We start from the raw sequence: 72,089 nt of genomic DNA, 5'->3' as shown, positions 1-72,089 counted from the left end.
GTATCAAGGAAATGTTCTATCCTCTCATCCTACAACCTTTGACAGCGCCAAGGAGTTGGCCCACAGGTTGATCGATCATGAAGCTCCTCCCACTCCAGCAACAACAACTACAACTGCCATTGTACCACCTAAATCATACGACAACAAGAGGAAACGTGGGGATCGGAAGAAGGACAAAAGAACTCAACCTTCTTCCAAAAACCAGCAGATCGTGGTTGTCCATGCTGCCACCACTCCTGCCACTCCTGCACCGGTGAAAGCCTATCTTTGGAACCTGCCCAAGTGTCCCAAGTTCCCCTTCCATCATAACGACCCCTGCCGTGAATTGCAATGCACCAGCTGCATCCGGAAGGGCCATACTGTTCAACTTTGCAGAGCCCCACCCAAACCTATCTCACAAGTCCCTAGTTCAGGAGTGACCCAGACCTGTAATGGTTGCGGTGAAGCTGGCCATTTCAAGAAGAATTGCGCGAAGGCTAGGAATGCGGGAGGAACCGGAAGACTACTCGCTATTGGCCACAATGAAGCAGTACCAGACCCCACAGTAGTCACGGGTACGTTCTTCTTAACAACTATTATGCTTGTGTCTTATTCGATAGTGGTGCAGAAAGAAGCTTCATAAACCAAAACTTTAAACACTTACTTAATCAATCTCCGCAACCACTAAAAGAAACATTCGTCGTAGAAATGGCTAAAGACTGAAAGATCTAACGAAATTTACATAGGTTGTACCCTCACATTAGACGATCATTCATTCCCAAAAATATCTCATACCGGTCTCGATCAAGAGTTTCGGTGTCCTTGTTGGCATGGATTGGTTGAGTAATCATCGCGCTGATATTCTATGTTTCGACAAAGCCATCCGCCTAAATCCACCGAATCGCGAAACTCTATTAATCTACGGAGACAAAACCGGTATGAGTGTTCATATCATCTCAAGTATTCAAGCCCAGAGGTACTTGCGCAAGGAATATCGCGCCTTTCTTGCACACGTCGTCAACACAAGCCAGAAAGTGAAAGATCCAAAAGACATCCCTGTTGTATGCGATTTCCCTGACGTGTTTCCGGAAGACCTTCCAGGTTTACCTCCCAAACATCAAGTTGAGTTCAGAATCGACCTAGTCCCAGGAGCTACCATCGTAGCTAAGTCGCCCTATCGTTTAGCGCCTGCCGAGATGCAAGAACTATTTGGTCAACTTAACGAGCTACTCAGCAAGGGCTTTATAAGACCAAGCTTCTCACCCTGGGGAGCTCCGGTCTTGTTCGTGAAGAAGAAAGATGCATCGTTCCATATGTGCATCGATTATAGGGAACTCAACAAACTCACGGTCAAAAACCGCTACCCTCTTCCTCGTATAGACGACCTATTTGACAAACTACAAGGGGCGAGTTACTTCTCCAAGATTGATCTTAGGTCCGGGTATCACCAGTTACGAGTCCTTGAGGAGGATGTTCCGAAGACAGCCTGTCGAACCCGTTACGAGCACTACGAGTTCATAGTGATGCCCTTCGGACTGACTAACGCACCTGCAGTGTTGATGGATTTGATGAATAGGGTGTGTCGTCCATACTTAGACCAGTTCGTCATCGTCTTTATTGATGATATACTCGTCTACTCTCGGAGTGAGGAAGAGCATAGAAATCATCAATGATGAGTCTTGGAAACCCTGCGATCGGAGAAGTTATATGCAAAGTTCTCTAAGTGCGAATTTTGGTTCACCAGAAGAAGTTTGGACCTCATGACCATACTCACCGAGTCCAAGAACAAACTCATGGAGTCCAAGGCCATCTTCAACCTACTCGTCGAGTTGTTCTTCCAACTCGTCGAGTTCCAGTCCATCTTCAAGCAACTCGTCGAGTACACCTTTGTGACTCGCCGAGTGCCTCTAGATCTTAACCCATGCAGAAGCTTTCCAGGCCATGCAGATGATCCAAAACATAGATCTACCCTTATACAACCCATCCATCACGTAAAGTGGCAAACTTTACGTGAATCCAAAGAGATCTAGGCATTTTACACTCTAGGGCTAGGGTTTGGGACAAGATAGCTTCACCAATCACTCAATAAAAGGGACTTTAATGCACTCTAGACCTTCTCCATTCCAGATCTGAGGTAGTAACCTCATATCTAACCTTTAAACTCTAAATACCACAAGCAAAACTTCCCACACATCCCAAAAATGATGAATCTAGATGGATAGCAGCCCACAAAACGAGATAATGCCTTAAAAGGGAGCCCTAACAGCAAGGAAATCTGAATCTAAGCAAAGCCCTTTGCTCCAAGCCTAATAACTCTCCAAGATCTTCCTCCAAATCACTTCTCCAACGCTCAAAAGCACTCAAATCCTTCACAATCACGCTTCTAGGGTTTTCTGGACTTCAAGGGAAGGTAAGGAGGCTGGGGAGAGGGTATAATGTCCTTTATATAGGACTCATTCCCCGAAGTTAGGGTTTTCTTCACACAACACCTACTCGCCGAGTCCAGCTTTGGACTCGCCGAGTTGGCCACTTAACACGCGACCTGAGTCGCGACCCTACTCGCCGAGTCCACCCATGGACTCGCCGAGTTGCCCTTCAAATTTACACTTTGAACCCCGAACTTGCACTCCTGGACTCGGGATGTTACACATTAAGTTGCTGAAAACCCTATTACCATGATGTGGCGAGGCCAACACGGTGTGGTGGCGGGGCGGTTTGCAACTTTTTTGTCATATTTGACACCATGAAGTGGTACATGGGTACCACGACATGGCGGAGAGCCGAATTAACTTTTCTCGATCTTTTTGACCATTTGAATAAGTTCGACCCTAAAGGTATTTTGGGTATTTTGGGATTTTGATTGAGATTGGTCATTTGGTTAGAATAGGATACATGTACAGCCAAGATTCGGAGTCGAGACCACATCAGCTTTTGTCAAATTTTCGAGATGAGTTTTCCTCACTGTAATTGCTGGTCGAAGTCACCAAGGTCACCTCATTGATTTGATATCCTGATATTCACTAATACGTTGAGTATGGAATAGATATGCATAATCATGCTAGTTATTGATATGCCAGTTTAGTAGATCTGTAGGACTACCTGTGATTCTGTATGATTGATTATTTGCATATGTTTATTATCTTTTATATGTCAACATGTTGTGTTGGTTTGAGGTTGTACTACTCCGTGGCGTAGCAACAAACCATGGAGCATTACAGATATGGGTTGAGGGTCGGGTAAGGCATGCCAAACTCATATTGATGGCTCATGAGCATTGTAGATACATGTTGAGGACCGGGTGATATGTCATACTCGTACTGAGGGCTTAATGGTATTTTAGTTCGATGACTGATTTGGTCGGGGAGCAAGCTAGGCATAAGTTGTGGGCCCGTGGGCATGCTAGACTTATGTTGTGCACTTAGGGGTAATCCAGTCTTTTATTTGTGGACCCATTACATGTTGTTTATATATATATATATATATATATATATATATATATATATATATATATATATATATATATATATGATTTGGTTATGTGTTGGTAATTTGGCAGATCTCACTAACCATTGGCTTACAGTTTTGGGTTATGTTTCATTTAATTCGGATGACCGTGGGAAGGCAAAGGTGTGACCATACACATCCCCTTCTTTATGACTTATGATTGTGGGAGACTTGATGTTTGAAAACTTTTTTTGTAAATAATTTATGAATTTTGGTTGGTTTTAAAAGATTAAATTTATCATGATCTTTATGGGTGTTACAACATGTAGTAGATCTGGTTTCACAGAGTCGTTCAAAAATGAAAAGATTAATGAGAACTTTTCAGATGTTAAAAAATGAGAACTACTTCTAAGAAGAAAGGATTTGCTACCGTTTCAAAGTTTAAGAATCTCTGATGCTCTTTAATGTTCTACATTTAGGTGTTTGTTGAAGATCACAACCAAGAATTTGTTGCTCAAGTTCAGTTGCACTTATTAAAGATTAACAGGAAAATCAGTTTTATTGATGAATCCTTTATACATAAGGTTGGTACTTTTAACATTGGTGCTTAAAAATGATATAACTTGGTGAGTAGTATGCATTGTGGCTTTGATTCTATGAGAGAGACTATAGTCGACTACAAAAATTTGCATCGAGATTTAAATTCTAAAGTTGGTGTCAAAGATTCCCAAATGTTTGTGGATTTAATGAAAACATAAAAATATATTTCTGTAATTTTTCATCTGAGGTCCAAACAGATGTTGAGGATCATCTTACTAGAATGTTTTGGGCTGATGATACTTTGAAATCCAACTATAAGGAAGTTGGAAATGTACTATCTTTGATGCAACTTATCAAACAAATAATTAACTCCTAATCCTTAGTATCATTAACATTTTCATTTATTATATTTTTAAAACTATAATTTTCATGTTATTAACAAAACAAGGAATTCTATGGTATTTTTTCTTTTTACTGCAGTTGACCATCACAAGCATTGTGTTACTTTTGCTTCTAGTTTACTAGCTCATGAGAAAGCAGTTGCAAATGTGTTTTTGCTTGAAGAGTTTCGTAAAGCATTTGTCAAGGCACCTATGACTACTGTAACAAATAAGGATTCATCAATGACGATAGCTGTTAATTTTGTTTTTTGTTGAATCAAAACATAGACGATGCATGTGGCACATCACTCAAAAACTTGAGGAAAAGGTATATTCTTGTTCATTATTCACATTTTTAAGTTATTTAAATTTGTATATCTATGTTTATGTATTTCTTTGTTTTTTTTATTCCTATATATGCTTATAACCATCTAGATCATAACGCACACCATGAATTCAAAAAGTGAATTTGCATATGATGAAAGAAACAAATCTAAATCATAAAGAACACTATGAATTCACAATGTGAATCAATATTATGTTACTATGAACTAAATCAAATATTCACCATGTGAATTTTAGTAAGTGTGTGGTATATTATAATATGAATTATTTTCTCTTTAATTTCAATGTGAATGTTCTAAGCTGTTGTTTTATCGTTCATATCTTCATTTTTTTCATTTGTATGTGAAGGTTGAACATCTTTCACATTTCTTGTTAATTTCATTCTTTTCATAAATTCATTTTTTTGGATTCAAATGATAGTTTTAATTCATTTCAACTTATATAATGATGCTTATGTGTTTTCGTTTTTTATATTCCTATCGATGTTTATAACCATCTAGACTTCCAAAAGACATTTTTTGATATTGTATGGAATCTTCAATGTTCTCCAGAAGAATTTGAAAGTTCCTGGTCAACAATGTTAGATAAGTTTCAACTCAAAGAATTTTACTGGTTAAAGTCTTTGTTTAAAATGAGGGATTTATGGATTCTGAGTTATATGAGAGATCTTGAACTTTCTGGTTTGATGCAAACTACTTTAAGATCAGAGAGCCTGAATTATGTTTTCACAAATTTTTTGCATCATAAATCAAATTTAGTGAAGTTCATGATGTCATTTGATAGTGCAATGGGGAAGCAAAGACATCATCAATATTTATTAGATTGTCAATCCACAACCACCACCCCAAGCTAAGGAATCCTTTTATTATTCATAAGCATGTATCAGAAATTTATACATGTAGTATTTTCTTGGACATTCAGAAAAAGATATACACATCTAAGGTTTTTTTTTTGCGTTCAAGATGAAAGTGAAGTCTATGTTTTAAGTGATAAGAAGAAAAAAAAGTTTATTTATAAAATAGTGAATGAGGATGAAGATTCTGATGATTTTTATCGAAATAGTCTTCCTTTTCATTGTCCTAATACTCATTACAAGGTATGTCTCTTTGACCTACTAGATTTTTATTAAATATCAAATGTAGTTTAAAAATTCACAATGTGAACGTAAGATGTTTTGCTAATTAGCGTTGTGAATTCTCATAGAGTTATAAACTGGTTTGTACTTTTCCTTAGATTAGTATGGAATATAATTTTTTTTTTGGTGAATTTGATTTGAAGTACATATTTATGTTATAGTATTATGATTTATAATGTTGATTAATATTGTGAATCAATATTAATTTGTATAATTTTTATTGAATGGTATGACACAAAATTTCTTATTCACATATCATTTTTTTTATTAATGATAATTTTTTAGGTTGTATTAAGTCCAATGGGTGATAGCATTAGCATCATTTATAGCTGCATACATTTTGGCCATGAAGGAGTATTATGTCGTCACATGTTTTTCATATTAAATATGAAAGAGTGTGATGAAATACCATTAAATTTCATTTTAAGGAGTTGCGGAAATGATATCTTAGCTGATGGATTGTTGAAAAAGAACTACTCATATTCTCATAAAGGCATTAAAATGAATGTTTGATTCAAGATGCTTATGCTATTTTTTTGTCATTAATAAGATAGTTAATGAGGATGAATTGACTAATTATATAAAGCATCTTTAGGAGGTTGATAGTGATATTCCTTTATGCACCTCATCAAGGGCATCTCCAAGTAGATCGATTCACACTAAAAAAGTTATTGGAGTTGCAGTACCTAATGTTATCAACATTCATAATCTAGTGGGGATCATAAACATGGGATGGGCGAGTAGTAAAAGAATCAAGAGCACTATAGAGAAAGCAATTAAGACATCTAAAAAGGGTACTAGGTTGTGCAGTTTATGTCATAAACTGAATCACAACGCTAGGAGTTTCATTATAGGTTAAAGAAGTTTGATTTAGAATATGAAGTTATAGAAGGCTGATTGTTTCTAATTTTCTTAAGACTATTAAAATAAGATGTGATTTTTGTAATGATCATTTAATGCATGGGAATGTTAAAATATTCATGTTATCTTTGATATTCATTGTTTTAGACTTTATTTGTAATAATAGAGTTAGTTTTGAATTTTTGGTTCAATATATATATATATATATATATATATATATATATATATATGTGTATGTGTGTGTGTGTGTATATGTGTGTGTAAGTATAGATTAACATGGTTAATCTTTTATGTTGTGTGTGAATAGTGAAACAAATGTAGAAATTCACAATGTGAATCTGTGCAACTATGAACTACATGAAAAATTACCATATGAATTTGCATTTTCTTGTGAACACTATGTTTCAATGGGTAGTAAAAAGTTAAATATATCTTTCAAATGATCATTTTAACCCAAACAAATCACCAAATGGATGAAGAAAGACACTCATAACAGTATACATTCACATAAAAGTGTAAACATATTATAAGTATGATTGAAGGGTATCATTATATTATATAAATACATTCACATGACATGTAACATAATAAGAACTTATATGTTCTTTAAAAATAAACTAACGTGCATATGAAATATACCAACAAAACATCATCAATGTTATTTGCCAAAATATCATATCATCACATTTAATAGAAATCTAAGGTTTATACTTCTTTTTACAATCCTTTGAGTATTATATCATTTCTCCCCTTTTTCACATCCCCTTTTTAATAGATCTTGTATTTCTTTATTAGTTTTTTTTGCTAACTTTTATGTTTATACAATGATTTTTTGACAGTAATGTGTTTGTGCCAGTGAACAGGATCTTTGTCAGGTACTTAACTCTTAAATTATTTAACACGTACTGTTGTTCTTTTGATTCTTTTGGCAACCCACAGTGCCACTTTGTTGTTTTATCTCTCATATATGTCTCCATATGATGCATTTAAAAAACTCTACCTTCAATATGATTATCACTTGTATGCTAGTTCATTTTCACCCTTTTTGGTTGAACACCCTCCAAATTTAAATCTAACTTATGGTTGACACTCGTCAAGTACCTACTAAACAGTAGTTTCTGCACACACAAAAAAAATTGTCATTTACTATTATTATTATTTTATTCAAACTACGAGTCTATTAATATTCATATTAAAATTTAGAATGTAAATTTACTATTCTTACCAATTAATCCAGTGCATCATGATAAACTCTTCAAAAAATTGCAATTGAATTCCTATTGCCAATGATATCAATGACTGGTTCCTCTAGGTTTATGTAGATTAGGTAAAAGTAATTTTTTGATGAATCGGGAAATACACATGTTTTAATATTTTAAATTGTTAAACTTTGTTGAAAATATGAAATATATTCAATATCATTTGTTTTAATGAAAAAAAATTATTACCAATTGAACATTTTTGAATGTAGAATTTTTTGTCTTTTTTCTTTGCATCTTTGATATTTGACTAAAATTTTTTAGATGTTTCGATGAAAGGATTTTTTTCTCACATATGATTTGTCTCTGCGAAAATATATATATATATATATATATATATATATATATATATATATATATATATATATATATATATATATATATATATATATATATATATATATATATATGCATGAAACTTTAAGAACTAAATTAATAAATTCACAAGAAGGTATATTTTAAATTTATAATTATTCACACTCTAAATCAAAATAGGATTCATTGTGTGAATTATAAAACTTATTCAGAACTTTTGAAAAGATGTAATATATTCACAGTAATGTACATTTTAAATTTATAAAATTCACTATGTGAATTTTATAACTTAATGTAGCTTAACATTTTCAATTCATTAATGTCTATATAAATTTAAAATTAATAAACATTCTAACATTTATAGTGATATTTATTAACATTTACCATCACTAACGTAACAGAGAAATACAGCTTCGGTGTAAAGTTTGATTTATTCTTTTCTTCATAGTTCAAAACATCAGTCCAAGCATCAATGACATGTGCATATACGTATAATCTTGCTTGCATGGTTTCAATCATTCCTCTTCCATGCACATAATCTTTGTTACTTTGAAATAGATTCTCACTTAATTTGTAATCAAATAAAACAAAAAACAGTTAATAGAAAATTAATTTATATTTTTAATTATGCTATTATATTTAAAGAAAAACTAATATGAAGTATTACATGCTATTACCAATCTTGGAAAATATTATATATGATACTTTTCCTTCATCCGGATCTACAATTTCGATGCACAAACCTCTTTTTGATTACATGGAGAAGAGACATACACTGATGGTTTTTTAAACCATTTTCCTGCATTTCTTCTTCTCTCTTCATCATCTTCAATTTCCGAGATATTGTTGTCATCTTTTGTTTATTATGAATCATAACTTCCTTCTTCATTAGGTTTTTCAACTCCTTCCAAAAACTGTTGTGTTAGATGAAGAGCAAGTCCAAGTGAAAAAATAGACATTTATGATATTTTAGTATTTTTCATCTATTATTGTTTCTTAATTTTTGTACTATAAATCTTTCGACATTAACAAAATCATCAACATCGTCATCAAAATTTAAAATACATTGAGCCCAATCAACAATCTCATGGACTTTTGTGTCCGAGAATGATCACCTCTGAGAGTAAGAAGATCGAATGTTTCATTTAGGGGCTAACTTCCCTGATTCAAGGGAATGTAATTGCTGCAAACCCAACAATGTTCGACAGCGACAAACGCCTCAAACAAAAGTTATATGACCATGGAGTACAAAAGGGCATGATGACTTCCTTCATTAAACCGAAGAGAAGAAGTGATAACAAGAAAAACTCGAGAAACAAGTGAAAAGGGAAACAAACTCAGGATTCTAAAAAGAAGCAACAGATAGTGGCGATTCACGCTGCTACCACTCCTACCACACTAGTACCGACCAAGCCATATGTGGGTAATCTCCTGAAATAGGATAAATGCAACTTGCATCACCACAGTGTGTGCCGAGAGATGCACTGCACCAGCTGCAATAATATATGGCACACCACCTGATATTGTAGAATGCCAACACAACAAACCAATCAACCTACCAACGTTGGTGTAAGTCAAGCATGTTATGGGTGTGGAGAAACTTACCACTACAAAAGAAACTGTACAAAGGCCAAAAATCGAAACATAGGAGGAATAGGAAGTGTCCTAGCAATAGGACATAAGGAAGCTATGAAAGGTTTGGTAGCAGTCATTGGGATAGAAAGAAGTTTCACGAGTCATAAATTTAAACACTTATTCAATCAAATTCCTCAAAAAATTGAATGAAACTTTAATGGTTGAAATGGCTAATGGGAAAATAGAAACAACCAATGACATATTCATAGGGTGTACCTAAACTTTAAATAACCACTCCTTTCAAATCAACTTAATTTCGATTACTATAAGGACTTTTGATGTGGTCATCGTCATGGATTGGTTATTCATCCACCGTGTTCATCTTATGTGCTATGAGAAGGTTGTTCGCCTTTACTTACCCAATAATGAAACACTAGTTATATATGGCAACAAAACCAATACGAATCTTTGTCTCATCTCATGTATCAAGGCACAAAAGTGCTTACACAAAAGAGCCATTCCTTTCTAGCCCACGTGGTAGATAAAAAGAAAGAAGAAAAGAACATCAAGGACATCCCATAGGTGCATGATTTTGCCGACGTGTTTCCTGAAGACCTTCTGGGAATACCTCCCAAACGACAAGTCGAATTTCGAATCGACTTGATACCCAGAGCCACACCGATCGCCAAATCGCCATATAGACTAGCTCATGCAGAAATGTAGGAGCTTTCAAGTCAATTGAGTGAATTACTGCACAAGGGGTTTATAAGGACAAGCTTATTTCCATGGGGAGCTCTCGTCCTGTTTGCCAAAAAGAAGGATGGTTCATTTCGCATGTGTATCGATTAACATAATCTCAACAAGCTCACCGTAAAGAATCCATACCCTCTTCCACGGATCGACTATCAATTTGACTAGCTTGAAGGAGAAAGTTACTTTTCAAAGATGGATTTAATATCTGGATACCACCAACTACGAGTCTGAGAAGAAGACATCCCCAAAACTACCTTCCAAACCCGCTACAGTCACTATGAATTCGTTGCAATGCCCTTCGGTCTAACGAATTCACCTGCAACATTTATGGACCTGATGAACTGAGTTTGCCGACCCTATGTTGAAAACTCCATGATTGTATTCATTGATGACATACTCGTTTATTCACGAAGTAAAGATGAACACGGTCAACATTTGCCACAAGTTTTGCAAACACTAAGGGCGGAGAAGTTATACGCAAAGTTCTCCAAATGCGAGTTCTGGATCAGCAAAGTGGATTTTCTGGTTCACGTGGTGAGTGAAGAGGGAATGCATATGGATCCCTCCAAGGTCAAAGTAATCGTAGGCTGGGAAACTCCAAGAACCCCAATAGAAATCAGGAAATTCTTAGGCCTCCCTGGCTCAACTGGAAGCCTTGAAACCAAAAAACATGGCGTACGAAGCCTTACATGGGATGGCCAAGAACCATATAATCAAGGACGACGGAGCCAATTACCTCATGGACCAGATCTGGACCCCTAAGTTCGGTGGTTTCATATGTGGTCATGAATGAAGCCCACAAAACAAAGTACTCCGTTTATCCGGGATCCGATAAAATAGCTAAAATAGCTGAATATGAAAGCTAAATATGAAAGCTAAAATAGCTACATACGTGAGCAAGTGCCTGACTTGCGCTAATGTAAAGTGTCACAAATAGAAACTTTAGAACCAATAAGAGTTTAGATTGTAACCATGTACAAATAAACTCATGATGTAATCGCATTTCAATAAAACACTTGAAAGCCATATGAGCATTGAATTTATAAGTTATTATAGACATGCAAGTAAGTATATTAAAAACTTTGAAGAACTAAGTGTCTTTGGATTTGGCTAGTAAAAAAACACACATTAAATACCTAGTTTGGAAGTTTGAGTATAATATCCCACTAAGGCCGTAAATCCTTCTCATAGGGGACCTCAAAACCGTGAACACCGCAAAACCAAGCACCATGGCCCCAAACTCAATCGGAAAGGGTGTAGGACCGTAAACCAAGGTGGAAACTCATCTTAGGGTCGTAAACACATGTGTTTATGGCCATGCATTGAAGAACTAATGTGTTTACTGTTTAGAATTTAGGAAAACACAAATACATTTGACTTTAGGGTGGGACATTTCAACCATTTCCAAGGTAATCACAGCTAAACACGTATTAACTACCAAATAACAAAGTTTTATCCACTAGTAATCTACACAAACATCAAGTCACCTTTTCTTCTCTTATATTGGATGAAAACCCTTTTTCACATATCACAATCCCACTTTCATTTACTGAGAAATCCCAAGTTTCCTCTCTGAGAGTTCAAGCTTCAAGTTCTTAGGATACAAACTTCTGCAAGGCTTTTCCTTAAACCCACATAAGTGACTCAAACTTGGCTAGTGATTGTACACCTTATCTTGTTATTTTCTTTTTGTTTACAACATAATATTATATGTTGACAACTTTAGGGTATCATAGTCTTAAGGGGTTTCATCAAACACTCTAACTGTGTTAGGCTCAAAACATTCATCCCATCACTTCAAATACACCCAAGTTGAGCTTCACACCCCACTCTTTTCAAGTCTCAAGATTTCTAAAGGTCTCAAGTTGTTAGAACAAAGTTGTCTTTGTGTAGTATCACATATTTTGTTGTCATGTTGAGAATGAAATATGTTCAGGGCCGGTCCAAACGTATATGGGACCCGGAGCAAAAGGAAAAAAAGGGCCCCTTAAAGACAAATATAATAAAGATTCAAAAAAAAATATTATATGATTTATTCTTCACTATAAACATGTTCAATTAGCATTAATAAGCAAGCCAAATTGTTTATCTTTTAAGCTAATTTGAGTTTGAACCAACTTTAGGCTCTAAAAATCATTTTGGTAATAATTGGTTTATATATATACACTACATAGCCCATAAATTTTGGGCCCCCTTGAGTCGTGGGCCCTGGGCGGTCGCCTGGGTTGCCCACCGTCTGGACCGGCCCTGAATATGTTGCTAAGTGAAAATGATTATTTGTTATGTTTTTTAAAAATCACAATTAATGTCAAAGAGAATATTAAAGCACTCTTGGTTATAAAAAATTAAAAAAAAAAATAATAAAAAAAATTAAAAAAAAAAAAAAAAAACCTTGAAATATGGTAAACAAGAGAGTTTACACTCAAAATGGTAAAATTTTGGAAATATAAATTTGTACCACTAACACTTGTAAAATTTTGAAAGCATATTAAGTTTCAAGGTTTCATGTAATTTTGTGTAAATCGTGACTAGCTCTAGTCATAACAAAAATAGGGTATTTTTAGTGTTACAAAGCCACAAAAATGAACTTGGTACGATAAAAACTCACCAAAACACTTGAATATTTTACTAAAACATAATTTTTACTTGTAAAATGATCGTAAAAGGTTGTACTATTTCAAATGTTAAAACCTAGAGTATTTTGTTATTTTTACAACATATATTGTGGGTTAACAAGTTATTAGTAATTATTTATAAATATTGTTATAAATAATTTAATATAACCGGTAAGCAAAACAGAATTTTACGACTGGAATATCCGCGTGTCATAATCTGACTATCATAAAAGCTTTTATTAACACAAGCATAAAGTTGTATGGCATAAAGCTGTAAAACGTGTGTCCTAAAACTACAGTCATAAATTTACCATAAGAACATCGTATACATTATTCTACAAATTTGCGTAAATTTTGTTGAGGCTCTTGTGAGACTTCCCTTCACGGTACCTACCTAGCGTACACTGTAAGTCCTATAGTTATAAGCAGAATCTCCTAGAGGGAGAGCGTCATATTATGTATAGATCTATATAGGGTTGACACCCCCACATCTCAGTTCTTCGCTACAGTTAGACATGCCAGTCTTGAGTGACAATTATCTTATTAGAAACCGATGCCTGAAGGACATCAAGACATGTGCTTTAGTTACATTAGCGTGGTTGTAACGACTCACATACAGAATAATAATAATATTTTGAATTTACGATGAATATACACTCTGCTAGTTTATAAAATACAAACTATGTTTCGTCTATTTTGAAAACTAATATTACCACTCCGATCTTTGGGTTTTTAGACCACAACTCTTTTATGTACAGAAAATATAGAATTTTCTGGGAACACACTCTTTTCAAATAAAAATAAAGAACATGCATGCAATTATACACGATTTTGGAACGAGACTCACATACTACTTTTATAGAAAATATTGGATTTTCTGGAGTATTACAACTTATTATAAACAAAGTTTTATTACAAATATGCTTATGAACTTACAAAAATTCTATATTGATGCTTTTCAAAATGACTTGTATTCTCAGGGGCTCATTGAGCAGGTATTCAGCTATTGATTTTGGAAAAATGCTTCATTTTTTAAATGTATATGTTGTGTTAGTTTGGATGTAATTTCATGAACGAATACAATTTGCAAACTATGTATGTTGATATCTTAATGTATGATGTTTGGTTTCTATGTCTCAAATATGATCAAGTGTTATGATATTACAAGATGAAGTCACCCACCCCCGGAATTTTCTATCGTCCCGGTTCGGGGATGTGACATAAAGGTAGAATATCATAAGACCTCGGATCTACTGCGAAAACCAGAACTACCTGAGTGACAATGGGAATGGATAACGATGGATTTCAAAACAAAATTACCCAAGACAACGGGCGGAATTGACACCTTTTGGGTCATCGTGGACCGATTGACCAAGTCTGCCCATTTCCTGCCAATAAGGGAAACTAATAAAATTGAAAAGTTAACCAAGATCTACATAAAGGAGATTATGAGATTACACAGCGTGCCAATATCTATTATCTCATACAAAGATAGTAGATTTACCTCTCGGTTTTGGCAGTCGCTTCAGAGATCACTAGGGACCCAGCTCGATATGAGCACCGCCTACCATCCCTAGATAGATGTACAGAGTGAGAGGACCATCCAAACCATAGAAGATATGATATGGTCATGTTTGATAGACTTTGGCAAGGCATAGGATGTCCACTTGCCACTGATTGAATTATCGTATAATAAGCTATCCCACAAGCATCAAGGTTGCTCCCTTTGAGGCCCTATATGGACGAAAATGAAGATCAACTCTCTGTTGGGTGGAGGTAGGAGACACACAATTGGCGAAGCTGACTGGTACCTAACAATACTTTAACCGGTCTTGAAATCATCAGAGAAACAACTGAGAAGATCATCTAGATTAGGGAACGACAAAAAGCGTCCAGGGACAGACAAAAGAGCTACACGGATAAAAGACGAAAGCCTTTAGAATTTCAAGTGGGTGATCACATACTACTAAAATTCTATCCTTGGAAAGGTATGATATGCTTTGGGAAGCATGGAAAGTTGAACCCAAGATACATCAGACCATTCAAAATCCTTGCCAAGATTGGTCCGGTGGATTACAAGCTACAATTACCACCATAACTCAACAATGTACAACCTGTCTTTTATGTGTCAAACCTAAAGAAATGATTATCTAACGAAACTCTCATTGTCCCACTGGATGAGATTGAAGTGAATGAAAATCTCCATTTTGCCAGGGAACCCATGGAGATAATCGATAGGGATGTGAAACGAACAAAGCAAAGTTACATTCCCACTGTAAAGGTCCGATGGAGTGACAAATGAGGACCTGAGTACACTTGGGAACGCGAAGCCAAAATGATGTAGAAGTACCCCCATCTTTTCGCATGTTCTTGAAGGCTACTTTAGAACGAATTTAGAGACGAAATTCCCTCTAATGGGGGGATGATGTCACAACTAGCAAATTTAGCGTTGAGATCGTAATTTATGTACAAATTTTTTTTCTCTATGTAACCTTGCTGCATCAAATTATTAAAATTAAAAATACAATGTTATTTGAATACATATGAGCATACATTGTGACTCAAGTTGAAATAGCCTCTTGCAAGCCCAAACTTGATCCAATAGCTAAGCCCAATGTATTTTGGGCCTTTGCTTAGAATTCTCAGCCCAATTACTCAAGGCCAAAAACTCCCATCTTTGGGCTTTATTGAACCGAAGACCCTCTTATTGGGCCCAATTAAGCCCAAGAGCCTATACACACTTCAACAACTGAAAACCTTTCCCTTGGGCCTCCCATTGGCCGAAAACTCCCTTATTGGGTCAAATTCATCTTGGAGGCCCATGCTCACTTGAAAAACCGAAAACCCATTACAAAAGCCCATGAAAGCCGAAAAACATATATGATTTCAGTTTGGGTTTAAACAAAAAAAAGAGAAAAGAAATTACACAAAAGAGTGCCACCTAAGTACTTTGCATTGAATTACCCAACAAACAACCACACAAAACATGTTTTTACATTCCATACATCCACACCATGCACCCATGTACTTACCATGCAACACGGTACTCAACTCCCCCGTCCTTCTTATACTTGCGGCCAAGCACACACACACACACCTCACAAAATCATTCCACTCACTTTACTCTCAAGAATCTCTCTCTTTTTCTCTCAAATTTTTGTGAACCACCTTTAAGGGAATTTAAATCTTCAAGTGGTCCTTGAAAGTTTTGGTAAGTTCCTTGTAAAACTCAAGTGTTTTATACATGTTAGTTCTAAGTTCATTCCATTTACACACCCATTTTCTAAGTTCATTCCATTTACACATCCATTTTCGTTGGGTGGGGGGGGGGGGATACAAGACAAGTTTCATTTAACCATTCGAAATTTGCATGCAGCTACATGTTTATGTAAAAATTTGTGCTTATGATGTTGAATCTCTCATACTAACACACCTTAAAATCGGGATTTACAAGCTTCATGCATGCTACAATAAGTTTATCCTTTGGATAATTGCACGCATCATAGTTATGTGTTGAAAATGGAACAAATTCTTGGATAATAAGATTTTTATCATGTGATAGCTACATAAAAATCGTGAAATAAGTCTTGTTAACATCTTTGTTACATAATATTTCGTGGTTTTGGTTTATTCACTAAACAAATGTCAAATTTATGGCATGAAAATGTTCAAGCATGTTTAACTCATCGACATATGCATGTTCACCTCTTCAACTTTACATAAATGTTTGAATAAAATAAGTTTTTAAGTTATTAAATAGGTGTTGTAAAAATCTTGACTTGTTAAACAAACTACAAAGCTTTCATACCGGTGATAGCTTTGAATAAAATAAGTTTTTAAGTTATTAGAGTAAAAAAGAAATAAAATATTATGTGTTACAAAACTTTCATACCAGTTATGGCTTCTTAAACAAACTACAAAGCTTGATATTTTGCTAAACATAATTTTATTAGTAAAATAGTTGTAACTATGTTGTTACTATTTTGATGGCTTAAAACCTAAGATATTATGCTATGTTTACAATATATTTTACAATTGGACATGTTCACTAATGATTATTTATAAAAAGTATTATAAATAATTTAACCAAAATGGTATAAAAAAATAAAATTATGACAGAAAAATTTGCGTGTCATAATCTCCCTGTCATAAAGCTCAAAAAGCATGAGAAATAAACTGCGTGTGATGAAATCTGTAAAACACGTATCATAAACCGCGAGTCATGAAACCTGTGAATCACATGTCAAAAAACTTTAGTCATAAATTCACACTAGTAATGCCATTTTCATTATTCAGTAACGGGAGTCAAAATTCGTGTCAATGCGTTAAGGCTCTAGTGAGACACCATCTTCACCGTACCTACCTAGTGTACATTCTAAGTCATGCATTATAACCAGAGTCTCCTGGAGGGAGAGCAAGATAGTTATGTATAGGTCTATACGGTAAATGACACACCCACACCAGAGTTGTTCGCTACAGCTAGACGGAGCCAGTCTAGGGTGACAAAGATCTTACCGATTCTGACGGCTGAAGAACGTTGTAACAGGAATAACAGTCACATCAAGCAAGGTTATAATAACTCACTTAGGGATTAACAATACTATCTTGATTTACGGGAAGCTTACACATCACCGGTTTAATAAAATATAAAAGTGCATTTTTACTCCTGGTACACTATTGTTTCCACTACTAGTCTAGGGTTTAAGACAACCGCTTTTTCATACAACACAAAATATTGGATTTTCTGGGAAAATACATTTTACAGTTAGAAATAAAAGAAAACAAAGGACATGTATGCATATATTCACAGTTTTGGAACGAGACTTACAAACCATTTTCATAGAAACTATCTGATTTTCTAGAGTCATAGAAATTATTAAAAACAAAGATGTTACAAATATTTTCATAAAATGACTGTTATTATCAGGGAGCCAGTAAGCAGGGACCTAAGAAACGGATTTGCTGCATTTTAGAATTTCTTACTTTATGTCACTTTTATGTAAGTGATGAACAAATACAATATGTAAACAATGTAACTTTGTGTCGTCAATGCATGTTTCTTGGGTTGCTATGTCCATTTATATTCAATTGTGATGATACATTATAATGATTTCATCCGCCCGCGAACGTTTCCGCCGTCCTGGTTTAGGGGTGTGACATAATATTTTTGGGATAATACTGCAATCACTGTGACATCCCAAAAAAGTTTTCCTCTATAAATCCAACAGTCAACTCAACTGAGTGTCAGACTTGTTCTTGTTATCATTTAGCTTTGTTTAGAGTCCGTTCAAAGGTTCAAAACTCAGTACATTTAAGCATTGAGTAAAGGATTGGATCGCATACACGTATAGCACCAAACTGAGCCTTACACTCCAACATAAGGAGTGTATGGCCGCACACATGGGTGTGCGGCCACACACCCCTCTCCAGGCAGCACATTCACGTGTGTAAGTATAGATCTCAGCCTTCTTTCATTCCTTTTCACCCTCCCAAGTCTAGAACTCGATTTCTCTCTCAACTAGCATCCGATTTTCAACCTAGATCTTCAAGAACGTAAGTACTCTTTCCCTTTGGCTTAATACCTGTTAGAACACTAGTTTAAGCCATTAAAAATGCCCAAAATTCATGATCTTATGGTGTGTGCTACTGCACACCCATGTGTGGTCGTACACTCCTCAAAACACCCTTAAAAGGGCCTTCAAAGTGCATTCCAGCTTCACCACTTGAAGAGAAATTGTCCTACAAGCCTCCCTACCCTTGGAAAACGACTTTGTGCACTCTTTACCATGAGTGTGCAGCCGCACACTCCCTTTCCGCACACCCATGGCCGCACACTCCTCAAAGTGGCCATACACTCCCCTTGGTTCCATCACATGGGATTCCAACACTTGGTCAAAGTGTTTCCTAGTCGCGTGAAGTGTTTCCTTGCATTTGGTAGCTTCTAAATGCAATATTTATGTCAATATATGACATTATATGTCATTTAGGACTCGTTCAGTCTCGGGAGTTCATTTGTGGAGCTTCTCATCCTTACACACATATTCATTTGATTCACCCACATTAGGTGAGTTCATACCCCGTAATCAATCTTTTAAACTGTCTTAAATGCTTTTAAGGGGGAATACAAGCAATTGATAACTGTGTAATTATTTGTTATAACATATTTCTAAGGTTTCTTATGTCTTATATGAGTGATCAGAACATTTCAAAAACTCTTTTAAAGCTATGTTACTTTTTAGTTTAACAAAACTCTATTTTTAAAGTACAAGCATAACTTAGTAGTAAAATGAGTCTTTTCAATAACAGTTCAAGTAAAACACTAGTAAACTATAATGGGTATAGTTTAGAGAGTCGGTGCATACTAGATACAATACACGATAACACAAGAGAACACAAAATAAAGAAAAATGGGGAGGAAGATACAATACACGATAACAAGAACAACATAACAAGAAACTATAACATAACAACCATAATAAGGTGCTATAGCATGGGACAACTACAGGATCTAATTATACCAATGAATCAGTAACGCGTTGTTCTAAACAAAAGGTGACAGTTATATTAGGTATACATGATCACATAACTTTAGTGTGAAGTTACACGGCCTAGCAACTTGTTTGCTGAAGTCGGGTTTGGTTCCCATAATCTTTTAACAGGGAGAGCATTTAGTATCGGAACTAGCCTTCACATTATTGTTGGGTTTTAGCCATAAGTACTTTCCTATGTGCGCATGCAAAACCCTATTGCTTGGATCTAGGCTTTCTAATTAAACATGCTTTGAATCCAAGACTTCTAATGGCTAATTAGGTTAAATAACAACATTGAAATAGATCTAGAATCACACCTTTGAGTTCCTTGTTGATCTTGTTGTCTTGGAGCTTCTAGAGTCACAAATGTCACTCCTCTAATGGATTACAAACACCAATAGCAAGCAAGATGATTTAGGAGAGAGGAGAGGGGAGGAATTCGGCCAGAGTATCTCTACCTTAGATGGTATGTTGTGATTACTCGAATTCCCTCACCCCTAGGGTCTATTTATACTTGTAGACTCCTTAAGGATTATAACTTTAACCCTAATTGGATAACTTAGAATTTAAGTTGATCCATATCCTATCCTTGATAACCCTATGGACGATTTTGGCTTATCCAAGCCCTAGAAATCGTCTATCCTATCTAGGATAAGGATTTATAGTCTAAAGTGTAACTATCAAACAATTGACAGTTTATACCCTGTTATTTAATTAATCTCTTTAAGTCACCAAATTAATTCCAATTAATCTATGACTCATATTAATCAAATAACCATATATTATTCCTTATAATATTTACTCTCTCTTAACAAATCATCCATCAAGTTGCTATGGTGACGGTAACCCAAAAGGACCATGCACAACCGGATCAAATACTTGCCTAATATAGTTGCAGCCTTAGACACTATTCCAACAGTCTCCCACTTGGATAAGTCTAGTAACTATATAAGTACAATTCGGTTTGCAATCGTAGCTCTCAAAGACGCTATCAAACTCTGATCTAATCAATCTTGTCCTTCAGATAAGGGATCGTACAGTCCTCTGTTAGATATCATGCTGACAATCCTATGGAATGGTTAGTCTAGCATTAGATTTCTCGATCTCTAATTTATTTGACATAAAACTTAATCAAACACATCAATTCAGTTCTGACCGGGCCCGGCACATAAGTCAAATCAAATCATCGAGTGGCCAAGATATCTCTTCTACCCTCTTAGGATAAAATTTACAGATAAACTTCGACTTATATAAATTTACTTATTCATTAACCAACTATACACAACAATACGTTTTATAACACCAAGTTACTGATGCGTTTTCGCATTATCAATGTACAATCAATTAACAAATAATAAACCATATATCTAGGTTTTAAGACTATATGATATTATCGTCTTGCGATCAGCTTTTATATTGTATTCCATAAAGTGATTCCAGCAAGCGCGGGTTTATTCCAATGCTCAAAACCAATTCATAAGCACTCATGAACGTTGCAGCAACCCTTGCAATGTCTAACACCATTTAGACAATCTACACACCAATTCATGACAATCTTCATTCATATCTACTTCCAACATATGAATGATTGTGGAGCATTTGAACAATTTCTATTATTCTTAATAACCTTAATTATTCTGGAAGTCAAAACATGCAAAGTGAAACAATAGTTAAACAATTAACATATGACAGTAACTTTACTTATAAATAAAACTCCTTTATTTAATCATCAAATGTTAATTACATTTATCTATTATACGTTTCTAATACTATATAATCTATACTAATATCATCCTTCAGCCCAATACTCCGAGCATGCTGCAAGTGCTTAACCCTACTCAGTCCCTTCGTAAGCGGATCTACTGGGTTATCTTCTGATGATATCCTCTTCACTACGAGTTGTCCTTCTTCTACACGATGTCTAATGAAGTGATATTTTCTGTCGATATGTCGAGATCTACCATGATCCCTCGGTTCCTTGGTCAAGGCAACCGCACCTTCGTTATCACAGAAAATCTCCACATGCTCCTTTATGGCAGGAACAACTCCAAGATCACCAATGAAGTTCTTCAGCCATATTGCCTCCTTCGACGCTTCGCTCGCTGCAATGTACTCTGATTCGCACGTTGAATCAGCTACGGTCTCCTGCTTGGAACTCTTCCATGTCACTGCTCCTCTATTTAGGGTAAAGACCCAGCCCAACTGCGAACGGTAGTTGTCCCTGTCGGTCTGAAAGCTGGCGTCACTATACCCTTGCACCTTCAAGTTATCACTCCCTCCGAGGACTAAGAACCATTCCTTCGTCCTTCGAAGGTACTTAAGGATGTTTTTCACCACAATCCAATGTGCTTTGCCAGGGTTCCCTTGATATCTGCTAACCATGCTCAAAGCGAAGGCTACATCAGAGCGAGTACAAGTCATAGCGTACATGATTGAGCCAACTGCGGAAGCGTATGGTACTCAGCTCATTTCTGCTATCTCAGCTTCGGTACTCGGACTTTGAGTCTTACTCAACTTGGCATTTCCTTGTATCGGTAGTTCTCCCTTCTTTGAGTTTTCCATACTAAAACGTTTTAGTACCTTCTCTAAGTAAGTATTCTGACTAAGTCCAATTAGTCTCTTACTTCTTTCTCTTCTATCCTTATTCCCAAAATGTAAGAAGCCTCTCCGAGGTCCTTCATAGCGAAACACTTCCCGAGCCAGGACTTTACTTCCTGCAGAGTCGGGACGTCGTTTCCTATGAGTAATATGTCATCGACATATAGAACGAGAAAGCTTACTATACTCCCACTGGCTTTGACATATACACAAGATTCGTCTTCGCTTCGTACAAATCCAAACTCTTTGACTTTCTCATCGAATCAAAGATTCCATCTGCGAGACGCTTGCTTAAGTCCATAAATGGACTTCTCAAGCTTACACACTCTATTCGGATGCTTCGGATCCACAAACCCCTCTGGCTGAGCCATGTAAACATCCTCAGCCAACTTTCCGTTAAGGAAAGCGGTCTTGACATCCATTTGCCAAATCTCATAATCATGAAATGCGGCAATTGCTAGCATTACTCTAATAGATTTAATCTTCGCAACTGGTGAGAAGGTCTCATCATAGTCAACTCCGGGAGTTTGAGTAAAGCCCTTCGCAACCAATCGCACTTTATACGTGTGTACGTTTCCATCCACGTCGGTCTTCTTCTTGAAGATCCATTTGCACCCAACGGTCTTACGTCCGGGCACATAATCAACCAAATTCCAAACTTGGTTATCATACATGGATTGGATCTCGCTATCCATTGCCTCTTTCCACTTTGCAGACTCTGGGCCTGCCATGGCTTCCTTATAGTTATTAGGTTCATCAAGGTTTACTAGTGTACCGTCACTAATATACGTGTCCCCTTCGGTAGTAATATGAAAACCATAAAACTGGGGATGAACTCTAACTCTATCGGAACGTCTAAGAGGTAAGGACTCGTCAATCGGTTCAACCGGAGTTTCCTCCTCGGGTTGAATGCCAACGGTAGAGGTTCCTTCATCTATCGACTCTTGAATCTCTTCAAGTTCGATTTGCCTCCCACTATCTCCTTGGCTTATGAGTTCTCTCTCTCAAAAAACTCCTCTCCTCACAACAAAGACAACATTGTCTTTCGGTCTATAGAAGAGATATCCAAAGGAAGTTTGCGGGTAGCCGATGAAAATACATCGCTCACTTTGAGGTTCAAGCTTGTCGTGAGTATCTCGTCTTACGAAAGCCTCGCAACCCCAAACCTTGATATGTACCAACGAGGGAGCTTTCCCCGTCCACATCTCGTGAGGTGTTTTGGCAACCTTCTTAGTAGGGACTCGGTTAAGGATATGGGCGGCAGTCTCTAAGGCATACCCCCAAAAGAAGATAGGTAGTGAAGCACGACTCATCATAGAGCGAACCATATCCAATAAGGTCCGATTACACCTTTCTGCCACACCATTCAACTGCGGTGTCCTAGGAGGCATCAATTGCGAAACTATTCCACACTCCTTGAGATAATCATGGAATTCAAGACTTAGGTACTCTCCTCCTCGATCAGATCGAAGGATCTTGATTTTCCTGCCCAATTGATTCTCTACTTCATTCTTGAACTCTTTGAACTTTTCAAGGGTGTATGACTTTTGCTTGATTAAGTAGATATACCCATATCTACTATAGTCATCGGTAAAAGTCACATAGAAGTGGTTCCCATCCTTCGTGGTTGATCTAAAGGGTCCACATACATCGGTATGTATTAGGTCCAATAGCCCCTCACCCCTTTCACAAGTATTCGTGAAGGGTGACTTAGTCATCTTTCCAAGTGAACAAGACTCGCATGTGTCATCTTCCCTAAGGTCGAATGACTCCAACACTCCATCCTTTTGGAGTTGAGCTATGCGTTTCTTGTTGACATGTCCAAGACGGCAATGCCACAAGGATGCTTTATCCAAACTAGTGGAAGAATCAATATTCAAAACATCATTTCCTAAGTTATCAACAATCATAACAATTTCATATATTCCATTACATGGTATAGCTTCAAAGTAAAAGACACTATTTAGATAAGCCATAATAGAACCATTCTCATTATTAAAAGAAAATCTAAATCCTTGTCTATATAAACCATGAAATGAAATAATGTTTCTAGCTATTTCTGGCGAATAGCAACAATTGTTCAAATCTAAAACCAAACTATTCCTAAGCACTAAAGAATACACTCCAATCTTGGTCACAGGCGACGATCTTCTGTTCCCCATGATTAGATTGATCCTTCCTTGCTCTACATCCCTACTTATTCTTAGTCCCTGCACATTAGAACAAATGTGGTAACCACAACCGGTATCAAGAACCCAAGAAGTAGCATGATTAGAATCGTTAGATTTAATTGTGTATATACCTGCGAAAGATGGCTTGATCTTTCCTTCCTTGATGGCTTGCAGGTACTCTGGGCAGCTTCTCTTCCAGTGTCCTATGTTGTGGCAGTGGTGACATTCAGCCTCCTTAGGGTTAGAGCAGGGCTTAGCGGGATCAACTTTGGTCCCACTAGAAGAGGCACCATCTCGGGCTTTCACCTTGCGATATTTATTCGATGAAGCTTTCCTCTTCTTTCCCTTCCCTTGACCAATAGCCAAGACAGGAGCAGCGGACGGATTGGGAGTAGGTGCAACAGACTTGTCTTTGAAGTTGCTCTCAGCGACTCTCAAAAGACCTTGGAGTTTGCTTAGGGTGACCTCCTCTTTGTTCATGTGGTAGGTCATCCTAAATTGGTTGTACATCGGAGGCAAAGAGTGAAGCACCATGTCGATCGCCAAGTCTTCACCGAAGTCAACATTTAACTTGCGAAGGCGGTCGACATACCTTTGCATCTTTTGCAGGTGCACGGTAAGAGATTCTCCATGACCCATCTTAGCGGAAATCATGTTAGTGAAAATCTCGTAACGCTCTTGTCTCGCGTTTTGGTGGTATCTCTCCAACAAGTCTTGATGCATCTCGTATGGATACATGTCCTCGTAGGACTTTTGGAATTTGGAGTTCATGGTGGCGATCATGATGCAATGTACCTTCGTTGCATCTCGCTCATGAGTTTCAAAGGCGGTGATTTCGGCGGGAGTAGCAACTTCGGGGTTGATTTTCTCGAGCTTCACATCGAGGACATACTCCTTGTCCTCATAGCGAGCAATGGTGCGAATGTATCTTATCCATTCGCTAAAGTTCGTTCCATCGAAGGTGACCTTTTGGCAAAGGCTCATCAACGTGAAAGAACTAGCAGCAGCGTTGTTTGCGTTCGACATCTATAGAAAGGACAAAGATAGATTAGAATAAGAATCCCTAATTATCACCCAATAAGAAAAATTAGGGTTAGGATCCAACAATAACATTTACATATTAGAAAAGGGATGTCGTAATCTTACATGAAAATAAATTGAAGGTAAGTGAATGACGATTCACTAATTCTCCACAACAAAACCTAGACTATTAGTCCTAAGTGTATTGAGAATTCCTAGGTTCGGATGAGATTCATTGAACTATTCAATGGCATGTTTAAATCTCGATATGCCCCTCTTGTTTGTGACTGGGATGCCGAGGATCACAAAGCGGGTGTGAATTACCATGCAAATTCACATGGTGCCTTCATTGTAATGATACCTATTCGATGTGCCGGTAAACCACACACGCTCCATGTGACAGTAAACCACACACGCTCCACTAACTTCTTAGCAAGGGTGCAAAGTGTAATTTCATGGGATTGCATCAATTCACTTTTCCTAAAGTAACTAAGATTGGGAAATTTTTTTAAAACGTGTAGTTACTTTGTATTTCTTATTATACTTTTAATGAGAGGATGAGGTTGCCCTATCCTACCCGTTCGGCTAACGACCCTCCACCAATCAAGCAAGCAGTGGGTGTGAGTGTACACCCATTAAGCGCCATTTTATAGGCCGCAACCTTATACCCACCTTATAGATTGGCTTCGTGAATGAGGCCTACTAACGGTAACACTAGCATTTAGTTATACATATATATATATATTATTCTAGTAATATCATATTAGTATAAGGTTGTGTTTTAAACCTTTTAAAACGTAGGGTTTGAAATTTAAGTTGTCTAAATTAAAACTTTTTAATCACAAATATAAATTTCAAAACTTGAGGGAAAATTTTAAACATTTTAAAACATGGAGGATCAAATAACAAATAATTCCAATTAACAATTAATATCCTAATTATCTATATTTGATTTATCCAAGATTTATTTTAAGATAATTATCAAAATAATTAATCGATTATCATATAAGGAAATTAAATATTTTATTAGATGATAAATATCTTTAATTAGATCAAGATTATAGTCATATATATCAAAAAATCGGATTAGGGTTGATCTAATATGATTAAGGTAAGTTTCCACAAGATAAACATGAAAAAATCCCGGATTTGCCTAATCCTGATGCCCGGACTCGCCGAGTACACAAAGGGACTCGCCGAGTCAGGCCTACTCGCCGAGTCCACTTTGGAACTCGCCGAGTCCATGACTCATAAACCAAAAATCGAATTTTGCAGGTTTGTTTCAGTTAATCAAGCAACAATTTAAAGAAAACCAAGCTAGGCTCTGATACCACTGTTGGGTTTTAGCGATAAGAACTTTCCTATGTGGGCATGCAAAACCCTATAGCTCGGATCTAGGCTTTCTAATTAAACATGCTTTGAATCCAAGATTTCTAATGGCTAATTAGGTTAAATAACAACATTGAAACAGATCTAGAATCATACCTTTGAGTTCCTTGTTGATCTTGTTGTCTTGGAGCTTCTAGAGTCACAAATGTCACTCCTCTAATGGCTTACAAACACCAATTGCAAGCAAGATGATTTAGGAGAGAGGAGAGGGGAGGAATTCGGCCAGAGTATCTCTACCTTAGATGGTATGTTGTGATTACTTGAATTCCCTCACCCCTAGGGTCTATTTATACTTGTAGACTCCTTAAGGATTACAACTTTAACCCTAATTGGATAACTTAGACTTTAAGTTGATCCATATCCTATCCTTGATAACCCTATGGATGATTTTGGCTTATCCAAGCCCTAGAAATCGTGCATCCTATCTAGGATAAGGATTTATAGTCTAAAGTGTAACTATCAAACAATTGACAGTTTATACCCTCTTATTTAATTAATCTCTTTAAGTCACCAAATTAATTCCAATTAATCTATGACTCATATTAATCAAATAACCATATATTATTCCTTATAATATTTACTCTCTCTTAACAAATCATCCATCAAGTTGCTATGGTGAAGGCAACCCAAAAGGACCATGCACAACCGGATCAAATACTTGCCTAATATAGTTGCAGCCTTAGACACTATTCCAACAATTATAACCTTAATAAAACAAATATGTTTTAAGGTAATTAGTAAGTCAGAATGTCAATTCATTAGACAACTGAGTACTTATATTTTCCCATTACTTTCAATAAGGGACAGTTCCACTTGAAAGTTAATGCAAGCTAGTTTCGAGTCAAGATAATTATAAACTAGGGAAAAACTTACATCTTTTCAAATGACAAACAGAACAGTCGGGTCTAGTACATTCTGTAGAAAAGGACCATAATGCTAACCTTATGATTCCTTAATGTATGCATTAAGAGATATATATTAATAATATCTTATAGGTAATAGGATGTATGCTTTCTGCTTCATTTCCTGTTCCTTGTTTGGTTGTGGGCTTAGAGTGGATTCATCTAGCCTATTATACATTCGATAGTAGTTATATATATGTTCCGTATACATTAAGTCATCATAAGGGGTACCAGGTGTGGGTCGGGTCATAGGACACTAATTCAATGCATGGTTTTCTAGTACAAAACATACTTTTGAAATCAGAACTTTGGATATACAAAAGTAGAAACTTACAAGTAAAGGGTTTAATCCAGTTTATTAAACCATCATTTTTAAAGGACCTTAGGTAGTTAACTCTATAATACCTTAGTTTATACATCGAATGTTATATATAATTAATATCCAATAGGTATTTGGATGTGTGCTTTCCTCCTTATTCCCTATTCCTTGTTTGGTTGTGGGCTTAGGGAAGATTCACACAATTAACTATATGTTCGATATTAGATTATATATAGCTAGTATAAACTAAGTGATTATAGAAGGAACCATATGGTTACTATATTATTATAAGAAATAAGGGTTTTCTTAAAGAATATTTTTATAAAATATAAAATAACTATTACAGTTAACTCCGTGAGTACCAAGGGAATACACCATGGTTATATACAATAAGGATCTAACAACCAATGGGATGTGTATCATCCGCCTCTTTCCCTGATCCTTGTTTGGTTGTGGGCTTAGGGCAGATACACACAATTGATTTCTTGTTTACTTTAAGTTTTATATAACTTGTATCCATTTAGTACTCATAGAAAGGATTGTAGAGTCATTTTTACTTATCTTTCATCAAAGCAGGAAATATATGATTTTCTAGAGGAACATGCGAACTTTTCTAAACATAACTTACAACTTACATAACTTACAACTTACTACATTTTACAAAAACTTTCTACAACTTACATACATCACTAAAATCTTATGAACTCACCAACTTAATTGTTGATAAACTCCTTCAAATAACTTGTATTCTCAAGGAACTAGTAGATAGGTACTCACGCTAGGAATTTAGAAGATGGAGTAGTATAGCTCCAAGTCTTGTTTTGTTATTTGCTTATGTACTCTATGTTTTGTGAACACACACATTCTAAACACTTTCTTTCTAATGAAATGGTTGTTCATTACTTTGCTTACTATGATGCATGCCTTGTGATACTAAACATGACGTCCTCCACCCCGAACGTTTCCGTCGTTCTGGTTTTCGGGTGTGACAATCACTATTAATTGTATCTTGAATACAAATACCAATGAATAAGTAGATTAAACACTTTATAAGATTTAGTATGGAAAGGCTTCATCCTTATCTTACCTAATGTTTTATGGATTTGAAGCCGATGTTGGACTAAAGGTTCTTAACCCAAAATCTACTAAATACATATTTGTGTAATACTCTAAATGTGGCTTAGATTATTGTATGCAAATCCGCTAAGAATAAGTCCTATTATTCTTGTGAAAGATAAGTTATTAGAAAGCAAGCTTCTAATGACAAAGTAAGTGGGAGGTACATGGAACTTTAAGCATCTCAAGAACCATAACCGTATGTAGGAATAGTTGGCACTAGTTTTAACAAGAATTATTAAACTTAAATAATAGCTATTCATAAACACAAATAATTCGCATTAGTGGTAGAAATCATCTATGACTTGAGAAATGTGGATCTCTTATTGATGAGCTTTTACTAATGGTTTTTGGAAAATCCAGCAAGTACCAAGAAGCTATGTCAGATCTCAAATTTGATAAATGACTTACAGTCATGAACATCAGATGTAATCCATGTATGAGAATAAAGTATGGTCTTGATTAAAATTTTGTAATAGCCTGATATTTTCTATCCTGTAAAAGTCAACATAAGTCAAACATATCCAACTAAAGTAAGGCTTATTTATTTGTTAATTTTATAAAGTTAAATTAATGATTTTGATATGTATAAGCATCGTGTTAAAGTGTTGTAAATTTTGGAAAGGGAATTACACTAAACCGAGAAGCCTCGGATGAGAAGCTTCCATATCGCAAACCTTAAAATCTTCGGACCGCAAACACCGAAGACAACAAACAATTTTCAGCGGTAAATGGCTCTCGGCCAAAAACCCTCACACCTTATCCACTTTGGACCGACTCAGCAGCCTGATCTTCTCGGATTGAGTTCCCAGCCGAAAACCTTTGCCTCAGGTTTGTGTTCTTGGCTGACAACCCCTAAACTGACATGCTTTATACCTCCATATGTATGCATATAACTGAAAATGAAGCTCATTCTTAAACATATTAGCGGAAATCTCAACCTTTTCTCTCAAGATCTTCAACCGAAAACCTCCCCTCTCCTTTTAAGAACATGCAAAATCACTCCTTCTCATGAATACCATGTGAAAATCACTTGATTCTTCCTAAAATATTCCAAGTATCATTCCTTGATGTTGTTATCACTTCAAAAACACCTTCCAATGGAAACTAAACATGTGTGTACAATTTACTTTACATTTCAAGTATACTGAACAAGGAACACACTATCAGTCATTTATTTCAGAATGACTATGATTTATTATTATACACGTAAGCGTCAATATTGTTTTTTGTGAGACATTTGTTCGTTGGCTTATTTATTTATTTAAGTAAGCAAACACTATTAAAAGTCCGAATGATTATAACCATAATCTCCCATCAGAGAGAGAGAGAGAGAGGAATGTGTATAGATCTTTATGGGATTGACAATATCGCATTCAAACTGGTCGCTACAATTGGTCCGGTATGCCTATGAGTGACATATGTTGTTAACAGTTTTGGAGCTTACAAAGCCTCATATCAGGCCATCTAGTCATAGCATGGTTATAGTAACTCACAAAAAGATATGAACAAATACGATTAGTGTGTATTTAGTTAAACCAATGAATACGAATACAAAGTACTAGTTTTACAAGGATATGATTTATAGTATTACATTACAACTTACAATTACAACTGTTGGAGCCAGAAACACTCACATTTACAGGGATTTCAAAGAGTACAATTAAAGAACTTGGAAAACATAAAAAATACAGAAAACATTCTTTTTATAGTTTTATTGTGAACTAAAACTATGTCATACTGTTTCATAGTGCAACAACACTTATACAGAATGGTTTTATGGTATTAAAACTGCTTTCAGTTATTTTAGAAGATATTGTATTTTCTAGAACAGTAAACATCCTCATGATTTCAAGGAACAGCTAACAAACTTCTAAATAGAAATACTTATGCACTCACCAACTTAAATTTTGATACTCTCTTTTTCAAAACACTTGTATTCTCAGGGAACCAGTAAACAAGTACATCCCCGGGATTTTGATAAGACGGATCAGTATAGAGTTTGCGTCTTTTGTCTTTCGATATATCTATTTTGGTGTCAATATACAATGATTGAATACACATGTAAAACTTATACTTTATTAATCCAATGGTTGTTGTACTTTGATTACTATGATGCATGTGTTGGGATACTTAACATGAAGTCACTCACCCCCAGACGTTTCTGCCACTCCAATTTGGGGGTGTGACAGATTGATATCAGAACATTGTTTATAGTGAACTCAGTGTATCAATTCATAAAAGATAAACAACTATAAATACATTGGGGATAAAGAGCTCTGACTACAAGTATACTTTTAAAATATAAGTATTTTATAAGAAGTATACTAACATTCATACATACAAAAACAATATCACAGTCATAACTACATAAAAGTATTTGGATGTTGGACACTACAGTTAAACCAGGACAGTTATGTAATCATATCTGTGATAAATATAGCCTGGTCAACTATATTTATTTGAGATACAACCAACATGTATTTAAGAGTGACAGTGGTATTGCAAAAAGTTTAAAACTTACCAAACCTATGTACCAAAAGAACTCTAGAACCAAACATAAAATTAAAATACTATAGGAGTATTTTATGACACCATAACATAGAAACAATAAGATTCAAGAGGGTCATTCTTACTAGAAACAAACATGTGAAAACAAAAGATCTTGATGAGTAAAGCTATAATTATTAAATATATACATAAGAGTTGTATATAATTAAGGTTTGATAGACTTAGAATTTGTGATTTAGCTTTATTTCCTGTTCCTTGTTTGGTTGTGGACTTAGCATAAGATCACTTATTCAAAGGTATATTTAGTCTTGGTTATGTATGATTCGTATGCACTAAGTGATTATAGAAAGACCAAGTATGGATTACATTATACATATTCATGTGAAGAGATACCACAAATACCATTGTCATTGTTTACTTATATTAGTAAACTCCTGTTGTAAATCGCAGAACACTATGAAAGTTAGGATATAATGTGTTTAGAACTAATATATATTTGTTCAGTATCACCTAACCCGTAACTGCTATAGAAAACTTATCATTAATTTTCTCTTAAATTATTTTAGAGAAAGATGCCTCCAAGAAAGAATCCGAGACATGTCAATTTTAATGAAGCATCTACACCACCTCCGCCACCACCTCAACATTTTGATGTTGTTATGTTTCAGGCGGTGGCCATTGCGGCTGTAGTAGCTGCTATGCCACACATAAATACAACTTGTGCCAGTGGATTTGGGTGTGGTGCTTATCCCTCAAATCATGGTGAAAGTCTTGGATACCCACGAGAGTGTACTTATAAGGACTTCACTAATGGAAAACCTAGAACCTTTAATGGAACTGGGGGAGTCATGGCTCTAACTTAATGGATAGAGAAAACTGAAGCATTCTTTCAAATCTGGTCGTGCCCTGAAGGGAGAAAAGTGAAATTTGTTGCCTGCACTTTTGCTGACGAGATCTCACATGGTGGAATGGCCATGTACAGTAACTAACTCTTATATTGTCTGACTCAATGAGCTGGGAGAATCTAAAATCAATGATGATGCAAGAGTACTTCCCGACGGGCAAAGTACAAAAGCTCAAGCAAGAGCTTTGGGGCCTTACCATGGTATGTACATACATCACAACTTACACCAATAGGTTCACTGATCTGGCAATCCTATGTCCTGGAATGGTTGCTCTAGAAAGTAATAAAATCGAAAGGTATATCTGGGGACTATAACCTCATATTCAAGGGGGTGTGTTAGCTTCAAAGCCTGTTACATTTGATAGTGCTAAACAATTGGCACTGTCACTCATAGATCATGGAGTGCGTCAAGGCTTCATGACTGTTCAGAACAACCCAAAAAAACAACAACAATAAAAAGGAAAAGTGATGGAACAAAAGGAAGGGTCAATCTTCCTAAGAACCTTCCAAGAAACAATAGATTATGGCCGTTCACGCTGCTACTATTCTTGTTAACCCTAACCTAGTAAAGCAGTATGTTGGAAAGTTATTGAAGTGCAACAAATGTAATTTCCATTACAATGGAAATTTTCTTGAAATGCATTGTAGGAACTGCAACAAAAAGGGGCATACCGCCCAATTTTGTAGGTCACTTGCGCAACCAATCACTCAATTTTCGAACGTTGGGATAATTCGGGCATGTTATGAGTACGGTGAAAGTAGACACTTCAAAATAGATTGTCCAAAGACAAGAAATGATGGTGGCATAGGAAGAATGTTGGATATTGGTCACGAGGAAGTCATTGCAGACCCTACAGTGGTAACGAGTACGTTTCTTCTCAACAACTCATATGCATGCATTCTATTTGATAGCGGTGCTGAGAAAAGCTTCGTGAGCCATAAATTCAAACACCTACTTAAAAAAATTCCCAACCACTAAAAGATACCTTCGCTGTAGAAATGGCCAACAGGAAAACCGAGTGTACTAATGATAAATACATAGGATGTACCCTCACTCTATATAACTTTTCCTTTCCAATCAACCTAATGTCGGTATCCATAAAAAGTTTTGACGTCATCATTGGTATGGATTGGTTAAGTCCTAATCTTGCCGACATCCTATGTTACGAGAAAGCTATTCGCCTTAACCTACCAAGTAATGAGACCCTTATCGTTTACGGCGAAAAATCTAGTGTGAACCTATAGATCATTTCCTGTATCATGGCATAAAAGTATCTTCGCAAGGAGTACTATGCTTTTCTAGCTCACGTAGTAGACAAAAATCAAGAGGTGAAAATTTTCGAGAGCGTTCCCGAAGTCTGTAATTTCCCCAACATTTTCCTCGATGATCTTCCAGGAGTCCCACCAGAAATACAAGTTGAATTCAGAATCGACTTAATCCCTAGAGTTATTCCCATAGCTAAATCCCCTTATTGTCTTGCACTATGAGTTGCAGGAACTATCCAGCCAGCTAAACAAACTTCTTAGCAAAGGATTCATTACACTACAAGAAAAATGCGATTTTACTAGGGAAGGTTACTATGGAACGTATATTCGTTATTAATCTGCAATGGATCGTGCTATGGAATGTCATTCCATAGCAATGTTGCTACCACATTGTCTAGAAATTTTATTTGTGGTAGCGAGGATGATTTTGTAGCTATTTGCTAGGGAATTCTACTATTGAATATGATTTTGTTTGCTTGTTTTCCTATGGAACAAAACGTGTAGCTAATTTGTGACGGTATTTTTATGGATGTTGTATGCTTTAATAATCTTATACTATGGTAGAATTATTGTTATGATCAATGGAATTTGTAAGATATGGTTACAATGAAATGTTTTTGAATTGGTAAGATGTGTCATCAACTAATGGCTAAAAAATGTAAAAATGAATTAAAGTAGATATTGCTGGCAAGCAAACTCGAACTTAAGGTTATGCAAGAAAACGGCATGGTTAAGCCAGTTGTTCTAATCAAGTTGTGTATAGTTTCTTGAAAACATAGTATATAATGAATAATTAACAACGAATTCATTACAAACTTATTTTTAATTACATTAACTATACTTCATCACAAAAATAACATGGGTTTTACGTATACTTCATCCTACTCAAACAACACATCAAGCAAAAATGACTAAAATGCCCTTTTAACATAATTATGTAAACACAAAACCAAAATAAAATTATAGTAGTACTATACAACTTCACATACAATACAGTAAGAACACTAACATTCAATGTCCAATCTATTATTAACCATTAATATTTTTAAGAAATATACAAAATCTACAATACTCTAGATACCAACCACAAACTATGCAATATCTTTGTTGATCTAAATCCTCTGCATGGCCTATTGCAAATGCACCATTAGCAGAATGACGTGGGTTTGCACATTGGAATGTGATGTTGTTCATTGTAAGTATATGAACAGCATCAACATCCCACAACAATTGTTTGGCACTATCAACAGCATCGGTGTACTCCCCATCATCCAGAACTGCCCAGCCAAAATAGGCATCAATTAATTGTAAACCTACACATTAAATTTAATATCCATCAATTAATCCAATCTATCCTTTTCAATACAACAGTAAATATTATACAACACAACACAACTAAATACTAACTCCAACCTACAAACATGCCTTCATTAACTATATACATAATTTAATATACATATATACCATATATACATACCTTCATCACATTAATGAGGCCCTCTTGAAATGTAGATCATTCCAAGCAAATAAATTTCCTCAAGATGATCTTCATTTGCTTCTTGTCTCAACAAAGACAATTCTAAATCAAAATTTCCATAATAAAAGCACTTATCCTGTTGACAGAATAACAATATCAATGTATAACATCACTGACACAAAACATTAATAAATGGTATAAATTACATATAATTAATGAAAATAAACATACAATTCCTTGTCTGAACATAGCTTCAATGTTATTATGCAATGCACATGTACGTATAAATGAATTAGCATTCTTATTTTTGGGACCCATTCCTTCAATCATGTCAATGCATGCTGTTCTGAACACTTGAGGATCACCCCCCACTTCATACATCCTTTTTTTAACTTCAAAATCTTAAATACACAGTAAATAACAAATAAATATAGTTGTATTTCATCAAATATACATTCATTAGTTGATATTTATTGAGAATTACCAAAGTCTTGCAGAGACGATGTCTTTCGCAGATTCTAACCCTAATACTACAAATATCCGACTCAAAATCTCTAATGGGAGATCATCTAACGAATGGCGACTTCTAGTATTCGACATTCTACTTACAAAATACACATTGGAGTAGTTGATTTCAATTCCTTTTTAAAAAAATAAGCCTAACTATGAAAAACGGTGTAACGGGGTATGGAAAAAATACTTACTTTATGATAATCTGGTCGCGAGGAGTACAGGAGTGTCTATTATCAGAGAATATCATTTTCTAAGAATGATTACCCTTCGACAATTTGGGGGTTTTAGTGTTTTTATGGAGATTTATCGTTCGGAAAAGTTGAGACCTTCTAAATGGTTGAAGAACCGATAACGCCGGTGTGAAGTCAGAGCTTTTGATGGCGCTTAATGCTTTAGAGTGCAGAAAGACCAAAAGAGTTAGCAATAGAAACTTTTTGGGCATTAAGATTTTTGCCACATTTTTTTGGTGACTTTGACAACTTTGGCCCTGGGTAACAATACTTTTACATTTTGGTAAAAAAAAGACGTAAAAAAACTTAAGATTTTTGACACAATTTTTTAGCCACTTTGACAATTTTAGTCATATTTGTAAAAAAAATTATAAATTTGGCATAATATACACGAAAAACATTTAGGTTTTTCCTTAATTCTTTAGCCACGTTGATACTCTTATGCTATACAGTCAACACTTTTACATTTCGACATAAAAAATACAAAAAATATTCCGGGGGAAGCCCGGGTTTTCTTCCTAGTTTACATTAAACCCAAAAACATCTAGTCATTATCTTTTTCCTCCTCTTCTTCTTCATTGCTCGATGTACTATACTTATAACTACCCTCGCTGTCAGGAATACCATCATCATCGTCCTCATGAATTTCACCTTCTTTATTAATATTATTTTCATTATATTAACCATTGCTTGACATTTCGTGATCATCATAATTGTTTGTATCGGCTACACTTGGTGTAATGATTTCATTTGATTCAACTTCATCTTCTTGGAAAGCAACGTCTTTCTAAGGATGATTTTCATCAGTCCAACCACAAGGTTTAACTTTAAATACAGCCCACCAGTCCAAGTTGCTTGTTTTGGAACTTGGGTAAGTAATGTAACACACTTGAGTGGCTTGGATGGCTAAAACAAATGGCTCGAACTTGTTGTATTTTCTTTTGACATTTATCTCGACCAAGTTATATTGTTTGTGAACCTTAACTCCTATGTTAAGTATTGAATCAAACCAATGATATTTAAACAAAACCGTGGTTTTAATTAGGTAACCAGGGTACTTGACTTCTAAAATTTCCTCTACCTTACCATAATAATCACCTCCTTGGCTACTAACACACAATCCGCTATTGCTTGTGGATTTGTTCAGACTATGAGCTTCTGTGTAAAACTTGTAACCATTGACAAAGTATACACTATATAATTTCATTTTTTTTCGAATGAAATTTTGGAAAGGTCAGATATATACTTGTTGTTTATCAGGTTCTTACGTGCCTATATGAAAAATGGTAAAACACTTAATTAGAGTTAATATTAACCATAAAAAAAATTAAAATTACAAAAATAACACCCACATAGTTTTGAAACCATATTGCAAAGTTCTTCTCAACTTTAGCTGCATGGATCTGTTCATCCATATCTCCCATAAGTTCATTGAAATTTTCTTCAAATAATATGTATCACCAGTTGAATAACATTTTGAAGTTGCTATAAACGTAATAAACAAAATCATGCATGTTAATGTAATTAATTCATAGCAATTACACAATAAATGATTATTATAATTAAAATTGATGCATATGTTACGTACCTGATGTAATGATTGATCTTACATTCATTAAGGAGTATATAAGCTTGGGCAGCATGCACTTCCTCATCAGACATCATTCTATTCGTGAATCTTCCATAATTTCACCCACAATATGAAAATATACCTAGCATGTCGTTATTAGCATCGACTTGCTCATCTCCTCCTCCATCATCATTTTGAGGCAACTTTCTATTACGTGTGGGGACACCACTCTCAAAATAATGAGAGCAAAATATTGATACTTCATGTAGCAAGTACGAATTAACAACGGACCCTTCCACACTAGCTTTATCCTTCATATCTTTTTTCAACTGTTTTGGATAACTATAGTGAAGATTATTTAAATTAGCTTACAAAAGTAGCAACATACATTATGATGTACCATACAAACCTTTCAAATGGATACATCCACCGATATTGGACAGGACCGACTATCTTCGCTTCATATGGCAAATGTACTGCTAAATGTTCCATGGAGTTAAAAATACCAGGGACAAAGATGGTCTCTAATTTACATACTATTATTGGGATCTCGGTTTCAATCCTTTCCATGTCTTTTGTTGCGATTTATGTTGTTGTTAATGTTTTGAAGAAAATACTCAACTCTGTTAATGCTTCCCACACTTGTTTTCGCAACATCTCATGAAATGCAATTGGCATCAATCTTTGCAAAAAAAAAAAAAAAAAAAAAAAAAAAAAAAAAAAAAGACATGACAATCGTGGCTTTTCATTCCGAACAGTCTACACCCTGTTAAATCAACACACCTCCCCAAATTTGAAACATAGCCATCGGGGAAACGCAATTTGTCCATCCATTGGCATATGGCTTTCTTTTAATTCTTCTCCAAAGCGTAGTATACTATTTCATTATCTGCGGCTCCTTTTCTCTTACTACAATATAGCTTCAGATCTCTTATGGCTGCTACGATGTCCTTCGTCTTCCCTTTGAAATCTATTACAGTGTAAAAAAAAATTCAAATACATTTTTCACAATATGCATAAAATCTAAATTATGTCTTATGAGGTTTTTTTTCCAATATGGTAAATCCTAAAATATGCTTTTCTTTTGCCAACCATAATCGCCACATCTTTTTTTTACATCATCAGCATTTAGTTCAGTCACTTTTACCAAACCTAATTGTTCAATCTCCCTTAAAGTTTATACACCATTCTCACTTGGAGGAGGACCTTCTATCACTTCACGATTCTTCTTGAACTTATTTTTATCCTTTCTATATGGGTGATTTACCTCTATAAATCTTCTATGGCAGTCAAACCATGACATCTTGTTACCATTCTTTAGTCTGAATGCTTGTGTATGTTTCCTACAATGTGGACATGCTAGCTTACCTAATGTAGACCATCCGGACAACATTGCATATGCTGGAAAATCGCTTATTGTCCATATCAAAGCTGCTCTTAGATGGAAATTTTGTTTTAAAGATATATCATATGTGACTGCGCCTTTTTCCCATAAATGCTCCAACTCTGCAACAACTGGTTGCAAAAATACATTTATTTTATTTTTAGGGTTTGACGGTCCTAGAACAAGTGCAATCAAGAACATGTAAGGCTCTTTCATGCACATAGAATGTGGCAAATTATAAGGTGCTATAATAATAGGCCAAGATGAATATTGTTTTCTAAATGCTCCATGTGGTGCAAATCCCATATGTACTTAGGCCTAATCTTACATTACATACTTCTGCTACAAATGAAGGATGACTTTTGTTAAAGTGCTTCCAAGCTTCTAAATCGGATAGTTAACACATTACTCCAGCATCATGTCCATGATTCTCGGAGTGCCATCGCATGGAAGCGGCTGTAGTTTGTGAAGCATACAGTCTCTTCAACCTTGGAGTCAAGGGTAAGTAATGCATTTTCTTAAAGGATACGTGAGAACATCTGGCCAAATTTTTTGACCATTTATACCTATCTGCATTGCATAATATGCACAGATAAATATTTTTGTCTTGCCTCTAATATATCATACATCCAAACCTACAGAAATCAATCATATCCATAGGCAAACCAGGTGCTTATATTAACTTTTTGCTTTCATATAAACTACGTGTAACGACCCGTTCCTGGTACGTTAATTCATTAGTAATTGTTGTAAGTTTTCAAGAGGGACTCGGCGAGTTCTAGCCTGACTCGCCGAGTAGGGTCGCGTCTTCGAGCACGCGTAAGCCGGGGACTCAGGGAGTCCATGTCCCTGACTCGGCGAGTCCATCCGTCCGGGTGAAACCCTAAATCCCCGGGTTGCCCACTATTTATACCACCTTATAGCCCCCATCCTCGCCTCCCTCACCCTGAGAACGCAATGATAGAACTCTAATCCTCCCTTGAAGAGCTTATATGTGTTTTGGTGCCATTTTGTGAAGGTGTGAAGAAGGAGAAGAAGGAAGAAGCAAGGAGAAGTGTTGTAGTGCAAAGATCCAAGGCCAAATCAGAGTTAATTGAGGTATTTTCGGAGTTTCATCTTGTTATATGCTTTAAACTTCCATTAGAGCTCTCCTAAGAGCTAGTTGATGCTTGTTCCAAGCCTTACACTTGCATGAACGTCTTATTAAGTCGGAATATCTATGGATCTGAATGTTGGGGTGTTGTAGAGCCCAGATCTACTGTCTTTTTGGAGTTATATTGCATGATAACCATAGATCTACCTATTTTATGCATCTTTTAGCCTTATTTCCCTTATTCATGAGGTTGTACACGTAAAGTTGGAAACTTTACGTGGTAAATCAGCTTATTGGACTCAGATCTATCAATTGTATGCATTGGATTCAAACAAAATCAAGTAAAAATCAGTTGCATGGCGGCAACTCGGCGAGTCGGAAGAACGACTCGGCGAGTTGGGTCGCGAGTTCCCGATTCCTTCATTTTTACCAGTGTCGAGTGAACCCAGTGAGCTAGAGAGTGGACTCAGCGAGTTGAGGGTGAACTCAGTGATGGAGGGACTCGGCGAGTTGTTCATCAACTCGGCGAGTCCAAGGAAATCTTCTTGGGATCAAGAACAACTCGTCGAGTTTGTTCATCCGGCTCGGCGAGTCGGATGAAGATTGTCTGAGTTCTTGGATCAAGAGGGTACTCGTCGAGTCGATGCCAGACTCGACGAGTAGCAGCGAGTAAGAGTGAAAAGTGAGAGTAGGACTCGGCAAGTTGGGTGGCCCAACTCGGCGAGTCAGCCCAAAAGAGAGTTGACTTTGACCGAGGCTAAAAGAGTCATTCTACCCCAAGCGCAGTGTTTAGTATTTGATTGAGTGTGTTTATGGACTTGTAGCCGAGGAGATTCAGGAGCGGCAGCCGTTAGCTTCCCGAGCCACACACTCAGCAGCCAGCTTACGAGGTGAGTTTCCTTCCAGTAGGAACGGGTCTAAGGCCACAATGCTGGCCCGTTCAGTTAGCAGTAGTTTCCGGATTTAGGTCCGATGCAGTAGTTAGTATGTTCGATGCCTTCGTGGCTCGAACAGGATTTGTGTGCTATGTTTTATGTGTTAAGTATTATGTGTTCCGGGCCACGGCCCGATGTAGCATGTCGTATATGTGTTATGCTAGTTGATGTGTTATGCTATGCCATGTTCAGTCAGTCAGTTCCGGACTTCGGTCCGATGCAGTTAGTTCCGGACTTCGGTCCGATGCAGGGGACAAGGTCCCAGTCAGTTCCGGACTTTGGTCCGATGCAGTTAGTTCCGGACTTCGGTCCGATGCAGGGGACAAGGTCCCAGTCAGTTCCGGACTTCGGTCCGATGCAGTTAGTCCCGGACTTCGGTCCGATGCAGGGGACAAGGTCCCAGTCAGTTCCGGACTTCGGTCCGATGCAGTTTCCGGGCTTCGGGCCGATGCAGTGGGCAAGGCCCAATATGTGCTTATATGTTATTGTATGGTATGTGGTAGTTTGGGGGAGCTCACTAAGCTTCGTGCTTACAGTTTCAGTTTGGTTTCAGGTACTTCCGCAAGCAAAGGGAAGAGCTCGGGGTGACAGCATCGCACACACCACAGCATAGCTTTTATCCTGGGGAGGTCTTTTGATGTTTTGGATTGATGTTGTATGATACAGTTTTCCGAACAATATTTTATTATGTTTTGGGGATACATCGCGTATGTTTTATGTTATGATACTTATATTATGGTTTTGATTATATTGAAAAACGAAAATTTTTGGGTCGTGTTTTTGGGTCGTTTCAAGTTGGTATCAGAGCCCTGGTTTGAGGGATTCGGATACACTTCCGGGTGTATCTGAACTCATACTAAGGGAAATAAAAGATTTTAGTAAAATAAAAATGTTTTACAAAAAGAATTTTGAAAGCACTTAGAAAGAAAGAATTGTTTTTAACAAGATAGAGGTGTGTGCATGCGGTCAGCCGAGCTCAAGTAAGTACTCCCAAATTACCCATACAAGTTATTTGTTCAGTTTCAGTTTCAGTAGAACAGCATGCTAGTATAGGGCTAAGGATCTAGGAGAATGCCTTATGTGCCTGCTTATGTGTTACAGCTTTATGAGTATTGCATGCTAGAATTGAGTAGACAGCAGTAGGATAGCCTGTTTAGGTTATGCCTGATAGTATGAGCTTAGCATCCTATGCTAGTGCAGTTTCTTGTTATAAGAATAGTTTTGCCTGAGTCTGTTTCCCTTGTCCGAATGCTGCTTGCTTCGTGCTTGGTGGGGTTCTGAGTAGTGGGAGTTAGCCATTAGGTGAACACGTCACACCACATGTGACCAGGTTTGAATAATCCCAGAGTGTTGGAACTGGCCCTATTGCGCAGCTCTTGTTTGAGTCCAACCATTGTAGGGACGGATCTTTTACTTGAAGGATTATATGATCCTCATCACATGTGATGGTGTTTAGGTGGTGGCTAGCTGGCATTATGAGGAGACCTACAACAGCTGAGGACCAGTCGTGTTGAGCTTGAGGTTTCCCTAGGGCAAGCCTAGGATGAGAGTAGCAGAGAATGGCAGTAGTAGAAGTGACTTGGTGGAGTCAAGGCAGTTCTTGAGGAAAGTACGGATAGATGTGGAAGGTAGTATGGGCCCGTACTACTGAAAGCAGAGGATCCGTACTCGAATCAAGGAAGGCCAAGATAAGACCAGGAAGCTAGTAGTAGTATCATGATCCCTTGAGATATTTCAGTGTTCTGATGTTGTTATGAAATGTTTCAGAATGGTAGTTTTGCGTCCGAGACCAGCAGTCGGCAGCTCAGATGCCGGAGGGGGATCAGGATCAGGATCAGGCCCAGAGGTCGGGCAGATGGATGAGCAGACTAGAGAGTTCCTTTCTTCTGAGGTTACCCGCATCATACTGGAGCAGACTCATGTGATCTTCGGTTCGATCAAGGAGGGTATTTTAGAGCTGATGGATGAGAGATTGAGTACTTTCCGTGCTGAGATGGCGGCCGTGATGGGGTCGCGCACACTTACGTTCAGGGAGTTCAGGGCATGCGGGCTCCAGACTATCATGGGGCGCGGGACCCCATAGCAAGTACTAGATGGTTGGCGGATGTGGCCAACGCTTTCCGCACTAGCAGGTGTCCCGAGGGGGACAAGGTCAGATTGGCATCCTGTCTTTTGAAGGACAGGGCACGGGATTGGTGGGAGGAGGTCGGACATGCCATCGGGGATGATGCGGCATTGGATGCCATGACCTGGGCTGATTTCTCTACCAGGTTCAGGGCGGAGTTTGCACTAGTCATTGAGGTGCAGCAGTTAGCTAGGGAGTTTCAGGACCTTACCCAGACTACAGAGACAGTGGCGGAGATCACCGCCAAGTTCAGGGAGAGGGCCCTTCTTGTTCCTCAGTATGCAGCCGATGAGGAGATGAAGAAGGCCCGTTATCATGAGATGTTGCGGAGTGACATCCGCATGTTTGTAAGCCGGTCCAGTTGTAAAACGCTGGACGACATGATTGCCAGAGCTAGAGAGAGGGAGATTGATCTCGAGATGGAGAAGAAGAGGAAACTGGAGGCGGTTTCGGGTTCAGGCAGTGTGGGCAAAAAGCAGAGCCACGGTCGGTGTGGCAAGTGTGGGAGATTGCACGAGGGGGCGTGCAAGGCAGGGAGTTCCGGCTGCTACAAGTGCGGTCGGACTGGGCATTTGAGTAGGGATTGTACGGCCCCTGCTACTATGGTTACAGCATCAGATCGGATTTGCTTTCAGTGCAATTAGAGGGGACATAAAAGGTCCCAGTGTCCCAGTTTAGCTGCAGCAGGGAAGGTGGTTGCACCTGCCCCTGCCACCTTGAGGATTACGGATGGCCGGCAGGGCCGAGCTGATGCGCCAGTGGCGAAGAGCAGGGCATTTCAGATGACAGCAGAGGAGGCGCGAGCGACTCCTGATGTGGTGACGGGTAAGAATCTTTCCTTCATCTTTAATTGTTATTATATCGTTTGAATATTACTTGATGATATGTTTTATTTAGGGTCGTTCTCGGTGAACGGCATCCCTGCTTTGGTATTGTTCGATTCGGGGGCTACCCGATCATTTGTATCGCTTGCGCTTAGCAAGAGATTTAGCAGAGCTCCAGGGGAGCTGGATTGTCCACTAGAGGTTGAGATAGCAGATGATAGGACCGTGAGGGTCGGCAGAGTACATAGAGGGTGTTCCCTTCAGATATTTGATGAGCAGTTTTCAGTGGACCTGGTTCCTATTCCCCTGCGTGGGAATAAAGTTATTGTGGGCATGGATTGGCTGAGCCCCAATGGGGCGGTGATTGATTGTGAGCTTCAGCTAGTGAGGGTTCGCACTCCCAGTGGGGGAAAGATAGTGATTCAGGGCGAGAGGCCCCAGCGAGGACCGATCTTTTGTTCCGCCGCAAGGGCGAGGCGCTATGTTCAGCAGGGTTGCGCCGGTTTTGTAGCTTACGTCTTGGATGCCCGGGAGAAGGGCAAGACGACGATTGATGATGTTCCTATTGTTCGTGACTACCCGGATGTGTTTCCCGAGGATTTGCCGGGGATACCTCCAGAGAGGCAGGTTGAGTTCAGGATCGACCTAGTTCCTGGTGCAGCTCCGATAGCCAAAGCACCGTATCGACTTGCTCCCCCTGAGATGCAGGAGTTATCTACACAGCTTCAGGAGCTGTTAGACAAGGGTTTCATTCGGCCGAGCAGTTCGCCTTGGGGAGCGCCGATCTTATTTGTGAGGAAGAAGGATGGGTCGCATCGTATGTGCATTGATTATCGGGAGTTGAACAAAGTAACGGTGAAGAACCGTTACCCACTTCCGAGGATAGATGACTTGTTTGATCAGCTTCAGGGAGCGTCTTGGTTCTCCAAGATCGATCTACGCTCCGGTTATCATCAGATGAGGGTTAGAGATGAGGATGTACAGAAGACTACTTTCAGGACTCGGTATGGTCATTATGAGTTCGTGGTGATGGCATTTGGGCTCACCAATGCCCCAGCCGCGTTCATGGATCTCATGAACCGCGTGTGCAAACCGATGCTGGATCGGTCGGTGATAGTGTTTATAGATGATATCTTGGTGTATTCCAAGACACAGGGGCAGCACGAGGAGCACCTGAGGGAGGTGTTGGAGACTTTGAGGAGAGAGAGACTTTTCGCAAAGTTCTCCAAGTGTGAGTTCTGGTTGCGCGAGGTGCAGTTTCTTGGTCATCTCGTCAACCAGAAGGGTATTTTGGTAGATCCAGCCAAGATTAAGGCCGTGATGCAGTGGGAGGTCCCGAGGTCTCCATATGAGATTCGGAGCTTCCTGGGGTTGGCAGGGTATTATCGGAGATTTATTCAGGACTTCTCCAAGATAGCAGTGCCGCTCACCCGGCTAACCAAGAAGTCAGTGGTTTTTCGTTGGGGGTCTGAGCAGCAGGCGGCATTCGAGACTCTCAGGCAGAGATTGTGCGAGGCTCCGATCCTTACCTTGCCAGAGGGAGTAGAGGATTTCGTAGTCTATTGTGATGCTTCGATCACAGGTATGGGAGCAGTATTGATGCAGTGAGGCCATGTGGTAGCTTATGCCTCGAGACAGTTGAAGCCTCACGAGGCTAATTATCCTACCCACGATTTGGAGCTGGGGGCAGTTGTGTTTGCCCTCAAGATTTGGAGACATTACCTTTATGGGGTCCGCTGTACTATTTACACGGATCACAAGAGTTTGCGAAATCTTATGGATCAGCCGAGTTTGAACATGAGGCAGAGGAGATGGTTAGACGTGCTGAAGGACTATGACTGTGAGATCCTTTATCATCCAGGGAAGGCCAATGTGGTGGCCGACGCCCTGAGCCGCAAGGTGTCGACGGCCCCTATCAGAGATCTGTGTATGAGGATGACAGTGATCACTCCATTGTTGGAGTGGATCAAGGAGGCTCAGATGGAGGGCCTCGAGGAGGAGAGGCAGAAGTGCGAGAGGATAGTGGGCCGAGTAGCTTCGTTTGATCGACAGTCGGGGTTTGTTGACGCTTCATGGTAGGGTGTGGGTACCGTACTGGGGTGGGGTACGGCAAGTATTGATGGACGAGGCTCATAAGTCTCGATTTTCTATCCACCCAGGAGCGACGAAGATGTATCGAGATCTTCGATCTGATTATTGGTGGCCCTTCATGAAGCGAGATGTCGCTTGGTATGTGGAGAGATGTTTGACCTGCCGGAAGGTCAAGGCGGAGCACCAGAGACCTCACGGCAAGATGCAGCCGTTAGACATTCCCGTGTGGAAATGGCAGGACATCACCACGGATTTTGTCACCAAACTCCCCAGGACCGCACGCGGGGTGGACTCGATATGGGTAGTAGTGGATCGGTTGACGAAGAGTGCCCATTTTATTCCGATTCAGGAGAGTATATCGGCGGAAAAGTTAGCCGATATCTATGTGCGAGAGATTGTGGCACGTCATGGAGTTCCGGTATCGGTGGTGTCGGACCGAGATGTTCGTTTCACGTCCAGATTCTGGAAGCGATTCCACGACGAGATGGGTACTCGTCTCCATTTCAGCACTGCTTTTCATCCTCAGACTGACGGGCAGAGCGAGAGGACGATTCAGACTCTCGAGGACATGCTTAGGGCATGTGTTTTAGATTTTGGGGGCAGTTGGGATACGTATCTTCCGTTAGCGGAATTCTCGTATAACAACAGTTATCATGTGAGCATTGATCGACCTCCTTTTGAGATGTTATAAGGCAGGAAGTGCAGGACCCCGATTTGTTGGGGCGAGGTCGGTCAGCAAGTTATAGGGAGCACCGAAGTGGTGCTCAAGACGACGGAATTGATCCAGCAGGTCCGTAGTAGGCTGCAGACTGCGCAGAGTCGGCAGAAGAGCTACGCCGACAGGAGGCGTTCGGACTTGGAGTTCCAGGTGGGAGATATGGTTCTTCTAAAAGTCTCACCTTGGAAAGGTGTCATCAGGTTCCGGAAGAGGGGCAAATTGGGCCCCAGATTTATTGGTCCTTTCAGGGTTTTGGCCCGGGTGGGTCGAGTTGCTTATCGGTTAGATCTTCCTGAGGAGCTTAATCTGATACACAACACCTTCCACGTGTCGCAGTTGAGGAAGTGTATGGTGGATGAGACAGCAGTCGTTCCCTTAGAGGACATTCAGGTTGATAGCGGCCTAAATTATATCGAGAAGCCGGTCGCGATTCTGGAACGGAAGATCAAGACCTTGAGGAACAAGGTAATTCAGCTAGTAAAGGTGCAGTGGCAGCACCGGAAGGGGTCTGAATGGACGTGGGAGGCTGAGGAGGAGATGAGAGTGCACTACCCGGAGTTATTTGCAGATCCAGCCGTAGCAGACTTCGAGGACGAAGTCTGAGACAAGTGGGGGAGAATTGTAACGACCCGTTCCCGGTACGTTAATTCATTAGTAATTGTTGTAAGTTTTCAAGAGGGACTCGGCGAGTTCTAGCCTGACTCGCCGAGTAGGGTCGCGTCTTCGAGCACGCGTAAGCCGGGGACTCGGCGAGTCCATGTCCCTGACTCGGCGAGTCCATCCGTCCGGGTGAAACTCTAAATCCCCGGGTTGCCCACTATTTATACCACCTTATAGCCCCCATCCTCGCCTCCCTCACCCTGAGAACGCAGTGATAGAACCCTAATCCTCCCTTGAAGAGCTTATATGTGTTTTGGTGCCATTTTGTGAAGGTGTGAAGAAGGAGAAGAAGGAAGAAGCAAGGAGAAGTGTTGTAGTGCAAAGATCCAAGGCCAAATCAGAGTTAATTGAGGTATTTTCGGAGTTTCATCTTGTTATATGCTTTAAACTTCCATTAGAGCTCTCCTAAGAGCTAGTTGATGCTTATTCCAAGCCTTACACTTGCATGAACGTCTTATTAAGTCGGAATATCTATGGATCTGAATGTTGGGGTGTTGTAGAGCCCAGATCTACTGTCTTTTTGGAGTTATATTGCATGATAACCATAGATCTACCTATTTTATGCATCTTTTAGCCTTATTTCCCTTATTCATGAGGTTGTACACGTAAAGTTGGAAACTTTACGTGGTAAATCAGCTTATTGGACTCAGATCTATCAATTGTATGCATTGGATTCAAACAAAATCAAGTAAAAATCAGTTGCATGGCGGCAACTCGGCGAGTCGGAAGAACGACTCGGCGAGTTGGGTTGCGAGTTCCCGATTCCTTCATTTTTACCAGTGTCGAGTGAACCCAGTGAGCTAGAGAGTGGACTCAGCGAGTTGAGGGTGAACTCAGTGATGGAGGGACTCGGCGAGTTGTTCATCAACTCGGCGAGTCCAAGGCAATCTTCTTGGGATCAAGAACAACTCGTCGAGTTTGTTCATCCGGCTCGGCGAGTCGGATGAAGATTGTCTGAGTTCTTGGATCAAGAGGGTACTCGTCGAGTCGATGCCAGACTCGACGAGTAGCAGCGAGTAAGAGTGAAAAGTGAGAGTAGGACTCGGCAAGTTGGGTGGCCCAACTCGGCGAGTCAGCCCAAAAGAGAGTTGACTTTGACCGAGGGTAAAAGAGTCATTCTACCCCAAGCGCAGTGTTTAGTATTTGATTGAGTGTGTTTATGGACTTGTAGCCGAGGAGATTCAGGAGCGGCAGCCGTTAGCTTCCCGAGCCACACACTCAGCAGCCAGCTTACGAGGTGAGTTTCCTTCCAGTAGGAACGGGTCTAAGGCCACAATGCCGGCCCGTTCAGTTAGCAGTAGTTTCCGGATTTAGGTCCGATGCAGTAGTTAGTATGTTCGATGCCTTCGTGGCTCGAACAGGATTTGTGTGCTATGTTTTATGTGTTAAGTATTATGTGTTCCGGGCCACGGCCCGATGTAGCATGTCGTATATGTGTTATGCTAGTTGATGTGTTATGCTATGCCATGTTCAGTCAGTCAGTTCCGGACTTCGGTCCGATGCAGTTAGTTCCGGACTTCGGTCTGATGCAGGGGACAAGGTTCCAGTCAGTTCCGGACTTCGGTCCGATGCAGTTAGTTCCGGACTTCGGTCCGATGCAGGGGACAAGGTCCCAGTCAGTTCCGGACTTCGGTCCGATGCAGTTAGTCCCGGACTTCGGTCCGATGCAGGGGACAAGGTCCCAGTCAGTTCCGGACTTCGGTCCGATGCAGTTTCCGGGCTTCGGGCCGATGCAGTGGGCAAGGCCCAATATGTGCTTATATGTTATTGTATGGTATGTGGTAGTTTGGGGGAGCTCACTAAGCTTCGTGCTTACAGTTTCAGTTTGGTTTCAGGTACTTCCGCAAGCAAAGGGAAGAGCTCGGGGTGACAGCATCGCACACACCACAGCATAGCTTTTATCCTGGGGATGTCTTTTGATGTTTTGGATTGATGTTGTATGATACAGTTTTCCACACAATATTTTATTATGTTTTGGGGATACATCGCGTATGTTTTATGTTATGATACTTATATTATGGTTTTGATTATATTGAAAAACGAAAATTTTTGGGTCGTGTTTTTGGGTCGTTTCACTACGTGCCATATTCTTATCCTCCGGTAACACGTCATTTATTAACTGGCAGATAGCATCATAACTTTGCTCAGGTATGTGATATTCTGATTTTATATTAAACAATCTTGCTACAGCAGATAGTTGTGTCACTTTTTTACATCCATGCCAGAATTCTTTATCGGCTGCATCTAGCATTTCAAAAAAAAAATTATCTAGTGCATTTAGCTCTTCTTCAGGATTACTATTATTTAAATCAGGAGTCATTGCATCTATGACCATTTCTCTATAAGAACATGCACCTTCACTAAAATAGTTGTTTGAATCATCCACCCCAAAAAACGTATTGTCATCATCAGTTAATGTTTCACCATGTTTATCCCAAAACCAATATTCCTCAACAAAACCAAACTTGTACAAATGATGATTAACAATACCAACTTCTATATATGGTATGTTACGACATCTGAAGCATGGGCATTTGATTTTATCTACGTCCATGAACTTATTTTGATTGGTAGCAAAATCAATAAAAAAAATTTACTCATTGTAAGAAATCACGGGATACACAACTACGATTATCTTTTCTTTCATACATCCACTTTCTACTTTGATTGTTCATTGTAGTTAATATTTAAAGTAACGTATAGTTTTAAATAACACAATATTTTACCTTAGTAGAATGGTTTAATTGAGATCGACACTTGAAGAACACATGTGCAAACAAAGTGTGTATCGATTAGGGAACTTCGCCAACCCTTGATTTCAATGTGTTGGATAGATACTAGGTCAAATTATTGGGTCATATTATTCAGCACCCGGTTAAAACCCATATAGTATATGGGTAATGATAATTTTAAATAACATCCGTAATAAATATAGATATAGAGCTACTTAAAATATAAATTCTATATAAGGTATTTTCCTTAATATTAACGACTTAATTAAACACTTATTTTTATTTCCATAGAAAAAATGGCGCCTTCACTGTAGAGATCGCAAATAGACCAAACTTCCCTTCAAATCAATCCACATATGTGATTAGTAAGGGTATTTCAGTCAAAACACATTATTCAAACAATATAACCTATTATAAGTCACAGTGGACTTTTGGTTAGTAAAATGACAAAGACAAAAATAACATACATATCAAAATAACATATATTTACATATTAACATTTAATAAACTTAAAAGTATGTATTCCCATTACATCAAAAAACTGCTTCTATATGCATCAGTAAATGCATAACATCTAAACAACTATTACATATATATCTACTCGAAAGTAATGTCAAACATCAAAGCAAACTTAACGGAACACGCATCCGACAAACAAATATAACAATTCAATAACCAAATGTATTGACTCATAAAAGTTGTGTAATAACTTCCCACGGAAGGATGCTTTGCACAACTTCTATGTAAGCCATGGAACTTTATCTCCTTTATTCTCCTTACCATGTGGGTTATGAACCTTGTTACAGGTATGTCTTAGATTCCAACTTCTTCTAGTATTAACGTAGGCTTTATTTAACATGACCAGAGCTTCTTGCTTTTTTTTAATGCCTTCGGCCATCAACATCATTCCCAGAACGAAGATCGCATCCAACTGCCCCTGATCGGCTGCATCTTGAAGCAAACTTTTCCCTGCTATTTCTTCCCCCATCGTAAAATACTTCGCCTAACATACAATAAGTAATCATACAATATTAAAAATACAAATATAGAGAACTAATTGAATTCGCAATTGTCTGATTGCTTAAAAAAAGAGTACCAGTCCATCGCTGAAAAGTATGTGTGGGTTGTTCAACGTTCTGCATTTGCTTATGACTTCATACTTGTAACCGGTTAATGGACGAAACCTTATTCGATTTGTGTCTATGATTTTAATAATGCGTCTGATGCTACAGAATCCCTAAAGAGTTTATATATATATATATATATATATATATATATATATATATATATATATATATATATATATATATATATATATATATATATACATACTTAATTCAAAAATCAACACAAAATTCATATATTAAACACTAAATTAAGTATGTAAACAAGTTTAATAGAAGTAATGCACATCATACTTACACTATCAAGCACTTAAAAGCATCGATCTATGAATTTCCCCTAATTGTAGTTAATATTTTTTTCGATCAAGTGCGATGGCAAAGTAGTGATCCTTGTTACTTGTTGCATTGTTTGCATTCTTTATGAAGAACAACTCTCTACCATTATGTTGATCTTCATGGAGTGTAATCCAAATTATGTAGCAACAACAATTTTAGGTTTATTGATCAACATGCGGGAATTTTGAGTGTCTGTAATGGATTGTAGACGATCTATCGCCGATAAACTGAAACGATGGTATGACTCTGACTACAAATTATGGCGCCTAAGTGTTTAGACTATGAATTGACATAATTACCCTTAAATGTAAAAAGGTTAACACGTAAATGGTTAGGGTATTTTTGTCAATACCTATGGGCATTTTTCTAATTAAAGTGAACATTTTAACTTTAAAAAGATGAAGTTAAATAAAATATTGATTAAATTTATAGAGATGAATTTAAATAAAATTATTGATATAAGTATGATTTGAACCTGCGACTTCGGGTAAGAAGTAAAATGTGTTTGCCAGCTAAACTAAATTAACATCCGTTTCTTTAAATTGAAAACCCATAATATTATGCTCAATAATATTGCAACCCATATGTTATTAAGGAAAATACCTTATAAGACATTACAATGTCAACCAATCAACCATATGTCATCCCATTGACATAATAAGCCACTACCATGTCGACCAATGGCCCATATGTCATCCATGGACACAATAAGCCACTACCATGTCAACCAATGGGCCATATGTCATCCATGAACACAATAAGCCATTACAATGTTGACCAATCAACCATATGTCATCCCATAGACACAATAAGCCACTAGCATGTCAACCAATGGCTCGTATGTCATCCATGGACACAATAAGCCACTACCATATATATATATATATATATATATATATATATATATATATATATATATATATATATAATCTTTTAATATTATAATAGTATAAGGGTTGCATTTTAAACTTTTAAAACACTAGGGTTTTAGAATTTAATATTTCAATATTAAAACTTTTTAATTAAATTTTAAATTCCAAAACTTGAGGGAAAATTTTGAAACTTTTCAAAACTTCAAGATCAAATTTTAAATAATCAAACTAATCACATAAATTTGAACATTATCTTAAATTTTGACTATTATCTTTCAATTATATGAGGATATTCATTACCATATCAAAAAAAAATCGAATTTAAATAGTTAAAACAATTTAAGGTAATGATCCTTATCTAATTTTACGCTGAAATTTGAAAATTTTTCCATCAAATGAACCAACTTGTCGAGTCAAGTAATGGACTCGTCGACTTGTCCAACTCGTCGAGTTCATCTTAGGACTCATCGAGTTCTGCAGTCAAAGAGCCAAAATCGATTTTGTTCTAGCTTTAGCAAAACACAATAGCATCAAATATAACAGAAAAACACACTAAGCTCTGATACCACTGATGGGTTTTGAGCATTACAACATTCATATGGTGCACATGCAACCCTATTTGTTTTGGATCTAGGTTTTTCTCAAGTTATACATGTAAATTAAATTTCGAAAGTAAGAACCCTAATCTAGCATACAGTTTTTGGATTTAACAATTAAACAAGGGTTAGAAGAATACCTTTCTTGGTAACTAGTAGTAACAAGCAATCCTTTCCTTGATCTTGACCTTCAAGAGGTTAGTGCCTCAATTATTGCACCTCTATTGAAGTCACAAACATCACTTAACAATGGATGAACAAGAGAGAGAGGTGGAGGCTACATGATTTTGGCCAGGGTTTCTTCTAGGGAATCAAGTGCTGATTTCAAGAGCCTTGGGGTTCCTTTTATAGTTGTGGCTACTAGGGTTTTCAATTGGAAACCCTAATTCCCTTGCTTAAGCCCTAAGAAATCCACAGACCCCCATATGATAGGCCTTAAACGAAAACTCTATGGGCTTCCCATAGATTTCCGTCCACCTCTTATCAATAGGGTCCGTTAGCCCAAACTCCAGCTATTACTGATTTACATAATTAGTCCCCGTTCTTTTAATCAGTCTCTTTTGATCACTAAATTAATTCCATATTAATTTCTTATCAATACTAATTAAATAATATGATTTCTTAATTAATATATTATTCTTATAATATATTAATAAATCATTTATCAACCTCTTTCTCACAATTCAACCTGTCAAGTTGCTATGGTGAAGGCGACACAAAAGGATCATGCTACTATCGGGTCAAGTACATACCAATTATAGTTATTAGCTTAGACACCTAATCCAACTGTTTGGGCCTTTGGATTATTGAATTAGGCCTTGGCATTGGGTAAAAAGGTCTTTTAGCCTAATTTGGACACTGAGTGTGGGTTGGATCCGATTATTGATGGATGTTTAACTTGTGATTGATAGTTCGCGGATCGATCAACTAGCAGCCAGAGATTTATCTACGAGATTAGGCAGAGCGAGGTGAGTTTCCTCACTATGTTTAGCGAGTCGAAGGCATCAATGTCTGGCCATGGTTTTCTATGTAGAGTGCTAGATTTATGCGTGAGTCTTGCATGTGTATATATCGATATGCTTACTAGGCGGGGCTCGATGGTTATTCGGTATGCTAGTTTCAGGTTATACATATATGATTTGTATGTGGGTGGTGCCCGATGATTGTGCAGTATACTACTATCTTTGTGATTTCCGCATGTGTTTGAATGTTACATGATTATATGGTAATATGTTTAGATGGCGGGGCTAGTTATGCGAGTGGATGGGGCTCGTTATCTGATAAGTTATGTATGATATGTGGTATCTTGAGGAACTCACTAAGTTTTATGCTTACAGTTTTCAGTTTATGTTTCAGGTACTTCGGTTTTCAAATGGAAGAGCTCGAGATGATTGCAGGGCACACACCACATATTTCCGCATTCTGTGATTTACTCCGATTCAATGATGTTTTGCTAAATCTTGATTACAATGGTTTCATGGAAATGAAATGTATTAATGATTTATTTATCTAGAAACGAAAATTTTATGTCATTATTTTTGGGACATTCGGTATTTGTATTTGTATTTATTTATGGACATTTGAATCTGGTCTCTCCAACTCTTCATGCACCCTCTTATGCTCTTACGAGATTTGGTCAATGAGTGCAATGGAAGGATTATCCCCGAAAGCATTGTCTAAGTTCATCATTTCAAGTGTTGGTTTGATAGTACTTCACCTTGATGCAAAGTTAGTGTCAGATAAGGCTTCGATCCCATAATTAATAGTTAAGGCTTCGATCCCATAATTAATAGTTAAAGTAGTCAGGAGATTGATACAATTAAGACAATTATATCTAGAAGAACAAATGTGAGCTTTTATATATATATATATATATATATATATATATATATATATATATATATATATATATATATATATATATATATATATATATATATATATATATATATATATAATCACATAAAACAAGCAAATTAACATGTTGAAGATTAAGTCTATTAGAAGACGAACATAATTAGACTAAATTAAGGTTCTACATGAATATTGGCTTCACATTGGCTATGACCAACACTCAAGTGTTTCGAGCATATATAAAAGAATAAATACGCCACATAAATATCATACATCACCTTTAAAAAAAATATAATATTTATGCATATTAGAATATGTATTATCAAACAATTCCTTCTTTAAAAAAATACATAAAATTGCATTATTTAAACTTCAAATGCCAAATCAAATGATATACTAATGGATTAATCATCAAAGATGTCGTGGTCATTTATTTTTAATAATTTAATCTACAATTTCTTGGGTTGATGGTTATTGCTATTCTACATATTTAATAACCCATGGTAGATTAATAAACATAAGTTTAAACTCCTAATACTGGATTATTGTAGTAGTTAAGTGAATAGCCTAAAATGCATCGGTGGTTTCCAATAAGCGGTTGGGCCTTTTATTAATATTTGGGCCAATTGAATAATTATTAGCCATTAACTCTCCTAACTCTGCTTTCTGCTTTTTTATATATGCCTACCGTTCAAAAAAATCATGAAAAGGCCGGCGACGTTGAGGGCATTTTTTTCGATGCAGTCGCACACCAATTCTGAAGTTCTAATGACATAGCGCTTGAGAAAATTCGATGCGCCACATCCGACATGAGAGATTTCACCATACGGAAGTCAAAGGTAAGGAAACAGAAGGTTTCCGTTCATGCAGCCGTGAGAGGGTTGAGTAAAAAATGTTATACTTTTTGGTCTAAGAATATGGACAATTACTTGTATAATTTCTAGTAGAATAATTGCAATCAGTTTTCAAAATTTATGACTTATGTCTGAGAATCACGAAATGTGATTTAAGATAATTCAATAGTAATAATTTAAAAGTCATATCACTTTAAAGTTAGAAACACATAAAATACATTACTATTTTGTATTTTGGGAGATAGAGAGAATCAGATGAATATATTTCAAGTATGTAGAATGTAACCCTTTTTTAGAACATGCAATTTGTTCTTATACAAGGAAGAAAGTGGTTAATAGTGGTTATATGTATATTGCCACCAAAATGGTTTTTGGAAAGTTGGTTATATGTCATAACCGATTATTACATCATAATGATATTACCATTTTTTTTTTTATATATATATATTTTTTTTGCAGGAAATGCATGATTAGAGTCTTTCTTGTTATAGAAATCCGTTTAGGTTAGGTTTCGGGGCACTGCTCCTGGACCCCCGTATTTTTGAGTTTATATTTATCACTCTGAACCTCATGTCTCGATGAATAAATGAAGTTCATCTATCTTAATATCAATAATAACTACACTAAAATCACTAACAAACAACACAAGAAAAAGTAATTTCGGGGAAGCAATTTGTTATTATTACTATCTCTTTCTTATTCGATAAAAATTTAATGATTTCAGATTCAGTTCTCATGAAATTCCTACATAATACAAGATAGTTACTTGATTTTGGTGTCTATTTCATGTAACAGTCATAAAGTTTTGAGATTTCATTTTCATATTTCAATGGTTTTCGGATGATGGAATAAATACTTTTTGTTCATAATCTTGTTTAAACTCAGAATTCATTTGTGTTTTTGCTATTGAACATTAATGTAAATTCAATTTGTACGTTGTACTTAGCACCCGCTTATATAATTCAGTTACTTCCATCAAGTCACAATTATGGAACACGGGGTACAATTTATGTCATATTGGCATAGTTCCTGTCACAATATGTAAATATAGTAACATTAAAATAATTATTACATAAATAGTCCTAAAGCCACATTTTTGTAAATCATTCCAACATTAAGTCCATGAACAACCATTCAATGTTTGAGCAAAATCCATACAGGAAATATCGTTTATTTTATAGATCAAGTCAAATGTACATATATCTAAAAGAAAAAATTTAAGTTAGAGTAACTCAAGTTCAAAAGACAATTCAAAACCAATTTTAGCAAAATATATCCCATCAATAATGATAGTTATCAACCAAAGCTTGGAGAGGCAAACAACACTACAATCACATTAGTTATTAAATCATAAAACTTCAAATGATTTGACATTACAATATGAGTTATAAGAAGTCAAAACATAAAAATTAAAAAGACAAAGTACATTAGTACATACATCATATCAACATCTCTTCAACTTCATTCATTAGTATATCCTTTGTCTGACACGCCTCCCATCAGGGCCACTTCCATCCAGATTGACATCATTCCCAGTCCCAGTCCCAGTTCCAGTCCCACGTCCATACGAAGTGACAGAGTGTTCCCTGATCCTCGCCACATATTCCAATAACTCCGTAATGACACACGGGCAGCTTTGCGTCAAGTAATCAAATCCATCGCTTTGCATCACAGCTACAAAAATAAAAATAATCAATTACCTTTCTTTCAATTTCACATAATCATAATTCAATTACCTTTGAGGTTTTCAGGCTCGGCAACAAACTTGAGGCAAACGGATTTGAGTTGAAAGCAATGGTGTTGTTCGGCTAAAGCTAAAGTTGTGGCGACAGTGTTGATGGCAACTTCTTCACAAAGTTTTGTTTCACAAAGAAACCGAAGCCTTTCGATTCCATATTGATCGGCGGCTGCAAGTAGATGTTGGGACATGAGTGTGGAAGCCCATTGCTGATTCAATCCTATCAATTCTTCCATGTCTGGAACCTTATCCCAATATATGAAATAGAGTAACGCCTGTAAAAAAAACACATCGCGTGCACTTTTGTTACGAATGAGTCTTGACAGGACAGAACAGGTCGTACTGTGTTTGGTGTTTGGCGGGACATCACATCAAACACGACATAACAAGTTGTACTGCTTTTGACAAGACAGAACAGGTTGTACTGCTTTTGACAAAGCAGAACAAGTTGTACTGCTTTTGACAAGACAGAACAGGTTGTACTGCTTTTGACAAGACAGAACAGGTTGTCAAAAGCAAGACAGAACAGGTTGTACTGCTTTTGACAAGACAGAACAGATTGTACTGCTTTGACAAGACAGAACAGGTTGTACTGCATTTGGCATTGATTGGACTGGGATTGGAGTGATGTCAATGGGATAAAAGTTGCACCGAAAAAAGTGGGATTATTGGATTTAATTTAGCTTTAAAATATAATTAAAGCAAGATGAAATAAGGTAGGAAATGAACCTTAAAAACAGGAGCTTTGATTTCTTGAACTTTGATAAAATCGGTATTATTGTCTTTCATAGGGCCAAAAAGTTGTGCTTTAAAGACGGGTGAACGTGCAGCAAGAACCAACTTGTGTGCACGAAAGATTTCGCCATCAACTTCGAGGGTTAAATCCGTCAATTCACCGCTTTCCAAGAGATGACCAAAATGTTGACTGATATCAGAAGGTGGTGAAGATATACTGAAAATCTGTGGGCCCTCTGTACATGATTTAACAACACCAACAGTGCACTTAACAAGGAGACAATCATCTTTCAGGTAGTCTGATGTTTCCAACACTGTCCTTCTTAGAAAACGCTTGTAACCCCTGCAGGAAATTAACTGGATGCTTAAGTTATTGAGTTCCACATTGCAAAAGGCGTAAATACCCTTGTCCTAGTCATTGATAATATCCTTACTGGAAATGAGACTGATGTTAATGGGACAAGATTTGACACAATCAATTATGGATTCAAGTTTCAACCCCTAAAGAACATCCTAGATATGATAAAAGTATAGATCCTACAAGCCTTTTGGATTCTTCAAACAAAAAATCTAGCTACTATGAACATCAAGAGTACTTTTGCAGCATTATGGGCAGTAATTATAACACACAGATTAATGTGATTTCAATTCTTGACAAACTGAGAACCAATATCCACTTTCAAGTTGATACATAATATATTGATTGGTGATCCAGATATTTTTATAGGATATAAGTAAGAGTAACTTTGTTGATCACACTCCTCCTCACAAACCAAAGTCCCTAACCCTCAACCACACACTAGTACAATACAATTATCTTTTTATAAAAGAACAATATGAGTTACTATTCTGATTCACAGTTATTAACTTGGATGGTTATGGTAGCCTGGTAGGTTTATTCTTGTTGAGAATTAAAGACAAAATGTCTGATATGTTTCAGAGCTTCATATATTTCAGTACCAACCAATAACTCGTAATATCATATAAACAAGAGCATACTAATGATCGGAATGAAGCTACACTTACCACATGCTTCCACGATACTTGAGTGTGTAAGGACCAGCATCCAAAACCCTCCCAAAATGCGTGTGAACTTTGTGCCTTCCTTTCCCGCTCTGATCCATCAACGACAATTCGAACAAAGCTCTAACATCCGTTGCATCGCTGGCTAGCGCTATAAACAACGAGACGTAAGTTGAATTGTCTTCTGGGCTTTTGCCATCGGGATAGAAATAAATCGCCCACGTATGGCCACCGACGGTGAAAGATTCCGACGCTATGTACTTTCCCACACCCATTCCTTTGGAGGACTCATAGCCGGTGATCTTGAACTCATGCGACGCGTTTACGGTGTCTGTTGAGGAGATTGATGAGCTGGTGGTGGAAGGAAACGATGTCCGTGGAATTGGGGTTTTCGATTTGGAAATTCTGATGATCGTGCCCATCAAATTCGTGAACAGATCTTGTGAGTTTTCGTGTTTTGGATGATTTGATAAATGGATCAGAAAGTTTGGTGAGAAATATTGTGTGCGAGAATTGGGAAATTACGCTTAACTAGGGTTTTGGTAAGAACTCGATATTTGTTAAATGGGCAAACTTTTGTCAAACCCCTTTTGGCAAAACTTATACCATATACACACATTAAACTACAATCACCCATTAGTGTTGGCATAATTGCATAAATATATTGTTTTTTTTTGGAAGGAAACTTTCCTAGCCTAGTTTTAATGCATCGACTAATCTTCTATGAAGCTTTGTTTTATGTCCTTCTATGAAGCTTTGTTTTATGTCCTGCATCACTGCAGGCGAATCTTCATTGTCACAAGGATTGAGTGGTGTCAGACCAAATCACCACAACCCAAATAGTTATATAAATATATTGTTGTTGATACTAATAATATTTAAACAATATTTAAGAAAATAATAGCATACTTAATGAATATAAATTTCTAAAAGTTTGGATATGATTTGATAAACATATTTATTTCTCTATTAACATATAATAATAATAATAATAATAATAATAATAATAATAATAATGTTATTAATATATACACAAATTGAAGCTCAAATAGTAGAATTTACGAGACACATCGGTAATAATTTTTTTGACAATCTCGTTTTCAAGTTCAACTTAACGAGAAAAAAACGTGTATTTATATATTTAAAAACGTGTGTGTATATATAACCATTTGTATGTATAACGAATATATATATATATATATATATATATATATATATATATATATATATATATATATATATATATATATATATATATATAATTGCATTTTATATGTATTTATATATAAATGTGCTTTTATTATTATTATTTTTATTATTATTATTATTATTATTATTATTATTATTATTATTATTATTATTATTATTATATTTAAACACTTTCAGATTAAAGTATTTGAATGGTACTCTCAATATTCTTTAATCGGATAAGACCCAGAGTGACAAGCACAAAGAGTGTTTTGATGATATTTTCGTATGTATCAGAAATAAAAGCAAAATCAACTTTAAGATCACTGTCTGAAAACTGTCATATGACAGTTTCAAACTGTTATAAAACCATAAAAACTGACATAAAAAACGAATATTTTTATAAGGGTCAAAACAATGGTTAATTCTATGAAAAAACCGATTTTCTGATGCATTTTGGATATAGTAGCATACCCTATATAAAAAAATCCATCTCAACCCTAGTCAGGGCTCTGCCATTTGGACCTCGCCAGGGGCTGCCACCCCTTAGACCCCGCTCCTAGTGGCGTTGTCCCCGGACCACCGTTCGGTCAGGGGCTTCACTCCTAAATGATATTGTACTTGGAAATTTGATCAAACTTAAACAAGTGTGTACTCCACACCTTCCTTACTTGTTTAATATTTATCAAAATCACTTTTGGTCAACAATGTAATCCTATTACACTTAAATAACATTGATGATAACAAATCACCAATAAAATGGTAGAAATTTCCAAAGTCAAATTTCTTCGGAGCAAATATATTTCATATTATCCTCTTATTGGAGATAAAAAAAAGTAATAATAGCTTATCATTCCGATATAAAATATATTTTGCTTCTAGATGTACTTGTTTATATATAGGTTTAAGAGCGGTTATCGGTATCAGAATGTCGGTCGTTTTGTTACAAGTCTTTTGTTTACTATCTGCCGAAATTTTAGAGTCAGACATCCACATGTATATCGGCAATTAACCCTTTACATGAAAAATAAAGTATTCGCTTAAGTTGTTAATACTGAAGTTCAAATGCTTGAAAATTATCACTCGCAATTTGTACTTCTATATTTCTTCGACTAGCTTTGTTTGAGTGATTCAAACTAGATATTGAGCTTTGTATGGTTAATTTAATATGAGTGATTTTAGCAGTAGAAGAGATAAATCATAAATCATGTACTAAAGCTTAAGTTCTACCTTTTAAGAAACTCATTTTGTCATTTATAATTGATGAATATTGAACAGTGAATCCGGAAGGTCACAGTGATTCTGACATAGTGAGTTACGCTCAAATTCATATGAACCAATATAAAAAGATTTTGATTTTAATAAGGAAATCTTGTATCTAGAGATGCATAGAATCATATGATTTCTATTTTGTTCGCAACATAAACTTTGGATATTTTTTTTTAATTAGAAGTTGCGTCAACTTTCCCTTTCGGGTTTATAATAAAAGGTTGGAAAAATGAAATTTAGCACAATGAAATTTGGTGATTTTACCCATCTAATCATTCAAGTTTTTCTTTGCAATTAGTCCCTAAGGTAACCAATTACAATCTAATTAAACCAATATGCACCCGGTAAACAGAACAACCATTTGCATTCCTGATGTGGCATTACAATAAATTACATCAAACACATCACATTAAATCACACAAAGTCATATTCGTCTTCGTTCTTTCTCATCTTAGTGATCAAGAACGAAAAAAACCTAGGGTTCAAACATGTTTTCTCTGATCGAAGTCAAGGAGCAGCCATCCATCCGACAACGTTAACATCAATGCCAAATGTTGATGGACTGTATCATCTAGTGGAGCTCAACTTCAAAGGTGGTTTTCTTCGAAACCCTTTCTCGTATAATCATGGTATAAACTTCATCTTCAATGATCATGATTTTTCTAGAATTACATACTCTGAATGTATCACATTTCTCGTACGGTTCATGCAAAAAAGTATATATAAGTTATACTACTGTGAACCAGTCAAGCCCTTATTGGTTGGGATAACTACTATTACTAATGATGGAGGCTATGATGTTTCATTTTGATGCATACGGAATCGATGATATAATTTCCCTCTATATGGACCATTTTGGTGAAGAAATAAAGGACTAGTTTGATTCTGAGATAGAAGAAGAAGATGGTGATGGATGATTCATGTATTGATGGTAGGGAAAATGAAGAGGAAATTGATAACCTTAGAGGCGTGGAGGTGGACTTTAATGAGGATACAATCACTATGAACAAAACAAAGGGTGATGAGTTTATGAGTAAATTATGCATCCCTTCGAATCCATCCGCAAAAAACTTCCTAACCTCAAGGTATTTTTGGTTGAGCAACCCAAGCATACATAATCTAGAAAATTACAAATTATGATACCACTATGGAGTTCTTTGGAGTCTTCACTTCTTTGACAATTTGATCTTCGATTTTTTGGGTATCTTCAATTTTTGAATTTCTTCAGAATTTTTTTGTCTTTGATCTTCATACTTTGATTTTGATGCTCCAAAAATTCTTCAAATTGTTTTCTTGTAATTCTATCTTTTTTTTTAACATGTAACTCACTTTTTTTTTCACTCAAAACCTACATGCTTAAGAGGGGCGCTCAATTTCAACCTTTATTGGTTAAAAATAAAATTTTCCTGGATACATTTCTGGTACACGATGCTAAACATATTGCATCCCTCAAACTAAGCAAGCTCATGTTTTTGTCCCATTATTTCACTAGAATAAGGAAGCCACAAATGCACTAGAACGTATATAGGCTAAACTAAACATTTGGGTCTTCATGCAATCATCAACATAATTCTAACATGGAATCCTACTTACTTTTACCATAGTTTTCTAAGTTAAGTCCTAAGCAATGTTTTATGCAAGATTTTGAAAAAAAATCAAGCCTAAATTAGGATTAGGATTCTAAATTGACTAAAATGTAACCAACCCCCTACCCCACACTTAAATTATGCAATGTCCCCATTGCATGTTATGCATGAAAAAGAAAAACACAAGACTAATGAGGGAATTGGAACAATCTCCCCTGGGATAGTAGTCGTGAGGTTGATATTCTTCATGTAAAACTCCAACTTCAAATGTCATTAGACATGGAAACAGGTCATCCATGCCTTGGGTATCATGTCGTGTGTGGTAAACATCTAAATAGCTCTAATTGTTTAGGACAAAGCTTCTCAGAAACCTTCCAGGAATGAATCTTTACGAAAATATGGATAAAGGCTACAGTGAATGTGCCCAAAACAGATCTTGAGAGTGAAGCATTAAGGGACTCGGCAAGTCAAACGTGAACTCAGTGAGTAGACCGGCCCCCAGTAGAAAGCCGAGGAATTGCACATGAACTAGGCGAGTACCGTAGGTGCACTCGGCGAGTAGTAGCTGAGTCAAAAAATTAATTTTTCTGCTGCTTATCCTTGGCTGAAGTGCTGAAACAAGACACTTCAGTGACTCTTCTTTTATTTTCTTCAATAATAATGTATTTTGTCACTCTCATTCCTAACGGACTTAACCTTAAATGTAACATTTCACATTCTTATTTACACCATCCCTCACTTTAGCTTTGACCAATGAGACTCCTAAATGCACCCTAATCTTCAAACCTGAAAAACAAAGCAACCACAAGTGAAAGAAAACGAACAAAGTCCTAATTAAGATTCAGGTACATCAAAGTTCAAGCACCAAACAAACGAAATAAATAAATAAAAAAACATCCAAATAAAAAAAAAATTCAAGCTTCTTCTTCCATGTCTTCTCCTCCTGCTCCACTTCCACTTGCTTGGTTGTTCCTCCTTTTCATACGCTCCATCCGCAAGATATTTTGCCAAATAATAATGCAAGTTGCAAAAAACGTCCGGGGTGATGATACTCCACAAGTAGAAAATGTCGAGAGTAAGAACTTTGTCATCATCCTTCCTCATGTTGATGGTACTAGCAATGAGGTGGTGGATGAGATAATGGATCGGAGAACGGATATGGCCTTCCTGAGCAAAAGACGGAATATAAACCCGATTTGCAATATTGTTTCACCAAGTGGAGGCAACGACTTCCTCGGGAAGATCCTTATGACATTGCTCTACAAATGTTTCAAAATCCTCCGACATAATGACATTTTGGTCATAAAGACCTACCCTCTAGGCAAGTTCCGCTATGCCGCACTGGCGTAGCTCCCCTCCAAGGCAAAAAGTGATAATGTTTGGGTTATAGTATTCTGTAACGCCCGTAGATCAGATTTAATCAATTAAGAGACAATAAGCGTCAAAAACGACTTTTTAATAGAAGATTATTTAGAATGAATAACCTTAACTACGTTGTAGTATATGTCACAAGGTTTCCGTGCATATAAAGAACGTCGAAATCCGAGTTATAAGGAAGAAGTTATGACCTATCGAAGTTTTGCGACAAAACCGACACGACGCTGAACGACGTAAAAAGTGAATTTACGTTAAATTGATATTTAGCCTTAGTGATCTAAACAAAAGTTGTAGAGTTCATTAAACCATGAGCATGCATAAAAAGAACGTCTGAATCTGACTTCGTATGAGCAAGTTATGATTTTTCTAAGTTTCGACTTAGCGGTATGCAGCCAAAATACTCGATTTGAGATCGAGTGGTTGTTTAGCCGAAACAATCTAAACGAGAATCGATGATCTTGTTGATAGTAGTCCAACGGTAAAAAGACAGACGAAAACAGACATCGGATGAAGAAGTTATGAATTTATAACGGAGTTTTCATGTCCCGACCTACTAAAAATAATATAATAAAAAGAAACTCAAAATTAGCCAACGGATTCCAAATGAAAGTTGTAGAGCATAATCTCACCTACGCGTGGATATAAAGAACGTCAAAAACAGAGTTCGTATGCGAAAGTTATGAATTTTTGAATATCGTGGCACGCATACCAAAGCTTATCCGAAGAGTACGCCCAACGTACTCTACGTACGCCCAGCGTACTGATTACGCCCAACGTAATCCAAAATTATGCCCAGCGTAATCCCAGACCCAACAACCTATAAAATAGAAACCGAGATCAGCCATTTGCCTTGCCATTTTTCTTCCTTTCTCTCTAAGTTTTGCATCGTTTTGCGTGCCAATTATATCCCGAAGCCCCGGTATCATTCCCGAGCCCCGAAGCAAATTCTGAAGCCCCGAGGATCCCAAGAAGTGAGATTCCCGAGCCGAAGCCCTGCCCGCGAGGTGCTCAGTTTTTGCGAAGATCTTCCAGATCTACCCAAGAATACTACTTCTACAAGTTGTAGTGTTGTCCGATCATCTTCTGATCAGGTGAGTGTATATTCACTTTCTTCTTACACATAGATATGAAGTATTTTATAAAATACGTGTTATGTGTGTGTGTGTGTGTGTGTGTGTATATATATATATATATATATATATATATATATATATATTGTTGTTTATATGTGTGAGTGTATAGTCACTTTCTTCTTACACATAGATATGAAGTATTTTATAAAATACATGTTATGTGTGTATATATATTGTTTTTTATATGTGTGAGTGTATAGTTACTTTCTTATACCGCATAGATATGAAGTATTTGCTATGAAATACGTCTTATGTGTTTATATGTTGTTTATGTACTTGAGATGGATGTTGAACAAATGTTTTATACAGGTTTTTAAATAATTTAAATTATATATATGTAATTTATATCTACAAATATGTTGGGTAGAACATGGGTAGATGAAATAGTTGGTATGTGATGAAAGATGAGTTTAAGGATGAGACGAAAGATGATATAGATCGTGAGATGAGGGTGACGGGTGAAAAATGAGTGAAACCTTTACCCAAACGATGACCCCCGTCATTCATCATAGTAGGGATGACAACCACGGATTATTCTAGACAGTCCAGTGGATCACTAGCAAGCTCGCAACTTGTAGGTGTTGTGGACTTGATGTTTACTGGTGTACTTTAAAAACCCTGATAGCTATAGATTTAGTGCCTCATAATAAAATGATGGTAGCTATGGATTTAGTACGGTGTAAATGAACGATGGTAACGATGGATTTAGTACTATGTAGATTAACCTCAGGAAACAATGAGCTTTGTGCCAATTCCTTAGGTCAATCCTTAGGATCGAATAAAGGAAGGATAGTCGATTCTTAGGATAAAACCTAAAAAAAAAATAAAGAAGAAAATGGGGATGGGTAAAGGGCTAATGTCAAAAAAACCCTCAAGTTTTTAGGGTTTTGTTGGTTTTGCCCAAAGTTGAATTTTATGTCCGTTTTTACCCTAACATTTTCCAAAAAAATGTTTGGTTTTACCCTTTTACCGGTGATAACAGGTTACCATTATATTAGCTTCGCAAAAAAACCCTTAAGTTTATAGTTTTTTTTTTACATTTTTACCCTTAAGTTTATATTATTTTTACACTTTTACCCTTTGTATTTTTTTTTTCATATTATATGTATTCATGCAGAAAATTTATATTTATGTACAAAAATTTTTAATTAAGTATTGCATTTACATTTTTTTTAATGTTATTTCTTCATATATATATATATATATATATATATATGTGTGTGTGTGTGTGTGTGTGTGTGTGTATGGGTTTTTTCTTGGATAAACCATTTAAGATGTAAAAAAACGCAAATTAATATGTTTTTAGAACTACAAATACATATTTTTATGCATTTAAAAATATACATGTCAATAAAAAAACTTGTTGAATCATAAACATGTTTATATAAGTATATACATATAATCTTAGAAGTGTAAATATGTATTTTGATATATGTTTTTTTTTAAGTATAAATATATTTTTAGAAGTATATATATACATATATATATATATAATAATGTAAAAATATGTATTTATACTTCTAAAAACTATATCTATAAAACACATATTCATAATTCTAAAAATATTATTTATCTTTTTAAATGGTATAACCTTGCAAACACACACACACACACAAACAAACAAACATATATATATATATATATATATATATATATATATATATATATATATATATATATATATATATATAGAGAGAGAGAGAGAGAGAGAGAGAGAGAGTTAGGTTCAAATGTTTTCACTATATATTGTGTGTATGTATGATTGATTTTGGACCAATCATTTTAATTATTTTAAGAAAGTAATTAATGTATATTAAATACTAAAGATGTAAATAATATCCATTATATCTTCAACATCTAATATCCATTAATTATTTTCTTAAAATAACTAAAATGATTGGTCCATAATCAATCATACATGCACACAATAGATAGTGAAAACAAAATAACTTAACCCTATATATATATATATATAACATTAAAAAATATAAATATAATATTTAATTAAACATTTTTTCGTATATAAATACGATTTTTCTATATGAATACGTATATTATGAAAAAAATACTTAGGGTAAAAGTGTAAAAAAATTATAAAGTTAAGGGTAAAAACGGAAAAAAGGGTAAACTTAAGGGCTTTTTTACGAATTTAATATAATGGTAACCTGGAAAACCTGTTATTACCGGTAAAAGGGTAAAACCGAACATTTTTTTCGAAAATGTTAGGGTAAAAACGGACATAAATTTCAACTTTAGGTAAAAGGGTAAAACCGAACATTTTGTCACCACTTGAGTAGCATACTTGCACCTTCTTGTTCCCATTCTCATCCAAGTCACAATCTCTAGTAAGATGAGGTTCATTGCAATTCTCACAACCCACCCGAATAGGATGTATTGTTTGATCCATTTTATCCATCCTCCTATCCATGGTTTTCAACATAGCCATAACTGCTGACAAATCTTCTGAAGCTGCATAAGCTGATCGCCTCGTCACATCATTCCTTGGGTTGTGGTATTCCCTATAATGCTTAGAGAATTCCTCAATTAGTTACTTTATCACCGGGGGTGCTTTCTTTGTGAGTAGGCCTTGCGAGTCAAGTAATTGCCTTATTGTAACATTCACTCCATCATAGAAAATGGAGACTTCTTGTTGACTATTGAGATTATGATGTGGGCAATTCCCTAGTGGACTTTTGTATCTCTCCCAAGCCTTATAAAGTGATTCTCCAGCTTGTTGTTCAAAGTTGGTTATGGCTTTCTTTAACTTAGATATTTTGGAGGGTGGGCAAAATTGATCAATAAGCTCTTCTTTCATCTTGGCCCATGTAGTGATGGATCCAGGGGGAAGTGACTAGAGCCAATCCTTTGCAACACCCTTCAATGTAACCGGAAGCATGCGAAGCAGCTGAGTCTCGCGAGGCACGTTTGGAACATTGAAATAATCAGGTACATCATTAACTTCATCCAAGTGTTTGTAAGCATCTTCGTGGTCTTTTCCGTAGAAGGGGATCTCTTTGAGTTGAGCAAGTATGTGACCCTTAAGCTCAAAAGTGGCAGTTGTGGGAATTGCGGGTTGCACAAGTCCCGGGCCTGTATCATCACGTATCCTCTTCTTCCATTCACCCATGGGGAATTCATCAATGTTTTCCATGGTGTTGTCCAAGTCTCCTTCTTGATCGCTTTCCACTTCGTATTCGGTTTCGTAGTCGTATTCAAATTCGGCTTCTTTTGGATTGTCTTCAATATCTTCTAGCTTACTTTCTTTTTTCTTTCTACTGCTGGTCTCTCCTGGTTTCTTGTTCTTCTTCTTCTCGAAAACCATTTTCAAGCTGGTCAAAGGTGACTTCTTAGGTGTATTAGAGCCTTTAACGTCCTTGCCTTTGTTTTTCATCAACGTGGATTCTGGGTCTTCAAAAGGGGGAACCAAAGGAGTGTTGGATCCTCTGGTTATGAAAATCCTGCAACCAGAACACAAAAAAAAAACGCGTAAAAAGAACAAAGAAACGAAACAGAAAATAAAAAAATAAACTGCCAATCAGCAGTGGAATCGCCGAGTAGGGTCGACTGCACTCAGCGAGTTCACTGTGTAATAAGCTAAAATAGATAACATTAAAAAAAAACAATAAAAACTAATAATTACTAAAACTTGACCTAATTACTGAATTTCTGAAAAAAATAACTTTGTGTAAGATAATCCCACACAAAGGATCGATAAAACTAGGAATTAGATTTAATTTTTGAACCGTTCCCCGACAACGGGGCCAAAAACTTGATGTGTGTAAAATGCGCTGGTTTTATTCCCATTCTAAAAATATAAATTTAGCACACAAAGGCAATGAATCTGTCTTTTAGTGGTATAGTTGAATAAGTAAGGTGTCAAACTCACGGAACGAAAATTAAACTAATAACTAATTTGAACTAGACAAGTAATAAAAGTAAAGGTTTTTTTTTTTCTAGTTTTACAAGACTAGAAACTTACACACACCACCTAACACGTAAATAACTAAACAACTAAAACAAGTAGAAATTCACCAAATTTAATAAAAGGGTTTCTGTTTAGGTCCAACCAATTCACTCCTATGGTTAATTTTATGTTAAAGTAATAAAATAATTGTTTTGGTTACCAACTATAGTGATTAGATTCGCATTCGCTATTACCAACCCTTAGGAAATTAATCAATTCAAGCAGTGATAAAGTGTTTAAACTAATTAACTTACTAGTTCAATTATTTGGATTAAATAACATTTATAATTGGTTAATCAAATTAGTAATTCAACTAACCTCTTGTTTGTTGGTTTCTCAAACAAGCTCACACATTAATTTACCCATTCTCTAATTAATCCTAGTTTCATATTCACTAATCCTAGGCATATAATAAAGTGTTCACATAAATCATATGAGGTTAACAATTAAGAGATGTTCGCGCAACCTAATTGTCTTCCAATTAACAGAAAATAGTTATGGTTAATGCATAAGGGTCTTTAATAAAATTAATTTAATAAAATCACCAACAATGAATCAATAAAAGTATAAATCAAACCATTGGAGTAATTTGGTCTTTCCTAAACAGAAACTACGGAAATTCAGCTCATGATTACAGTAAAAGAAAAGCTAAAAACGAATTTAGTTGATCTAAACATGATTTACTTCTAAGACTAAGTGGCAAATTTAACCTAATTCACCTTGAGTCTTATAAAGATCAAAGATTAGGGTTCTTCAGGTCTCCAAGGGTTTCTTGAGTCGCAGGTTATTCTCTAGGGAAGCCAAAAAACTCTCTAATTCGGAATTAGATCCTCTATTTATAATTATCTCAAAACAAGGGCAACTCGGTGAGTAGGTGCCCAACTCGCCGAGTTCCTTTGAGAAATACGTGTACGGAAAGGATTCTGGACATTACTTCGCGAACATTCATTGGGACTCACCGAGTAGCTTATGGACTCGCTGAGTAGCTCCAAGTTTGTTCTTCTTTCTTCATTCTCCAGCTTCTGATTGCTTCTCCTTCTTTCTTTTTGCTCCCAAGCATGTCTTCTAGACTGAAAATATAATCTAGAGATTATTAAGTACCTTTTGTCCATATTATGCAAATAATTAGCTAATAATTGATAAAATTCTATACTAAACACATGGCTAAATATGCACATATCATGGGACCGGGGGGGGGGGGACTCCGAGATTTAGTTTGGGCGAGACCCGTGGGCGAGGCCCGTGTGATTATAGCAGCGTAGGTGGGACCTGGTAGAGACCTTAGGGTCAAGATAGGGAATCAAGGATCCTAGGGCTTAGGGAGCAAGAGTGGCAAGGTAGATAAATCAGTTTTAGATAGCCAAAGTTTCTTCGGAAGTTGCTGGGAGCGACTAAGAGTTGAGCTTGGGTTCAGTAACTGGAGGGAATCCGTTATTCCGTATAGTAGACAAATAGGTTCGGACCTAGGAGGTCCCGGTTCTTTTGGAAAGAAGGCAAGATGCAACATGGTGTTCGAGTAGAAGTGTTTATAAAGAGGGTTCGTGTGTGCGAAGTAACTTGTAGGTCAGAAGGGATAAGCCACTTGCAACGGGATTAAATAAAATCAGAGTAATAGATTTGACCCTGTTGCACAACTCTCGGTCGAGTCAAACCATTGCAGGGATTAATCATCTAATCGAAGGATTATCTGAGCCTTTTGTCAAGTATAATTGACCGGCAGATGCTTGTGCAGGAGTAGTCGGTCAGGGAGACAGACCAATTTGGGATTCGAACTTTAGGAAGACAAATGTGGTTTGCAGAAGTTTGAACTTTGTTTTATCATAATGGAAGACCGATTTGTCTTTCAGTCGTCTTGGGAATCTTGTGTCACGTGTAGGATCATCGGCTGTGTTCCTCAAATCAGTTTTTGGGAGATGGGTGTTAGTAACGAGAGACAACAAGGAAGAAGTCTAGCTTAAGTGGGGGAGAGTTGTAACACCCAGTTTTGATAAGTACTTCGGTTGTGGTTTCAGAGGCCCAGGGTATAAGCGATTCGCTATTTCATGGGATCTCTGGTTTTATCCAGAAGGTTTAAGGCTTGGGGATGTGGCTAGGAGGGTAGGGCCTCCCGCTACTTTTTCATGGATATCAAGTTCGTCTGAAATGGACATAGAATGAAAGA

At 36.8% G+C, this 72,089-nt stretch overlaps 2 protein-coding genes and 1 non-coding gene across 3 annotated transcripts; 1 reads left to right on the top strand and 2 right to left on the bottom strand.

The window, feature by feature from the left end:
• Positions 1 to 35,414: 35,414 nt before the first annotated feature.
• LOC145010178 (F-box protein At2g35280-like) lies at positions 35,415 to 36,004 on the bottom strand. The gene is made up of 3 exons (XM_078968751.1): positions 35,889 to 36,004; positions 35,636 to 35,786; positions 35,415 to 35,540 (listed from the first exon to the last, which is right to left on the bottom strand). Exons 1-3 carry the CDS (start codon positions 36,002 to 36,004, stop codon positions 35,415 to 35,417), a joined length of 393 nt encoding a protein of 130 aa, XP_078824877.1.
• A 21,225-nt stretch (positions 36,005 to 57,229) lies between these two features.
• Positions 57,230 to 60,008, bottom strand: LOC145010713 (BTB/POZ and MATH domain-containing protein 2-like). Its single transcript, XM_078969224.1, has 4 exons — positions 59,415 to 60,008; positions 58,383 to 58,731; positions 57,652 to 57,928; positions 57,230 to 57,589 (listed from the first exon to the last, which is right to left on the bottom strand). The coding sequence occupies exons 1-4, from the start codon at positions 59,831 to 59,833 to the stop codon at positions 57,384 to 57,386; spliced, it is 1,251 nt and encodes a 416-aa protein (XP_078825350.1). The 5' UTR covers positions 59,834 to 60,008; the 3' UTR covers positions 57,230 to 57,383.
• An 8,616-nt stretch (positions 60,009 to 68,624) lies between these two features.
• LOC145013660 (small nucleolar RNA R71) lies at positions 68,625 to 68,731 on the top strand. Its single transcript, XR_013665208.1, has one exon. It is a non-coding gene; the product is annotated as a small nucleolar RNA R71 (small nucleolar RNA).
• The last annotated feature ends 3,358 nt before the right edge of the window (positions 68,732 to 72,089 follow it).

Source organism: Lactuca saligna, chromosome 8 (genome assembly GCF_052625555.1).
Source record: "Lactuca saligna cultivar CGN05327 chromosome 8, ASM5262555v1, whole genome shotgun sequence".
NCBI classification, from domain to species: domain Eukaryota; kingdom Viridiplantae; phylum Streptophyta; class Magnoliopsida; order Asterales; family Asteraceae; genus Lactuca; species Lactuca saligna.
The sequence above is the reverse complement of the archived record's forward strand: the minus strand, read 5'-3'. Positions and strand labels throughout refer to the sequence as shown.

Excerpts from the sequence above, each read along its gene's own strand:
- LOC145010178 (XM_078968751.1), bottom strand. The coding sequence starts at position 36,004 with ATGTCGAATACTAGAAGTCGCCATTCGTTAGATGATCTCCCATTAGAG. Across the intron at positions 35,787-35,888 it reads ATCGTCTCTGCAAGACTTTG|GATGTATGAAGTGGGGGGTG; the intron begins GTAATTCTCAAT and ends AGTTAAAAAAAG. Across the intron at positions 35,541-35,635 it reads CTATGTTCAGACAAGGAATT|GATAAGTGCTTTTATTATGG; the intron begins GTATGTTTATTT and ends TTCTGTCAACAG.
- LOC145010713 (XM_078969224.1), bottom strand. The coding sequence starts at position 59,833 with ATGGGCACGATCATCAGAATTTCCAAATCGAAAACCCCAATTCCACGG. Across the intron at positions 58,732-59,414 it reads AAGTATCGTGGAAGCATGTG|GGGTTACAAGCGTTTTCTAA; the intron begins GTAAGTGTAGCT and ends AATTTCCTGCAG. Across the intron at positions 57,590-57,651 it reads CGAGCCTGAAAACCTCAAAG|CTGTGATGCAAAGCGATGGA; the intron begins GTAATTGAATTA and ends TTATTTTTGTAG.